General features: G+C 53.2%; 4 protein-coding genes across 6 annotated transcripts; 2 read left to right on the top strand and 2 right to left on the bottom strand.

Annotated features, from left to right (window-relative positions):
* Positions 1–13,524: 13,524 nt before the first annotated feature.
* On the bottom strand, positions 13,525–23,679 carry PRPF19 (pre-mRNA processing factor 19). Its single transcript, XM_036110632.2, has 16 exons — positions 23,440–23,679; positions 21,622–21,771; positions 21,362–21,438; positions 20,457–20,598; positions 20,300–20,373; positions 20,116–20,178; positions 19,216–19,257; positions 19,007–19,081; positions 18,574–18,649; positions 18,306–18,415; positions 16,691–16,846; positions 16,398–16,467; positions 16,085–16,170; positions 15,608–15,778; positions 15,364–15,469; positions 13,525–13,680 (listed from the first exon to the last, which is right to left on the bottom strand). Exons 1-16 carry the CDS (start codon positions 23,456–23,458, stop codon positions 13,583–13,585), a joined length of 1,515 nt encoding a protein of 504 aa, XP_035966525.1. The 5' UTR covers positions 23,459–23,679; the 3' UTR covers positions 13,525–13,582.
* Positions 23,680–27,814: 4,135 nt separating this feature from the next.
* On the top strand, positions 27,815–35,650 carry TMEM109 (transmembrane protein 109). Its single transcript, XM_036110637.2, has 4 exons — positions 27,815–27,962; positions 32,327–32,571; positions 33,440–33,542; positions 33,999–35,650. The coding sequence occupies exons 2-4, from the start codon at positions 32,335–32,337 to the stop codon at positions 34,388–34,390; spliced, it is 732 nt and encodes a 243-aa protein (XP_035966530.2). The 5' UTR covers positions 27,815–27,962; positions 32,327–32,334; the 3' UTR covers positions 34,391–35,650.
* Positions 35,651–36,805: 1,155 nt separating this feature from the next.
* TMEM132A (transmembrane protein 132A) lies at positions 36,806–49,766 on the top strand. Of its 3 annotated transcripts, none has more exons than XM_036110635.2 (11): positions 36,806–36,989; positions 39,416–39,630; positions 39,872–40,090; positions 40,852–41,183; positions 42,497–42,646; positions 43,909–44,104; positions 44,194–44,337; positions 46,324–46,526; positions 47,273–47,552; positions 47,870–48,061; positions 48,482–49,766. In XM_036110635.2, exons 1-11 carry the CDS (start codon positions 36,890–36,892, stop codon positions 49,523–49,525), a joined length of 3,075 nt encoding a protein of 1,024 aa, XP_035966528.2. In that variant the 5' UTR covers positions 36,806–36,889; the 3' UTR covers positions 49,526–49,766. The 3 variants fall into 3 exon arrangements, with proteins under 3 accessions (XP_035966528.2, XP_035966526.2, XP_077914073.1); XM_036110633.2 differs by having other exon boundaries at positions 43,906–44,104; XM_078057947.1 differs by lacking the exon at positions 36,806–36,989 and adding an exon at positions 37,273–37,450 and having other exon boundaries at positions 43,906–44,104.
* SLC15A3 (solute carrier family 15 member 3) lies at positions 49,684–61,738 on the bottom strand. Its single transcript, XM_036110636.2, has 8 exons — positions 61,184–61,738; positions 58,131–58,420; positions 55,849–55,996; positions 54,377–54,487; positions 53,526–53,694; positions 51,964–52,122; positions 50,450–50,605; positions 49,684–49,994 (listed from the first exon to the last, which is right to left on the bottom strand). The coding sequence occupies exons 1-8, from the start codon at positions 61,721–61,723 to the stop codon at positions 49,840–49,842; spliced, it is 1,728 nt and encodes a 575-aa protein (XP_035966529.1). The 5' UTR covers positions 61,724–61,738; the 3' UTR covers positions 49,684–49,839.
* Between the last annotated feature and the right edge of the window lie 6,595 nt (positions 61,739–68,333).

The raw sequence follows: 68,333 nt of genomic DNA, 5'->3' as shown, positions 1-68,333 counted from the left end.
TTATTCCTAGGTATCTTATGGTTTTGGGTGCAATTGTAGATGGGATCGACTCCTTAATTTCTCTTTCTTCTGTCTTGTTGTTGGTGTATAGGAATGCCACTGACTTCTGTGCATTGATTTTATATCCTGCCACATTACTGAATTCCTCTATGAGTTCTAGCAGTTTTGGGGTGGAGTCTTTGGGGTTTTCCACATAAAGTATCATATCATCTGCAAAGAGTGAGAGTTTGACTTCTTCTTTGCCCATTCGGATGCCTTTTATTTCTTTTTGTTGTCTGATTGTTGTGGCTAGGACTTCTAATACTATGTTGAATAGCAGTGGTGAAAGTGGACATCCCTGCCACGTTCCTGACCTTAGGGGGAAAGCTCTGTTTTTCCCCATTGAGAATGATAGTTGCTGTAGGTTTTTCATAGATGGCTTTTATGATATTGAGGTATGTACCCTCTATGCCTATACTCTGAAGAGTTTTGATCAAGAAAGGATGCTGTACTTTGGCAAATGCTTTTTCTGCATCTATTGAGAGGATCATATGATTCTTGTTCTTTCTTTTGTTAATGTATTGTATCACGTTGATTGATTTGCAAATGTTGAACCAACCTTGCAGCCCAGGGATAAATCCCACATGGTCGTGGTGAATAATCCTTTTAATGTAGTGTTGGATCCTATCGGCTAGTATTTTGGTGAGAATTTTTGCATCCATGTTCATCAGGGATATTGGTCTGTAATTCTCCTTTTTGATGGGGTCTTTGTCTGGTTTTGGGATCAAGGTAATGGTGGCCTCATAAAATGAGTTTGGAAGTTTTCCTTCCATTTCTATTTTTTGGAACAGTTTCAGAAGAATAGGTATTAATTCTCCTTTAAATGTTTGGTAGAATTCCCCTGGGAAGCCATCTGGCCCTGGGCTTTTGTTTGTTGGGAGATTTTTGATGACTGCTTCAATTTCCTTAGTGGTTATAGGTCGGTTCAGGTTTTCTATTTCTTCCTGGTTCAGTTTTGGTGGTTGATACATCTCTAGGAATGCATCCATTTCTTCCAGGTTATCTAATTTGCTGGCATAGAGTTGCTCATAATATGTTCTTATAATTGTTTGTATTTCTTTAGTGTTGGTTGTGATCTCTCCTCTTTCATTCATGATTTTGTTGATTTGGGTCATTTCTCTTTTCTTTTTGATAAGTCTGGCCAGGGGTTTATCAATCTTGTTAATTCTTTCAAAGAACCAGCTCCTAGTTTTGTTGATCTGTTCTACTGTTCTTTTAGTTTCTATTTCATTGATTTCTGCTCTGATCTTTATTATTTCTTTTCTCCTGCTGGGTTTAGGCTTTATTTGCTGTTCTTTCTCCAGCTCCTTTAGGTGTAGGATTAGGTTGTGTACTTGAGACCTTTCTTGTTTCTTGAGAAAGGCTTGTATTGCTATATACTTTCCTCTTAGGACTGCCTTTGCTGTATCCCAAAGATTTTGAACAGTTGTGTTTTCATTTTCATTTGTTTCCATGAATTTTTTTAATTCTTCTTTAATTTCCTGGTTGACCCATTCATTCTTCAGTAGGATGCTCTTTAGCCTCCATGTATTTGAGTTCTTTCCGACTTTCCTCTTGTGATTGAGTTCTAGTTTCAAAGCATTGTGGTCTGAAAATAGGCAGGGAATGGTCCCAATCTTTTGGCACCGGTTGAGACCTGATTTATGACCTAGGATGTGATCGATTCTGGAGAATGTTCCATGGGCACTAGAGAAGAATGTGTATTCCGTTGCTTTGGGATGGAATGTTCTGAATATGTCTGTGAAGTCCATTTGGTCCAGTGTGTCATTTAAAGTCTTTATTTCCTTGTTGATCTTTTGCTTAGACGATCTGTCCATTTCAGTGAGGGCGGTGTTAAAGTCCCCCACTGTTATTGTATTGTTGTCGATGTGTTTCTTTGCTTTTGTTATTAATTGCCTTATATAATTGGCTGCTCCCATGTTAGGGGCATAGATATTTACAATTGTTAGATCTTCTTGTTGGATAGACCCTTTAAGTAGGATATAGTGTCCTTCCTCATCTCTTATTACAGTCTTTGGTTTAAAATCTAATTTGTCTGATATAAGGATTGCCACCCCAGCTTTCTTTTGGTGTCCATTAGCATGGTAAATGGTTTTCCACCCCCTCACTTTCAATCTGGGGGTGTCTTTGGGTCTAAAATGAGTCTCTTGCAGACAGCATATCGATGGGTCTTGTTTTTTAATCCAATCTGATAGCCTGTGTCTTTTGATTGGGGCATTTAGCCCATTTACATTCAGGGTAACTATTGAAAGATAGGAATTTAGTGCCATTGTATTGCCTGTAAGGTGACTGTTACTGTATATTGTCTGTGTTCCTTTCTGGTCTATGTTGCTTTTAGGCTCTCTCTTTGCTTAGAGGACCCCTTTCAAGATTTCTTGTAGGGCTGGTTTCATGTTTGCAAATTCCTTTAGTTTTTGTCCCGGAAGCTTTTTATCTCTCCTATTTTCAATGACAGCCTAGCTGGATATAGTATTCTTGGCTGCATATTTTTCTCATTTAGTGCTCTGAATATATCCTGCCAGTCCCTTCTGGCCTGCCAGGTGTCTGTGGATAGGTCTGTTGCCAATCTAATGTTTCTACCATTGTAGGTTACATATCTCTTCTCCCGAGCTGCTTTCAGGATTTTCTCTTTGTCTCTGAGACTCGTAAGTTTTACTATTAGATGTCGGGGTGTTGACCTATTTTTATTGATTTTGAGAGGGGTTCTCTGTGCTTCCTGGATTTTGATGCCTGTTTCCTTTCCCAAATTAGGGAAGTTCTCTGCTATAATTTGCTCCATTATACCTTCTGCCCCTCTCTCTCTTTCTTCTTCTTCTGGGATCCCAATTATTCTAATGTTGTTTCGTCTTATGGTATCGCTAATCTCTCGAATTCTGCCCTCGTGATCCAGTAGTTGTTTATCTTTCTTTTTCTCAGCTTCTTTATTTTCCATCATTTGGTCTTCTATATCACTGATTCTCTCTTCTGCCTCATTTATCCTAGCAGTTAGCGCCCCCATATTTGATTGCACCTCATTAATAGCCTTTTTGATTTCAACTTGGTTAGATTTTAGTTCTTTTACTTCTCCAGAAAGGGTTTCTCTAATAACTTCCATGCTTTTTTCAAGCCCAGCTAGTATCTTTAAAGTGATGATTCTGAACTCTAGATCTGACATTGTACTAATGTCCGTATTGAGTAGGACCCTGGCAGTCGGTACTACCTCTTGTTCTTTTTGTTGAGGTGATTTTTTCTGTCTTGTCATTTTATCCAGAGGAGAATAGATTAATGAGAGAACAAAATGCTAACAGGGTAACAACGTTCCCAGAAAATATACTCTAAACAAATCAGAAAAGACCTGAAGCAGTGGGAAAAGAAAGGGAAAGAGAGAAAAAAGATAAAGATAAAAATAAAAACAGAACAAAACAAAAAAAAACAGAATGTGATCAAATATGATCAGGTTGGTATATAGATCAGTGCCACACACTAGATTTTGGGTGTATTTTGGTCTGTTAGAAGAAAGTGCCTCTCAAAATTTTAAAGAAAGAAAAACTTATATATGTACAAAAATAAGGGTTGATATGATGAAGGGATGGAATATGACTGTAAAGATGGAAATTATAAAAAATTTTATAAAAGGAATTGATAAGAAGTTGTTTGAAAAAAGAAAGAAGAGGATTTTAAAAAAAAAGAAAAACAAAAAGGGAGAGAATGTGATCAGGCAGAGGAGTAGAAAAAAAACCATACACTAGAGATTTAGGGTATATTTTGATCTGTTAGAAGAAACTATCTCAAAATTTTAAAGAGAGAACAACTTATATATATATGCCAAAAATAAGGGTAACTACTATGAAGGATAGAATATGACTCTAAAAATGAAAAATAAAAATGTTTTTTAAAAAAGGGATTGATAAGATGTTCGTTGAAAAAGGGAAAAAGAAAAATTAAAAAAAAAAAGACAGTTAAAAAAAAATTAACTTTGAAAGACTAAAGAATCATGGTAAAAAAGCCATGAATTCTATGTGCAGTATTCCCCTAGCGCTGGAGTTCTGCCGTTCTCACTGATCGGTAAACCTGGTCTTGGCTGGCTGTTCTCGCTGATCTCCTGGGGGAGGGGCCTGTTGCCGTGGTTCCCAAATGTCTTTGCCGGAGGCGGAATTGCCCCGCCCTTGCCCAGTCCGGGCTAATTAATCTGCTTGGGTTTGCTCTCGGGAGCTTTTGTTCCCTGCAAGCTTTCTGTACAGCTCTGGAGGCGGAGAGTGAAAATGGCGGCCTCCCAGTCTCCACCCCGGAGGAGCCGAGAACTCGGGGTCCCGCTCCTCAGCGAGCCCCCAGAGAAAAGCCGTCAGTCACTCCCGTCTCCCCGGTCTCCGGCCGCACTCCACGCTCACCCAGCCTGTGACCGCGCGTTTCTATCTCTGGCACCGGACCCCGTGTGGAGTCTCCAAACCCAGCAGATCCCTGTGGTGCTCTCCCGCGCCGCTCCTCCCGGGGGAGGAAGGGGAGTCTCCCCGGATCTGCCGCTTGTTGGGTCCCTGCTGGAGGAGCAGTGGCCCGACTGTGCCGTGGATCACGGTTTAGGACAACCCCGAGCTGAGAGCCCGGGCCCCAGCTCCGTCTCTGCTGCCGGCTTCCCTGCTCCGATCCCTGGGAGTTCTGCCGCACTCAGGCACCCCCAGTCTTTCTGTGACCCCGAGGTCCTGAGACCACACTGTCCCACGAGGTTTCCACCCCCCACTTAGCCACCAGAGTGACGTCCCTCAGCAGAGCCGACTTCTAAAAGTTCCGATTTTGTGCTCCGCGGCTCTATCACTTGCCAGGAGCGGCCGACGGAGGCCCCTCCCCCGCCGTCTGTCCTCCCGAATATCCACTCGGATTCACTTCTCCACACGTCCTACCTTCCAGAAAGTGGTCGCTTTTCTGTTCAGAGTTGTTGCTCTTCTTTTCTTCGATCTCCTGTTGAGTTTGTAGGTGTTCAGAATGGTTTGATCCCTATCCAGCTGAGTTCCTGAGACCAGGCGAAATCCAGGTCTCCTACTCCTCCGCCATCTTGCTCCGCCCCCCTCAAAAAAAAAGTTTTAAATGTACCTCTTTGATTAGAAGACAAACATCGTTAGAACCCCTTGTGTCTTATAACCTGCCGCGTCACGTCTCTCATCTGCTCTCCTGAACTTCTCTCCTGAACTTCTCTCCCTGTCTGCAGAGAGCTCTCCCAAGTCAGGGGGGCAGCATCTTCATCTTGCAGATTTCCCACGGAGTCTGCCTCTGACCTCTTCCTCTGTGGAGCAATTCCATCTTCTTGTCCCAGGGGATGATGTGACTGTAATTTTCCCCTCTGTGAATATGGCAAACACCGCATTACCCTGTGTAATCATAAAAGTACCCATTGGCTTTTCTGTGATACTGACGAGGCAATTCAGGTGTTTCTCTCCTGTCAAGGGTACACAGGGACAAGATTTGGATACCTCTGGCAATCAGTCCTTGTACACAGATTGTGTCAATACTTCTGGGTCCGAGGGTTCTGTTGAGATCTCAAAATTTAGTCCAAATTTTGCCCAACGTAAAACTTCTCCCCCCGCCCCGCCCCAAGCCACTTCCTAGTGCGAGCAGGAACCTGAGCCTTGAGAACAGTTGGGTCAGGCCCGATGGGGGTGATAACAAGCCACTCGTGTTGACCTGCAGCAGGAAGCAGAGCTGCTCAGGGGCCTCTCAGATTTGCTCTCTTCCTGCCCTTCTGAGGCGGAGGCATGGTAAGAGCTGTGGCTGCAGCAAGGTAAAGCCCGAAGGACTCCCCTACCTCTCCACCAACCCCGGGGCTCCCCCCGACTTCTGCTACAACTGAGATCAAGTGCATGTGCTCTGCCTGCAAGGAAGGGGGAGAATAGTAAAATTTGACTCCCTAAAGCGTGGCCACGTGCCCGGGCATCTCTGTAACAGTGTCACTTCCATCCCAGCAGTAGGAAGACCACATGCCCGGATTAACCTTCAGAAGTAAACAACTAAAATGCCAGATGATATACACACTTCAAAAACATGTTTAAATCCTTGCCAAGCAAACGAGAGGGGTTAAAAAAAAAAAAAATGCACATAAGCCAAAAATAAAAGCAAAAATTCTGAGAAGTAAAACCAGCTTCTATTCTGGGGCTTTTGTGGGACCCTGGTGATCTTGATATTCTGCTTTAATGAGGACAGGGGACTACAGGTCAAGCTCAGAGCCTGCCAAAGGTGGGGAGTCCAGATCCGGGCCCCCAACGGAAACGGGGGCTTCAGAGGGCCTCGTCCTCAGGACGAGAGCAAAGGAGAAACAAGCCCACTGTACAGAGAGGGGCAGCAAGGGGTCTTGCCGTGCTGGATAGATTGAAAAAAAAAGTACTCCCCTGAGAATTACAATTCCTCTCCTCTGGTGAGTGCAGTCCAAATTCTTAGACTGGGGCAGGGGTGGGAATGCTCAAAGTTTCAATTGGAAAAAGCTCCATGGCTGAGTTTAAAGTGATCCCTGGGCTTTGGAAAGGAGCAAATGCAAATCCTGTCTGAAAAAAATATGATTTCAGCCAGTTTCAAAGAATTCTCACGGTCACAATAAAATGAGCACTTTCCAAACCAAAATCACAAGACACTATAGAGTGAAAAGGTAGGGCACACACTGGGAAGACAGTTGCAACACCTAGACAAAGGATTAGTATTTAAAAAAAGTGTGTGTCTGTATATATCTGAATGAATAAAACTACCAATCAGTAAGAATAAGACAAGCCAAATAGCTAAACGGGCAATTTGTAAAAGATAAATGGCCTAGATGTGGATGAAGATGCTCCACCTCATTAGTAATCATGGATGTGAAAATTAAACTTCAAGGTAGCATTATATACCCACCAGACTAGCAAAAATTTTTTAAATGAGCAAATATTAAGGGTTGGTGAAGGGTATGAAGACAGAATGCTCATCCACGTGGTAAATCACAGTGCAAACTGATACAACCATGTCGATAAAGAGCTTGTCATTACCTATAGTATTATCTATATAATAAATCCCCTCCTAAGTTAATATCCTAGGAAAAACCCTTGCTCCAGAATTTTCACAGAAATATTTTTTATAATAGAAAAATTAGAAACAATCCGTGTGTCTGTTATCAACAGGACGTTATCGATGCATTGTGGCGTACGCCTATGACGGAATCCCACAATGAACGAGAGGGCAGGGTTAACCTGTTTGGGTTTATCATGGCAGGCTGGCCTCCTGAAACAGGGACTGGGCCTCATACAAGGCTCCATGGAGTCTGGCCATTGCCAAGTGCCTAAGGCACTGATCAATGACAAAGCTTGGGCCCCAGCCCCCTAATTAGGTCAGAAGGGGCTGGTGCTTCTCCAAGCAAGAATGCAGTGCAGTAAATCCTGCCGCTGGCTAGTACGTCAAACACCTGCGAGAGCACAATTTGGACCGTAGATCCAGGAGTGTATCAAGGGGCCGAGTTGGTGCAGCCCCCCCAAAAGAACGATCTGGCGGATTAGGGCTGGAACCAAGGTTCAGCCACATGATGCTGTATCCCTTCCCCTGGCGACCATGGTGGGGCTGTGCCTCATGACCACGCAGCTCAGTGCACCACAGCGCCATGGCGGGCACCCCATGGGGCATCCCATGGCGGGCACCCAGAGGCACCGCCCTGCAATGAGGCCACACGGGACCTGCACGAGTGGGACGGCTCCCATCTCCGAGGAGCAGTGTTTCAGCAGCCTGGTGGGAGTTCCGTGCCCATTGCCTCTGTTTGCACAACAGCGAATGAACCATAACCACATGGGTCAACACAGGTACATCTCAAGAACAATATTGAGCAAATGAAGTCAAAGAAAGCAAGCTGAATGATTTCATGTATATAAAGTTCAAAAATAAGCAACCACCCCCCCCCCCCACACACACACACACACATAACACAGTGGTAAAATTCAAAAGAGAAGCAAAGAACTGATCCACCCCGATCTCAGGGTAGTGGCTTCCTCTGCACTCATGGAAGAACACAGAGGGCCCCCCATACTATCCTTCTTAAGCTGGGTGCTGGATATAAGGAGGTTTATTATTCTTTAAACTGCAAAGATATGTTTGAGACACGTTTGAACCAATCTTTCACAATAAGAAATTTAAAAAATGTTGGGGCGCCTGGGTGGCTCAGTCGTTAAGCGTCTGCCTTCAGCTCGGGTCATGATCTCAGGGTCCTGGGATCGAGCCCTGTGTCAGGCTCCCTGCTTGGCGGGGAGACTGTTTCTCCCTCTCCCATTCCCCCTGCTTGTGTTCCCTCTCTTGCTGTCTCTCTGTCAAATAAATAAGTAAAATCTTTAAAAAAAATTTTTTTTTAAATATTAAAGACCTGTTCCTGCTGCTGAAAAGCTTCAGGTGAGATCTTCGACTTCACACTGCTGGTTGAGACCGGCAACCTCCTCCCCTAAATACAATCTGCTGGGCAGTTCTCCAATCTTCTTGCCCCCCGCCGTCCACACGGTCCGTTCTCCCTGCCCTGCCCTCCTCCTGCAGCCAGGCAGGGGCGCTGCAGCGTCCCGTTTCCCCAGCCGCCCCTCCTCTGCTCCTCTGCTCTTGCTCCACCTGGTGAGTCGTCATCTCTCCCCAGACCTACCTGATGCTGAACAGCAGCACAGCCCTCCCGCACACCCGCACCACGCAGAACTCATGCCGTGGTCCCAGCCATCTGTACCCTGCCACCTCCCTTACTGGCCCAGGTTCCAGAGCCTTCATCTTTGTAACACAGGCAGGTGTCCAGCGTCAGGGGCCACCGTGACCCCTAGAGTGTCACTGGATGCCAGTGCTGACAGAAGCAGGGAGGACTGCAGCCAACGCTGTGTGCTCTCCGCATGTGTCCGCTCACTTAACCCCCAGCAACCCTATGAAGCAGGCACCAGCTGGGCAGGGCTTCGGATGCAGAAACCAGACACTGACACGGTCATAGAGAGCTGCTGACTTGGGCTCCAAACTCGGCTTCTGACTCGAGAGCCCACACTTAGCCACAACTCTAAACTCCAGAAAACTGTGGAGCGGGTGGTCAGCTGCCCATTGTCTTCACAGAGCACGGGGTCGTCAGCTTGGTCTCTGAAGCCGGATGGCTTTAAGTCCCAGCTCCAGCACTCAGCTTGCTTCCCGTCTGTAGAATGGGGATAACAGCACCTGCCTCCTGTCCACGGTACCCAGCTGTCCTGGCGCCAGTGCTCCTGGAGAGACTAACGGAACCACAGTGCCCCCAGGTGGCCGCCCTGGTCAGTGCTCCAAGGCCAAGCAACCTTCAACAGTGGAAGGGACAAGGAGTTGGCACCCTTGGCCCCAGACACAAGCCCACGCGTGGACTGTCAAAGGGCTCAAGTTCATGTAGGATGTAGGATGCAAGAAGCACTGATGACACCACCAAATGATTTCCCTTCAGATACCCTAGAACCAACCGCTCCTGGACCCTAAATACAAACTCAGGAGCCAGACAATACGGGTCCAGAAAAGGTGAGCCCTCTGAGAATCCACCAAACTCCAATCTACCAGCTGAGACCTACGGCCAAAAGGTTCGCCTACAAGGCAGCTGAGCCCAGTGTGAGAGATGTGGCAGGGGTGGTGGCTCTCCATTCCATTTTGGCCAAAATAACCAAGTCTGTCATCCCCCTGCTTTTGTGTTCCGAGGAGAGTCAGAGACTAGGCTCCTGACTGAGCCCCACGGTTGAATCTCTTGGTCTGCCCCTTAGCAGCCACGCGACATAAGGTAAAAAGGGGAAAGACAGCACTGAGTACACAGCCTCGCCCTCGAAATGAAAATCTAGCTGAGAGACACAAATGCATGAACACCTCCAAGATCACAGAGCTGTGCCAGAGCAGGGAAGCATGGCCGAGCGAGGTCACCCACCCGCGGGGCCAGGGCTGGGTAGCAGAGGCTTCCTGGAGGAAGCCCGAGCGTGGGGAGGGAGACTCCGGGGAGAGCAGACGACGGAGGACAGCAGTCGCCGTCAGGGTAAAGCAATGCAGGAGCAGAAGTGCCGGCAGAAACCGTCACGGCGCTGACGGAGTAGTGAACGCAGTACCGAGGGCCTCGAACAACGCAGAGGGTAGGTACCAACCCCCCCGCAGTCGCAAATCCGTGCAGAACTTCTGACTTGCCCCAAATTTAACTACTCATAGCCCAGAAGCCTGTTGACCAGAAGCCTCACCGATAACATCAACAGGCGATCCAGATCTACCTGTGTATGTCCTGTCTACTATATTCCGACAATCAAGTCACCTCCAGGCAAGAACGTGTCAGAGCAGAAAATACACGGTACGTACCGGGTTTATTGAAAAAAGCCCATGTGTAAGCGGACCCGCACTGTTCCAACCTGAGTCGTTCAAGGGTCAGCTGCAGTGGTAGGAAAGTCATAGTAGTAGCAGTGGGAGGAGGAGGGGCAGTGGGAGGAGCTGCTAGCAGACACGCAGCAGCATCAGTGGTAGGAGTAGGAATGGGGGCAGGAGGTGGTCAGAGTGGGACTGGTAGGACTGGTAAAAGTGGTAGCAGCAGGCAGAGTAGCAGTGGTGGGGGGGCGGCAGTGGTGGGGGCGGCAGGAGCAGCAGTAGGAGGAGGAGTAGCAGTAGTGGGGGGTGGCAGTGATGGGGCGGCAGGAGCAGCAGTAAGCGGAGTAGCAGCAGTGGTGGGGGGGCGGCAGTGGTGGGGGGTGGCAGGAGCAGCAGCAGGAGGAGTAGCAGTAGGAGGAGGAGTAGCAGTAGTGGGGGGTGGCAGTGATGGGGCGGCAGGAGCAGCAGTAAGCGGAGTAGCAGCAGTGGTGGGGGGGCGGCAGTGGTGGGGGGTGGCAGGAGCAGCAGCAGGAGGAGTAGCAGTAGGAGGAGGAGTAGCAGTAGTGGGGGGGCGGCAGTGGTGGGGGGTGGCAGGAGCAGCAGCAGGAGGAGTAGCAATAGGAGGAGGAGTAGCAGTAGTGGGGGGGCGGCAGTGGTGGCGGGTGGCAGGAGCAGCAGCAGGAGGAGTAGCAATAGGAGGAGGAGTAGCAGTAGTGGGGGGGCGGCAGTGGTGGGGGTGGCAGGAGCAGCAGGAGGAGGAGGAGTAGCAGCAGGAGAAGGAGTAGCACTGATGGGGGCGGCAGTAATGGGGGATGGCAGCTGGAGTGACAGCAGCAGGCACAATGTACACAGCATGTATCCCGTGCACCCACCATTCGACAAACTTCTCTATGTTCTAATTCACTTAAGTTTTACAATATCCCTACTAAATACAATATCCCCAACTTCTGAAGAAACCGGAACCGAAAGAAGTCATATAATCTGGAGGAGGGCCCCCCCTCCTAAGTGCCAGAGCTGGGATTCTGCGCTCCTACCTCATACCCTGGACTGCAGAGGAGGAGGCCTGAGGCTCCACGGGGTGCAGGGAAGCTGCTCGGTTGGACAGCTAAACACCAGGTAGTTTCAAGAACAAAATGAGGGAATGTGTGTAGTGTCCAGAACACAGCTGATATAAGGGGACAGACGGCAGGATGGAGTCGAAAGCATTTTAGGACTTCTAACCCAAACATGCGGCTCCCAAGGCCAGGAGAGCAGGGCCAGGCCCCAGTTCTAGAGCGGTGGTTTGGAAAAGGGTGGGGGTGGGACTAGAGTCCCTTTGAGATCCTCTGAGACGTATTCCAAGCCCCTCCCCTGCCAAAAAATGCACGTAAGCATGGACACAACACATGCTTCACACCACAGCGCCCCTCCTAACCCCGGAGTCCCCTGAGAACCTCCCTTTCTCTCTTAAATGGTTTTCCTGGAAACAAAGCTGACCTAACGACGCATAGTCACATCCAGCCAGGAACCAACCCAGGGCTCAGTGCTGGGCTGGCGGAGGTCCGGCCCCGCCCTTCCCCACCTTGACTGCTGCTACCCGACCACCTGCAAAGAGCGGCTCCATCCCGTCCTCCTTTCAAAGTGTGTCCAGCCTCAGAAGAACCGCGTGACAGCTCTTTTCTGAAAAAGGGACAACCCCACACTTTTCAAACCAGAATACCCAAAACTGGCCTTTGATTGGCAAATGCTGGAAAACCTCCAGGTGTTCAAACGCGGCCTCATCACTCCCCTCTCGGGAGTCTCCTGTGAGAACTGAACTAACAAGAGGCTGGCGCTCGGAGACGCCCACCGCAGCGCCGTCTGCCAACAGCTACAACTCTGGTGTGTGTTCCGAAGGCGGGGTCCACGGACCATTACAGATACACACACACAAAGGCCGTCCTGGTCAAACATCTGTGAAAACTGGGTCAAACAGTTAAAAAGTTTTTTTGCAGTTTTCAAAGGCCTTACTAGCTAGTAAGCATTGTGAGCCTCCAAGGGGGAGAGCAGTGGGCCCAAACTTTCCGGACCATGGAACGCTGACCCAGCAGCACACGCGCGGAGCTGTTGCGTGGCACCAGCGGGGACCGCCATGCTTGGCCGCACTGCCCCCGCCCCAGCACAGTACCTCAGTCACGGCCCCCCAAGTCTCACCTCACATTCCCTTACAGGCTCCAGCAAGCTTCCAGCCCAACACGCTGCGGGACTGCTCTTGTCCAGGGTCCTGAAGACCTCCCTGGGCCACCACCCCCGCCCCTCGGCCCACCTCTGTCATTCCCCCTTAGAAACTCCCCCTGCCAGCAACACCCCTCCTCCCTTTTAGCAAATAAGCACTAAGACTTCAGCTTCGTTATCACGTGCAAGAGGCCACCCCACTTCAGTAGCCAAGGAGCCCTACTTCCACCCCCAGAAGAGGCGCTGGCGATCTCACCTTCTGTTGCTTTACTGTGCTGGCAGTCTCCCCCGGAACCAGCTCTACTTCCAATGTTCAAAAGCCAGAGTCTGGAAAATCTTCTGGATTTAAGCTGACCTGGGACAGGTTCTGCAGCACCCACAGCAGAAGACTCCTTCCTGACAGGTTCACACTTCCTCACCAGCAAAAAAAGGCTATTTTTCCCTCACGTCCCCCTCCCTTGGCTGCTGTGGAAGGCAACCCCACAAGGAAGTGGCAGCACGCGAGCGACATCTGGCGGCACAGATGAATGACTCTGAAACACAAGGTCGAGGCCTGCAGAGCCCTGAAGGGCCGTGGGAGTCTTTCTGGCCAATGTGCTCCCTCCCCGACCTTCCCAGCTTGGGCTTCCTTTTATAGACACACACAGGGAGGTGCTGTTTATTGTTTTCTTTTTTTAATGAAACTAAATCACTGCTTACAAAAACCTGCAAGAGCCCTCACGCTCATCCCCTTCACACTTCCCTTGGCTCAGCCTCTCCCCATCTCCCAGGAACTGAAACTCAGTGAGTGCCATGAGGGGAGAGGCCCTGGGCTCCGACCCGAGCCTTCACAGGGTGACAGTTCTACCTCCCATGATCCTTCCTGTCAGGCTGGAGGTGGCATGGATGAGGGTGGTCCCCGCCGCCGTGGCTCTCAGGTCACCACCCAGACCAGAGTGAAATGATGTGAATGCCCCGCCCCAGAGACCCCCCTCCCCCAGTAGTCTCTCCCCTTCCTCCCCCCCACCCCCCCACCCTAATTCTACCCCGCTACTGAGATGAGGCCCAGCTCCCAGATCCGAAGGGCCAGGGCCTACAGACTGTAGAACTTGAGGCTCCTGTCCATGCCCGTTGAAGCGATGAACTTGGCGTGGTGCCCAAAGGCCACCCCTGTGGTCAGGCCGCTATGCTCTGAGGAGAGAGACAAGAGGCAGTGGTGAGGCTTCTCCCCCTGAGGGCTGAGCGCTGACCCAGAGGACACACTCCCAAATCCATCCAGTGCTCCCCGGGTCAGTGCTCACGTACTCTTTCCCCAGTCGCCTCTACACTCCCGAGGGCAGGGTGCTAGTCCGGCCTGCACACCACCTGTCCCTAGGGCCTTACTTGACGCCTGGCATACAGCAAGCACTCGAGTTTTTCTTGTGGGCTGAATTAACAGATGAACGTCAGCGCCCCCACCTGAGCTTTCGGGGCAACTGCAATTCTGCTCAGTTCAAGTGCTAGAAGTGACTGGGAGCCGGTGGAGGGCACAACAGACCAAGCTGACAGGGTCTCGTTCTTCCCCTTCTCACAACCTTAGTTTTACAGATTTAGCTGAGTTTTCACTTCGGTTTAAAACCTCACTGCTCAGCTGGCTGGTATATGTTTATCCTTTGTAGTTAGCTCTAACTCCTTGCTTACCACTGCTTCCTTAGTGTGTTCTAGTTCAGGGGGTTCCCATTTAGGGAACCTGGGCCCCCAACACAGGGCAGGGCTGGGCCAAGGGCAGAAGAGGCTGGGTGACACGCCGCCCTGGATTCAGGTAGTTCATGAGCAGCAAAGCAAACTCCTTCTAGGTTTAGGGTAACACCTGGCGCCCCGACTAGAGAGCCCAGGCTGGGCTGCCCCGCCCGCTACTCTACCTCACTCAACTCCAAAACCCCGGAGCCCAGTGAAGGGTCACAGCTAGGCCTGCACACCCCTGTAGCACACACACTGAGCAGGGCTCAGCGGGACGTGGGGGGCGGGAGGAGCATCCTGGGGCCCACCCACACCCTGCTGATCAGGGGGAGAATCTCATCAACAAGGACGGCAAGCAGCTGCCGTTCGCTCAGCTCCCTGGCATGCAGCGGGCACCCTGCCACCGTGCAGGCCACTTCTGTGGCTCCAGCTGGGACATCTGTGAAGCAGTGCCAGTGTGACCTTTAAAAAAGGAAGAAGCTGCAGCTCTCAGAGAGCAAGTCGTGTACCCAGAGCCACACAACTATTAGAGGAGGTTTGCAGCCCCCACTATCCACTGTGCCCACACTACTTTTCTTCTCCAGCATCCACAACTGCAATCAAGTGATTGTGAACTCGCTCCACTTCCGCTTTCCTAAGCGGACTGGGAATTCCATTAGTGCAAGGCCTGGATCTCAGTCCCAGCTCCATCCCACAGCAGACAAAGACGCGATGCTGAGCAACGGCAAATCCTTACTATGTGCCAGACACTGTTCTATGTATGCACGTGTGTGTCATACACACAGCTACTTCCTCTGTTTGTACGCACGTGTACACACATACACAGATAACTTCATAGACATACAGGCTCACCTAAACCTCACGACCACCCGGTGGAGTACGCACTGTTAGCATTCCCCAGAGAGACCGGGCAACTTGTCCAATGTCGCACAGCTTGAAGTGGACTTGAAGTGCTAGAGCTGGCATTTAAAGCCCAGCAGTCTGACTCCTGAGTTCATTTTCTTAGCCACTCAACTCTGTTGTCTCAGGTAGTGATGAAAAGCTGCCTAGGCAAACTCACGCCCACCCCTAGAAATTCCTAGCCCGGTGGTATCTGCCCTCTTCATTCTGGGCCAGGGCACCCTGGGGCCTTGGGGTCCCACAGTCAGACCCTACCTGTGAAATGAAGAATCTCTGTCCACTGCTTGCAGATGTAGATCTGGACATCAGTGCCCCCGAGGGCCAGGTAGGTACCGCTCTGGTCAAAGATCAGTGACTTCACCTGCCAGAACCAGGAGAGAGGTCGCACGAGAACAGAAACTACAGGGCAGTCAGGGATAAACAGAAGTTAGATCCATTCGGTGAGTAACCGACAACTGAGGAACCCCTACCGACAGCGCAGGGGAGGGAGGGGGCACACCTCAAAGTTGTTATCCAGCTGCAGCGTCTTGAAGTTTTTAAGCTTGCGCAGATCCCAGAGCTTGACAGAGGAGTCATCGGCCGCCGTAGCCAGGTAGTAGCCATTCTCCGAGAAGGCAATGCTAGTGATGGGGCCCGAGTGGCCGGGGAAGTTGGCCACGTTGGTGCGCTCCTACGGTTGGAGGATGGGTAGCACAACATCACCCACTGGTCATGAGAGGGAGAAGATGGAGTTCACCAAATGCCTACCTCTGAGCCGTCCTCCTCCATCCTTCAGGGAAGGACCACTAGCAGGAACGGCAGAAGCAGATGGCCCACCCCAGGAACCCCGGGCCACACCTATCACATCACACACACACACGGCCACAGTCTCTCCACCCTTGGGACACCCCCAGGGCCAGGTGCCATCAGCACTTAATCACACCTCGTAGTCAAGAGCTCAGAACCTGGGCCTTAGATGGAGGCTGCCATGTCCTACCTTCAAGTCCCAGATCTTGATCTGCGAGTCCATGGTGCCTGTCCCAAAAATGAGCCCATCGGGGTGGAACTGCGCACAGGTGAGAGCTGTGGGAAAGGGAGATGGAGCTGTGGTCAGAGCCCACGGGAGAGACAAACACAGTGAAAGGTTCCTCGCTCTTCACACTGCTCACTATGCCCAGCACAATGCCTAGCACCTGGCAGGTGCTGGCAGCAAATGTATTTTAAGAAGAAACAAGCAAATGACTAAATAAAACATAAAAATAAAGGATAAGCAGCAAAAGACAGAGCCCAGCAACTGTGAAGTGACTTACAGCAGCCAGAGGTCTCATCTGTCACCTTGGTGAGCACACGCCCTGTCTGGATGTCAGAGAAGGCCCAGTACTGAAAAAACAGAGACAACAGAGCCAGTAAGAAAGTGGGTGCCCTTCAGGAAGGCAGGGACCCTATTTCGGCAAACCCTGGCAAAGCTAGCCCCTCTGAACAGAGGAACATTCTCCTCTGGGGTTCTGGGGAACCAGCTGGTGTTGGCAAGATGTTCCCTCCTCCCAGGATGTTCAAGCTCGGAAACCAGCAGGCCTCTGCAGCGTCCAGGCTGGGACCACACCTGGTCATCAGAGGAGCTCAGGAGGTAGTCCCCAGTGGCATGCAGGCTGAGGCCTGTCACAGCGCTCTCATGGGCCCGAACAACCTGCACACAGGAGGCATTCGGGACCGACCAAATCCTGATAGTAGCATCTGGAGAGGCAGAAAACACCAGCTCCTGAAAGGAAAGCGGAAGAGATGGACCATAACAATCTTACAAAAGGGGGCTGGGGACGGCCATAACCCCAACCACTGCTACTCTTTCAGCCCTGTCCTGCCTAGAGCCATCCATCCACCCAATGATGCCTAAGAGAGCCAATGGTAAATGCTATTTAAAATAGTAAATCAAACAGCAATGGCCTAGATGAGGAAGCCTAACTATCTAGAGGTAAGAAGGACAGCTGTACCAGAGAACAATTTCCCACACCCTGTTTCTAGGACCAGAGAGAGCAATGTGGCTGGTGTGACTGAGGAACTGAGTTTGTTTTGTTTTTTTGTTTTAGTTTATTTTACTTTGTTTAAATAGACACACGTAGCTAATGGCTACTGGCAGGGATAGCGCAGGTCTGAGCAGCACTGGGTCTAGGAGGGGCTGCAAGGGCATGTTCCACATTCCAGTACCTCCCACGCTTCACCTCTGCAGGGGCAAGTTAATCCTCAGAAAAATTGGGGGCAAAGAGAACTTACATAGTGTCAGCCACCAATTATTTAGATTAGGACATTAAAAACTGTAAGGCAGAACCAACTACGCTAGTTCGTCAACACGATTTTATAAGAGACATAACATATTAACACCCAGTCAGCAAGAAAGGAGTGCTTTCCATCTGAAATACATTTAGTTTTAGGGCTCCTGGCTGGCTCAGTCGGGGGAGCATGTGACCCTTGATCTCAGGGTCAGGAGTTCAAGCCCCATGTCGGGCACAGAGATTACATAAATAAATAAAACTTAAAAAGAATAAATGAAAAACCAACAAATAAATACATTTAGGTCCATGAAAAATTCATGTTACTCATCTACTTCTAATTTCCTTAAGGGACAGGGAAAAGGCTGACTGTCTGGGAAGCACAGACTCAGCCACTCTCCTACAGTCTCAGGCCCAAACTGTCCCAGACCTCAAGACTCAAAACCTGTAAGGTCAGTAACCTGGTATAATGAGCTGCCTTTGCCCCCTACGCCACCACCCATCTATTTAAGCCCACACCACTTTCAATAGTCAACATCAAGTTCCCCACCCCCAACCCCATAGAACCATGGGAATGTGGACAAACCTGTCCTTCCCAGATATGCTGAGTCAAGATTTTGCTGAGCTTTGTTTTCCATAGTTTGTATTATAGATACTGTAGGGTTTTTCCTTTTCCTAACGTAACGTATGTCTCTGAATATGCTTATTCAAGCTCTCTGTTTCCTCTCTTCCCCTGCTCTGAAGGCCACTGCTCTAGGAGGTTCTACAGAGAACAGGGCAACCCCATTACTGCAAACAAAGGCCTAGTGCCCACTCTGGAGGCTCAGCGCTTCCTCGGGCCCGATTCACTTCGACAAGGACACAGTAGGGCACTGGATGACTGGGCCGCGACCCTAAGCCACTGCAGCAAGGCTCAGGAATGAGGAACCCAGGGTGACTGGCAGAACCCTTTACCTGGGAGGGATGAAACACCACACTGGTGACTTTCTTGGTATGGCCTTTGAGGGTGGCCAGGATTTGCTCAGAACTCTTGTCGAAGACGACAACATTTTTATCTGCCCCACCTAGAAAGGACCCAGATGAGATACAAAAGTGAGTCACGCCCACCTGGGTCCCTCTGCTGAAGAAGGTACTTTTGTCCCCAGGCCATGCAGAGGACAGGAGCATGCACCTTCCCCACCAACCTCCCCGCCTTGGCCTGCTGGGCTTGGCTGGCTCTCACCAGTAAGAATCTTGTTGGTGTCGGCAGGACAGAGGTCCAGGGCAAGGATCCCAGGAATGCTGGCACTGTGCAAACCCTGAGCAGAGGGCACAACATCAAACCCAGTCATGGCCAAATGCAGGCCGGCCATAAAGCCACACAACTGCCCCATTCCATCCCCAGTCCCAGGGAACAAGAGCGACTTCTGTTCCTCATCCACTGCACTTGGCCTTCTGCCCGGACACAGCGCCACCCTTGCGGCATTACTGGGAAAGCCAGCACTAGGCAAGAAGAGAAGCCCTGAGAGCTCTGCAGCCAGGGCAAGAAGCCGGGGCCGGGGCCGGTGCACAGCTCTACGGCCACCGCTCCCGATGCTGGCCGCCCGGCCCAGATACCGGCCCAGACGCCACGGGGGGCACCCTGACTCCCAGTTAGCGGGGACCTGGCCACTCACCACGTGGGATGCCACCTGCCGGTATTTGCTCAGCTCCTCCGGCTTCACCAGCTCCTCCGGCACCGTCTTCCCTCTCTGAGAAAAAGCAAAAGCCCCCCAACAAGAGCGGCAGTGAGTGCAGGATGCAGCGACCTCCCCTTCTCCCGAAGGCGGCAGCCGCCTCCACTGGCCAGCTCTCCCCTGGCTCCTCTGGCTCCGGGAGGACTCACCTTCTTACGCTCCGTGGTGAGCACAGTGGCCTTGTCTTGAAGCTGGGTGAGAGAGAGGAACAGGCACAACGTGAGACAAGTTACTTTGCCAGGGCAGCGGCATGCTAGACACTGGTCACATCTGCAGGTGTCACCTGCACTCGTGATCTGCCAGGTTCTGTGCTAAGGGCTTACGGGCATTCCCTCTTCTTACTCTCACCCCAACCTGATGAGGTGGTGCTGACCTTACTTCACAGAGGAGGACACTGAGCCTCAGAGGAGTAAGGTCCCTTCCCCAAGGCCTCAGTGGTGACAAACGGCAGAGTGAGCACCTGAACCAACTCCCACACCAAGTCTACACCATCAAGACAGCGGAGATGCAAAGTCAGCACAGACAAGACACAAACGATTAACTCCTACAAAAGGTGAGTTCTGTGCGTACAAGAGGGCACTGGCCCTGGAATCTGGCCCGCTCTGCCTTTGAATCTTAGGCTCCGGTTCTTTATCTGTAAACTAAAAATGGCAATTCCCCTTCTGTCTCCCTCAGAGAAAACACATGACAACGTGTAACAAAGTGTTTTACAATCTGCAAAGAACCCCGTGAACAGTAAAAGCTACAAGTTGCACTTATCAGTAATTACAATCTTTTAAATTCTCACAAGTCTACAAAGTAGACACTGTTATTCTCAGTTTAGAAACAAGGAAAATGAGATACAATGTTGGTTAAGTCAGCCCAAGGTCATAAAGCTTCTAAGAGGTGATAACAAAGCATGAACATGGGCAGTGCGGCCTGAGTCTGTGTTCTGCACCCCTCTGCTTCAGTCCCACATGGATGGGACTTCTATTCAATCTGGACTCAAGGCAGAGGGTGAGAAGTGAGGGCCCACGAGCATTCCCACTGAGTGACTTGCTACAACTTACCTTCTGGATAATCTCGGGAGTCATTCCCACCAGCTCACCCAAATCCATCGGCTCGCCTGCACCCTGAAGACAAGAAAGTTAAAGGTTAGGGAGGCACAGAAAGCCAAAGACACGTGCAGAAGAACCATGTGCAACATCGCACACAGGGGCTATGGACTGGCGGGGGGGGGCTGGCCATACTCACCGCAACACTCGGCTGTGAGCTCGGCACGGCCTGCGGCACGATGAGACCAGCCTGTGGTTTCAGGGTGGCCAGAGCTGAGAAAGAAGAATACATTAGAAATGGGGTATTACAAAGCAGGACCAGCCCAGAGCGGGGGATGGCGGGGCCGAGGCTGCACCTTCTCGGGCAGCTGTAACTTCCTTGGTGAGACGGGCAATGACACGGCAGGCGGCATCGTGCTGGTACAGAGCGTGGGACAGCTCTTGGCGGGTCGTCTGCAGCTGCTGGCGCAGAGTGAAGCTGTGCAGCATGACTGCATCCTGGGGAAGGGAAACGCCACTGTGAGGGGTTGGGGAGGAGCAGGGAGCACCCAGCAGAAGAGTCAGCCCTTGATCAAGAGGACACTGCCCCGTATTCCCACAGCCTGGACCAGTATAAGTAACTCAAGCGATACGTGAGGGACCAGGAATGTGCTGGCAGCCACTCTGGAGCTGCTACCCCACACCAAATACTGGGCACAGAGAGGAGTGGGAGCCCGCTCTTTCGCACCCCCATCTCCTCTAATTTACTGGCAAATCTCAACGTCATGCCATCACCTCCCCACGAGGGAAGAATAATGCTGCTGCTGCCATTTGTGGACTGCCCTCATTGTGTCAGGTACTGTGCAAGACAGTCGCTCAAGATGTATTCACTCATCCATCTTTTAGAGAGCCTATTACATACGGTGCAGCTCTTGGCGCAGGGGATATACTGATGAATAAAACAAATCCCTGATGTCACAAGGTTTATACTCTAACCTTATTCTAATTCTCCCCCAAACCCTGAGAGATTGGCACAAATCCTTGTCCTATAGTCAGGAAAACCAGGACTCACATATGAGCAATTTGTCCAAGGTCATATGGCAAATGAGCAAGGGAGCTATGTGTGGAACCCAGATCTGTGTGAGCTCAACAACCAGGCTCCTCCTCCACTATCAACCTGCCCCTCAAAAAAAAAAAAAAGCTCCATCTTTCCCAACCCAAGTCTTAGAGCATTGGTCCCCTCTCTTCAAGTAGAGACATCAGTTCTCTTCCACGGACTCACCCACTCATCCTGCAAGGCTTTCAGAATGGCTGGGATGCTGGTAGCAGAGGGAGGCTTGGGTCGGATTGGGTGAGCAACTGCCAAGAGAGGGAAAGCGGGTATGAAGAACCATAAGCCGGGACTCTTCCTCTCCCCCACCTCTTTCCTCTTTAGCCTGCATTAACAGAACACCATCTCCTCCTCCAGCGCGCTGGCACCACCTCCCAACTTCTCAAGCTCTGAGCTAAAACAGCCCTGGACGGGGGCCAGCCACCAGGCACCTTTGATGTCAATGAGCTGCTCCTCGGACAGAGGCTGGTTGTTGATGGGGTCTGTGCCATTCTCTGCAATATACTTCTCAATGAGCCGCCGCTCGTAAACATGATTAGAGACAGGGGACACGCACGGGTGCTCTGGCACTTCATTGGAGACTGTGGAGAAAAGGCAGGCAGTGAGCTTGGAGTGGTGAAAGGGACCCTGGGACAAAGGGATGCCTCACAGGCAACTGGCCCCAACAAAACCACACGTCCCCACATTCAACTAACAGAAAGCAGGACATGACGCTAGTTTTGTAGTGTCCCCAGCATCTTTTCAGCTACCTAACTAGCTTCTCCATCACTCTCCTGACAGGTAGTCAATCAACAATTACTGCATGACTACTATGTGCCACGTACCTACAGAGCAGTCAGTGATCCCCGCCCATCTCCATCTGGAACAAAGATGCCCAGGCACCCATTATACTCCAGGACACAGAAATACACATGGCCACTCAAACCTCAGTCTAAAGCCAAAATGGATTATCAAAGAAATTACAAATGTTACATTAAGAAGAAACACTTACAAGGCATTCACCAGGTGCCAAGCATGATTGTAAACATTTTCCATAGATTGACTCAACCTCACAACAACCCCCAACAGAGGTATCATTGACACGCCTGCCTCAGTAGACTATGCACCCTTGAGGATCGGGATTACAGCTGGTCTGACTTCCAGTACCATGTAGATGCCCAGCAGGCATCCAGTAAACATCTAACAAAAACATCTAAACACAATCAAATGAAAGGAAGGATGGTGCTGGGAAAATGGAAAAAACCCTCCTCAACACTGAAAGAAAACAATGAATGTGAAAATATTCTCCAAACTTTAATTTCTTCACTATGAAAGATTCCTTTATCTGGCCCTCATTTCCCTTCCTTCCTTCCTCCCTCCTTTTGGATTCATGGAGAGGTTCTGAGAAGAGCACAGGGCTTCCGAGTTGGAAGCAGATAGAGAAAGGGATGTTCCAGTAACCTGATGACACAGTGAGAATGGAAAACATCTGCGTGCCGCATTAAAATACCAAAAGGAAAGACCGTGCAAGGCAGGAAAAAAAAGCATGGATCTGGGGTCGGAGAAACGACCTCCACCACCCAGCTCCGCCACAGTCTCCTCCAGCCTTACATCCTCGTCTGTAAAACCCCGATCTTCCTTTCTGCTTTGGAGAATTCTTGTGAGGATAAAATGAGATCACGGACTTGGAAGCGCCGAGTCAACCAAAGGCTTTATAAATGTGCGCTGTGTTCGGTAGTCGTACAGGGTGAGGCTGGGAGCCAGGGACCTGGATTCCAGCCCTGTCACTGCCTCTAACTCGCTATGTGACCTTCGCAAATTGCAGAATCTCTGACTACCCGAGCGGGACCTCAGACGTCATGCAGTGCAATGCCCTCTTTTTGCAGATGTGGAAACTGAGGCCCAGAGCCTGCGCCAGATCACAAAGCCAATCGGAAGGGAGATCCTGCACAAGCCCGATTCCTACACCACAGCTGTTTCCCTGCACCAGCTCCCTCCATCCAGGCCTCAGTTCACTGCGTAAACAAGGTGCTTGGCCTCAGTGACGTCTGCGACAATAAACTTGAGGCGTTATGTAAACTGTGAAGCGCTGCGCAAATGCACCCCACGCCGAGTAGGAGGAGGACCCCCGCGCTGACAGGTCGCCGCCCTGCCCCCAGGGAGCCCTGTTTTCGCCTCCGCCCCGACCCCGGCGCCGCAGCGGCCCGCAGCTCCTCCCGCTCCGCGCTCCGGCCCCCTGCGACCCGCGATCGGCCGCAGCCGACACTCACTCGAGCAGATCAGGGACATGGCGCCGTCGCTGCGCTCCGAGGCGCCTCACACCGGGCTCCGGGATTCGCTTCTGCGCCCCCCCCGGGCCGCTTCCGGTTCCCCGCTGCTTCCGGGACGCTCCGCGGCTAGCGGGGAGCGACCCCGCCGAGCGATGCACGCGTAGCGCTTCACGTGGGGCTGCGGCCGGTCGCGCGCCTCAGCCTCCAGCACCTAACGGAAACTGCCCTTTCCCAGAATGCAACCGGGCAGGAAAGGGCCCGCCAGGGAACCTTCGGCCATTTCCGGACCGACTCGGCGCCTTCCGTAAAGCGCTCCCGGGGACTGGGGCAGAGGAGGTTCCAAACTACATTTCCCACAATGCAGTGGGATTTTTAAAGCCAATGTATTGAGCAACACTTTCTTGAGACCGTCGTCTTACAAACTTTGGAGTGTATGAGAATTTCCTAATGAACTTTTTAAAATACATCTTCCTGGGGTCCGCCTTAGAGAGTCTGCATTTTTCGTGTGTGCCCCTCGTGATTCTGAGGCAGGTGTATCTCCGACCACGCTTTGAGAGACAGGGCTCGGTGACCGCGAAGAAAGCGCAGGTGCAGATGGGTAGAGAAACTAGCACTGAGGAAAAAACTGTTCTGGTTCTGCCTCTACTACCAATTTGCGCTGTGATCGTGGGCAAGTCATCTCCTTCTACGCCCCTCTCCTACATGACTTCCAGGCCCCTTCCAGCTCAGATCTGTCAGGTTCTAAGTGGCTATCTGTAAGAGGCTCTAAGGAATCATGTACAGAACATGTGGTGTGGGCTATAAGGGATCCAAACAAAGCAGGACAGACAAGTGTAATCAGGGAAGTCTTCGTGGCTGAAGAGGGGTGAATGAGCTGGATTTTGACAGGTAGGCAATATTCAGATAGAAGGGGAGAACAGAGGGCATCCCAAGAAGAAGAGCATGAGCAAAGGCTTGGAGAGAATAAAATTTACAGGTATGAGGGGCAGAATGGCATAGGAGCCTGAAGTCTGAAGTCAGATTGCGGGTGCTCTAATCCCAGCCCAGCCAGCTAGTAAACTGTGTGAACTTCTCTGCCTTAATTTCTTCATCTGTAAAATAGGGGGAATGATAACAAAGGTTGAACTAGCTCATAGGGTTGTTGTGAGGAGTTAATATTTAAAAAGTGCCTTGGGGGCCGCTGGAGTGGCTCAGTCAGTTAAGCATCCTTCTCTTGATCTCAGCTCAGGTCTTGATCTCAGGGTTGTGAGTTCAAGCCCCGCTTCTAGCCTACTTAAAAATAAATAAAATAAATAAAAAGTGCTTTGGACTTTGCCTGGCACATAGTAAGTATGATATACATATTCGGGTTTGTTATCATTAACCCTGAATCCAAGCAAGATTGTCCAAACTACTATCATGTCTCCCCTGCAGCAGTAAAATAGCATCCTAATTGGTCTTGCTTCCAGCCTAGCCTTCTAATTCACTCTTTACAGAACAGCCAGTGATCCACTTTCCATGAAAAATCTATTCCTGCTACTCCCCAGGCTTTCCATTCATCCAACAAGTATTGATTGGGTGCCTCGTAAGTGCCAGACTCCGCTCTGATAACTGGAGATACAAATGGTGAACAAGGTTTCTGCTCTGTTGGAGCTTACATTCTTTTTTTTGGAGGGGGGAGGGTCGCGGGGTGGCAGAGACAATCAACACATCAGAAGAAAATTCCAGAGTGGTAAGCGCTAAGAATAAAACAAATCAGAGAAAGATGGATAGGAGGTGGTGTGGCTGGGAGAGATGGGCTGCTTTAAGCAGGGTATTCAGGGAGGGCATCTCTGAGGAGGTGACATTTTTGCTGAGACCTGAATGAGGGAGAGTGTTTCTGGCAGAGAAAACTTGCCCCCAGGTCCTGCACCATCTAGCCCCTACTGACCTCCACCACCACACCTCATCTTCCCTCCAGCCACACTGGCCTTTCAAGTCCTCAAACTTAGCCCCTCTGGCTGGTTCCACTACTTGTGCCTGGCTCACCTTCCTCCTCTCTCCTCCCCTCCTATTCCCGCCAAAGTAAACTTTCAATCTCATCTTAAATGGCACTTCCTCTGGGGCCTTTTTCTTGACCCCTGTCTGAAGTTTAGACCCCAAAGCACCCTGTAATTCTCCTTCAAGCCATTCTGGTAGCTATAATCATTTGATTATTTAATTGCTTACAAGTGTCTGTTTGATATCTGTGTTCTCCACTAGACTTAAACTCTGTGACATCAGGAACCATCATTGTTCTGGTCACTGTTGTTCCTCAGAGTCTAACACAGCACCTGACACACAGTGGGAACTTCATAACTGTTGTTGCTTGAATGACAGGCTGCCCGACACCAAGTATCTTGAATATTTGGATTGATAGGGAATAAAATGGATGCATTTAGTCAGGGCCTTGAACCAGAGGCTAATTAGACTTGATAGGGCTGGCAGTAGAACAGCAGCTGAGCTGTGGAGTGATAGCTACACTTCCAAAAGATTCCTCTGGAACATACTTACTGAATGGGTTGGAGGAGAACAGACTGGAAGAAGAGAGCCAGAAATTCATTTGTTGAACAAATCCTTATTGAGTACCCACTGTGTGCCAGTCAAGCACTATCCTGGGCATTAGGGATACCACTGTGAGCAAAAGCAGAGGTGTCCCTATCCTGGGGAGCTTAGGGCTGTGACTGAAAAATGGAGAAAACAGGCAGTCCTTTCAAGGCTTGTGAATTTCAAAAGCCAGCCCCTCATGGATAGAAAGGATATAGGGTTAATAATAGGAGTAAATATTACAGGTAAGAACTTGATCTCAGAGTCCTCCCCACTCCCCCCCAATCTCAAACTCCCACAGGGGAGCTAAAGATCCCCTAGGCAGGGAAGGAAGACATAGTAAAAAAGGGATATATGTGTAGCTATAAGTCGCACCTTGAGGAAGGAGCTCTCTGCCTTGCTCCCTTGGCCAAGGCTGCTGCTACTCGGGAACTAAGGGGACATGTTGGCCAGTAACCCAGAAGAAGCTCCACTTCTCAGGTGGATTTAGTGGCAACCTGTGTGGGCAAGTGATGGAAGAGTAGGCAAGACAATGCAGCTCAACTGACAGGATTAGTGACACTTCGGCCCCATGTTAATTTTCCAAACACTGTGTACACTCTGAAAACCAAGGTGGGAAGAACCCCCAACTGAGATTGTTTCTACTACTCAGATGGAAAAGAGCTAAAAAGAAAGTGACTTGTCAGAGCGGGGGTGGGAGTGGGGAGTTACGTTTCTTGCACAGGAATCTGTGACCTGAGATTGGTAGTCCTACAAATCAGAAACCTCTCACAAACAAATGTACATTTCTAACTGTTAGAAAAGCTGCAAGGTGAGCCCCAGGATGCTACCAGAGCCTGTTCTGGAAGAAAGAGAACCTTAGCTTAGGCAGGAAGATGGATGCGGCTGAGAAACATCTCAAGGAAAGAAACAACTGGAGGAGGTGACAGGCTGGTTACTGCTGAGTTGTGTAGTCTGGGAAGAAGGCACAATTAGAAGGCTGATCCAGGGAGGATGGGAAAAAAGGAGTTCTGTTTTAGAATGTTGAGCTTCAGGAACTGTTTTAACATCTAAGGGGGAGATTTCCTAAGGCAGCCAATGTGAGAGAGGTATTCAGACAGCAACTTGGATTTTTTTTTTTTAATGTTCACTCTCGTTACTTGATTGAATCTCCACACACTACTGTGAAGTGAAGTGATATTTTTAGGACCGTATAGGAAAGTCGAAAAGCTGAGGTCAAGAGGGATGAAGCAACATGCCTAGAATCACAAAGCAGACAAGGGATTGCCTCATCCCAAACCCCTGGTTGTTCGCTTTCACGATCTTGCCTTTTTTTTTTTTTTTTGTAGAAATGGGGTCTGGAAGTTGGTTCCTTTCCTTCTCTAAAATTGAGTGAACAATTGGGAGCCATCTGCAGGGTTCCGGGTGTGTAACTGCTCTCGGAGGGGGCGGATGCAACTTCCCAGCGCTAGCGCCTCTTACTGCTCCTCTAACACCTTTTTCCTTTGTGCCTTTTTAGCGCGAAAGTGCCTCAAAAGACCAGGTGCCTCTTGATTAGAACTACATTTCCCACAAGGCCCCAGGAGGCACTGACTAGCCCAAAACTACATTGCCCGGAATGCTGAGGTATTGAAGAGAGGGATGGGCTTCGACTCCGAATTTCAAAGATCAGTTTACTTACTTCACAGGCCAGATATAGTCACTCCTTCCCCCTTTCCTGCCAGAAACTTCCGTTCCCAGCTCAAACTTCCGATCCCACTCTTTTTCGGTGGGAATGCTTGGTTGGGAAAGGAGGGGGTGGGGTGGCAACCATGAGCAAGAGGGTAGGGCGCATGCGCCCACGGCGCAGGCTTTGGGCTGGGAGGGGGACTGGTCGGTCCCCGGGCTCATCCCGCCTTGCGCGTGCGCAGACGATAAACCAACGCCCCGGGGTTGAGGCGCGGGTTTGGTGGCGCGTTTTAGCGAAGTCGCACGTGAAGGACAGTAGTGGCCGGAGCCGGGTGAGTGCCAGTGGAGACCGGGGCTCAGGGGCAGAACGCGGGACGGGCAGGCGGCAGCCGCTGCAGGTGGGAGCGGGGCGGGGCCTCGAGGCCTGGCGAACACGCGTGGGGAGGGGTCCGACGGCGCCCGGCGAGGGAAACAAACTGGGGACCGGGATCCTGGTTGCTATGCAACAGGGGGCGTCGTTACTAGGTAACAGGGAGGCACGCGTTTCCGGGGTGAAGAGGGTTCGGAGCTCTGCTCAGAGGTCCGGCTGAGGCGGGGCGGCTGCCAGGCTGGGGTATGAGGCTAGCGCTGAGCCCCTCGACCCCGCCTCACGGCCCAGCTTCCCGCGGCCTCGCTTTGAGCATCTCGGGGTACCCCGAGCCCCTTGGGGTATCCCGAGCCCATGGGCCGCGCCGCGTCCCTTGCCAGCGACGCCACCCAGCAAGGCTTGGCAGGGGACTTGCTGTTCGAAATAGCACATGCCACTGACACCCTGTCTGGGGGAGGCTGGGCCCTGGGGAGGAAGCTGCCCCTTTGCCCGTCGCCCTGCCCCCAAACAGTTGCTGGGCAGCAGCTGTCAGGGGTTTAGCGGGGGCTGCCCCCACCTGCCGGGACGCTGACTTCATTTTCCTCAGTGGCAGCTTCGCCCCATCAAGGAGCTTCCTTTCAACGCAGCTGTGCTTCTCCGGTGGCCACTGCCTATTTGGATCAACTTTAAAATAAGCCTTTTCTCCCCACCTCTCCCTTGCTACTCTCACAGCTTCTTGGCGGTCTTCTAATATTCCTTTCACAAGCATCTATTAGTCATTGTTCTGTGCTAGGCAATGAGGATTCCAAAAAAAGTTGTCAAGTCTAACCGGAGGCGGTCAGAGTCTAATGGGGGAGGCTGGCCTATAAACTGCTAAATTATGCTACAATGTAATGAGTGGTGTATTGGCTGTCTGTGTACTTGACCCTTAAGGTCTACAAAGCTCTTGCAGAAACGTAGTAGTAGTTCTTAACCCTGCTTAACCCCATTTTGCATTGAGGAGATTGAAACTCAGATTAAGGAATAGGCATAAGGTAGTGGCTTCTAATTTGTGGCAGAACTGAGTCTGGGATGCAAGTCTCGGTTCCTTTGTCTCCTGCCACACTTTGGAGGCTTTGCCTAAAATAGACTTCCTGCGCTGCTGATCGCTTGTGGCAGCTGTCTGGTTATGCATATCAGAAATCCTCGAGGGGCTCTAAAAACAAAATGCTGAGCCCTTCTTTGGGAGAGTCTAAGGTGGCCGCTCTTGGGGCAGACATCCTTGCTTGAACAGGCTCTGCAGACAGACCTTTCTGATGGGCGGCCAGAGCTGAGAACCACTCTTCTACGGGGGCAGCTCTGAGCAATGATAGGGAAAATCAGGGCCGGCAGAGGGGTGTGGAACAAGCAAAGAGGCAGGATTTAGATCCTGGGTTCTGGAGGCAAGGCCCGGTTCTGTTGTGTGAGCTTGAACAAGTCACTTGACCTCTCTGAGCCATAGTTTTCTGAGTAAAATGTGGAATCACAGAACCTTATCAGGTTGTTGTAAGAGTTAAATGAGATGGTGAGGAGACAAGCACTTTGTAAATTATAAAGCACCACACTCATACACAAATAAACATATGCTTAACAAGATACAGACACACTCAACTGGGGCAGGTGGCCGCTTGTGTACATAAATATAAATACACACACATACAATTTGTTGTTGTTGAATGCCTACCATTTGAGGCCAGGTATTGCAGGAGATGATGTTTAAGACCTACTTCCTCTCAGAGCTCGAGACTGCGTGGCTCTTGACTGCCATGGCTTCTCTTTATTAAAAGTATTTGATTGGGCTGCAGTGAGGAGATGAACAACAGTGAGGCTGATCCTTGCTGCCTAGAAAGAACCTAGAAGAAACGAGAAGGAATCCTGTTAAATAAAACAATTGGAAGAAACGGGGGGCGCCTGGGTGGCTCAGTCGTTAAGCGTCTGCCTTCGGCTCAGGTCATGATCCCAGGGTCCTGGGATCGAGCCCCACATCGGGCTCCCTGCTCCGCGGGAAGCCTGCTTCTCCCTCTCCCACTCCCCCTGCTTGTGTTCCCTCTCTCGCTGTGTCTCTCTCTGTCAAATAAATAAATAAAATCTTTAAAAAAAAAAAAAAAAAAAAACAATTGGAAGAAACGGACCAGCCAGTGAGCTGCACCCTTATCTGCAAAGGGTACACTGTAGAATCCTGCTAGATTTGGTTTCTGGTGCACTTCAAAAGGTCAGCTGGCAAGGCAATGATGGCTTCACGGGGGAGGGTTTATTCCAGGTCCCCTAGCTCCTGTTGACTGGGGCAAATGGCTGCCTGAAAGTTGAGGCTCGCACAGAATGCCAGAGGCTCCATGGGGGGAGCAGCTCACGTCACCCTGACCTTCTAAAACAGAGGAGATGACATCTGATCCCTCCTGGTAGAGGTCCTTGGATATAGGACCCAACCCAAGATAGCAACCCTGCTCTTTCAGTTCCCAGGGTGGTTATGACCCAGATAGCTCAGGAACTGACCTGTGCTTTCCTCACGTCTGACCACTGACTGGCAGGCAGGAACCATCTGGTTCTTGATTTATGCCAAAGAGAGTAGAATAAAAGGCTTCCCAGCCTGAGGTCTCTCCCCATGAACGCGTGTTTTGCAGCCCTGCTTGATTCCACAGACCTCAAGAGGAACTTAGGGCAGCTGTTTCTGGGCCAGAAAGTGCACGGATATGAAATTTTTATAACTCTTGGACTCTTCTCCATTGCACTAAGTAAGAATGGGAACCTCTTCCCTCTCCTCTATCCTGGTGGCTCCCATTTCTGGCCAACTCCCTGAGTGATCTGGTAACTGCAAACACTTCAGATACCTGGCTGCTCCTGTACCCGGGGCCTGGCTTAGCCTCTGATCGTCGGGTCTCAATCATGGAAACTCCCTGCAGCTACAGGTTCATTTCTGAGCCTGGAAGAGAACAGGGGATTTGCTGGTGCTGTTTGACATTTCTCAAGCACTGTGGCAAATGGAAGGCAGACTTGGCACACATTTTTTTTGGCTGATCCACACCTGCTTCAGTGAATCGGTACTTATTGGGCCTTAACTTGCCTGTAGCATCACGTTAGGCGAGCTCAGAGCACAGAGCACAAAGTGGTTAAGTGAATTGTCACCAGTCATTCACGGAGATGACTGGTAGATGCCGGGTTTACTTTAGCTCATGAATAATCTATTGCGTGACTTTCTAAATCACTTTTGAGACTGACTTTGGAGACGACCCAGCTGGGCGGCGTGTGCGAGGGGTCCGACATCAGGTGCACTTGGGTTCAAATCCTGGTTTCCCCACTTACTGCTTCTCCCACCTCCGTTTCCTCACATCGGTAAAATGGACTAAAGTAACAATGCCTACCTGATGGCAGCGATTGTATGAGATAGGTGGTGCGTGGTTCACTTTTTATTAATAATAGTATCTTTCCCTAAAGGTTGTGCTTTAATCCTTTGTCTGCCTTGGAGGCTGGGGAGTTGAGATCATTCTATGTCAGCGCATCTCATCTTGGCGCAGTGGAATCACCAGGGGAGATTTGCAGGTCTAAACCTAAGTCACAGCCAGTGACACCAGGGGCTCTGGGCTCTGGACAGAGGCATCAGTAGTTTGGAAGCTCCCAGGTGATTCCAGTGAGCAGCCAGTTGAGATCCACTGTGTTACCTTCACTCCCAGGGAGTGTGCAGTTCGAAGCAGAAGCTCAGGTTCAAGTCCTGACCTTTCTGCTTAGCCCAGTGACCTTGGGCAAATGCCTAACTCCTAAGTCTCAATTTCTTCTCATTTGTTACCGGGAGGGCGAGGAGGTTCATACCCACCTCGTACAATGGTCCTGCAGAGCAGATGGCATATGTGCCGTTCTTTCTTGCTCGAGCACGTACCTGAGTGCTTCCCTTTACATCATTACACAGCAGTAATCGTATTTGTGTGCTATTTTTTAAGTTGTTTTTTTATATCAGCTTTATCTTAAGTAGATTATAACCTCCCTGGGGACAAAGCCTTATAGTCTTACACTTTTTTTTTTTTTTTTTTTTTTTTAATACTCATAGCACCTAAGGCCCAGAGATAGGATTTTTAGAACTGGAATAATCCTAGCTCTTCTCATCCACCCGAAGGCATTGAAGAATACTTGCTGGTTAATTAATATGCAAGTGGTAAAGAATGTGAAGGAGGCACCCATGAGTCAGATGGTCGTGCCCAGCTTCAGTTGAAAGACCCAGTTCTGCCTTTCTCAGCTAACAGGGTAGGGGTGGAGGAGGGTGTTGGGGCAAGTCATAGCTGGGCTAGTGGGTGTCCATGCCAGTTCTGGCTCCCTGCTCACCCTGTGCTTCTCTCCTGGCAGACCCCGCCATGGCAGGCCCAGACAGCAGTTCACCGTGGGGCAAGCATGTGCTCAAAGTCATCCTGATGGTCCTAGTGGCCCTCGTCCTCCTCCACTCAGCATCATCCCAGTCCCATGCAGACTTTGTGCCACCAGGCCAGCAGAAGAAGGAGGCCCCAGTTGATCTCTTGAGCCAGATAGGTCGCTCTATGTGGGGAACACTGGATGCCTGGTTTGGGCCAGAGACCATGCACCTGGTTTCCGAGGTAAGGACGGTGGTCCCTGCTGTGACCACACATATCGAAGAGAGATAAAGGGGGAGACGTTCATAGTCACCCTGTCTTGGCTCCACATCTTCTGTGCATCATAATCCCTGGTGCAGAGAGCCCCACATTCCACAAAATGAAGCCAGACAGTACCTGCTTTTTGCAATCCCATTGTTTGATTCCTGCCCTGGGACCTTTAGCTCTTTCCCTTCTTCCTGCCCTTTCTTGTCAGAAAGACTGAGAAATGAACCAGTCTTTATAAACCCATGTCGCTGGATGACGATAGAGTCTGACTTTGGTCTAAATCTGACCTAAAGTCTTAAATTGGCAAAATATCAAGACCTGAACCCTGTAGAGGTAGAGGTAGGTCTGACTCAGGGTGTAAGGCAGGGCTGTCTCTTCTCCCTAAGGGCATCCCAGGTGTGGCATCACAGACTTTGCATAGGTCATTCTAAACAGTCCAGCCGCTCATTTATAACATCCATCACCCAGTAGAGCTGATTGACCCCTTTTTCACTGAAATATCCTAACCCTTCACAGATGTTGCTTCACACAACTTCGTGATTCCCTGGGAAGACCCCAATTTCACAGGGTGACTACCATAGAGATTTGTTGATTTCCCCCACACACATTCATCTACTACCATCACCAAAGTATTCTGGCAAGTCAGTTGAATGAGGGCCCAGATGTCCCGAGTTCCAGTTCAGGAAGGACACACGGCCTGCTGTCCCTGCTTGGTGGGCTAACCTTTGGCTGAGAAGGAGGTGGGACCCGTTCGTCCCGGGCCTTGCCGGGCGGGGGTCAGAGGCCTAAAGGAGAAGGAGCATGATTGATTGTGGACTCATCTCCTGCCCTGCTCTTTCCACAGACCTTGTCCCAGGTGATGTGGGCCATCTCTTCAGCCATCTCGGTGGCCTTCTTCGCGCTGTCTGGGATCGCTGCACAGCTGCTGAATGCCTTGGGAGCGGATGGTGAGTGCCCGAGGACTGGTCAGGTCTCCCGGAGCTTAGCCTGTCACTTCCTGTTGGTGGGACTTTATCTTTTCAGGGCCCAGACTTTTTCCCAGCTGCTTGACGCCTGCCGGGTTTCCCCAGAGGCAAGCATAAAAGTGGGCTAATGACTGCAGCCTCCCAGGCGTTTGCTTCATGTCAGGCAGAGCATGGTGCTAAGCCATAGTATCTCATTTAACCCTTACCCGCAGCCCAGAGAATCACTCGCATTTTGCAGAGGAACCAGTTCAACCAAGGGCAGTAATCTACGCCCGGCCAGCAGGAGCGGGAGCTGAGATTCAAGCTCCTATCTTTGTGACCCTGTGGGAAAGGGTTTTTCCTTTGTAAGGGGGTTTAGCTCCTCCCCCTTTTTTGGTTCTTGCCCCCTGTGCCCTGACCACTCCAGGTTGGCTGATTCTGTAACTCTCCCTCTTCCAGGAGACCACCTCACCCAGGGCCTGAAGCTCAGCCCCAGCCAGGTCCAGACATTCCTGCTGTGGGGAGCAGGGGCCCTAGTCGTCTACTGGCTTCTGTCTCTGCTCCTTGGCTTGGTCTTGGCCTTGCTGGGGCGGATCCTGTGGGGCCTGAAGCTTGTCCTCTTCCTGGCCGGCTTTGTGGCCCTGGTGAGGTCAGTGCCCGACCCCTCCACCCGGGCCTTGCTCCTCCTGGCCCTGTTGACCCTCTACGCCTTGCTGAGCCGGCTCACTGGCAGCCGTGCCTCGGGGGCCCAACTGGAGGCCAAGGTCCGGGGGCTGGAGCGCCAGGTGGAGGAGCTACGCTGGCGGCAGAGGCGGGCAGCCAAGGGGCCCCGGAGCGTGGAGGAGGAGTGAGAAGGCCGCCGGACGAGGCCACCTTCGCCATACCAAAGAGCTGCACTGCTTCTGGATCGCACAGCCCTCCTTCCGGCCCCCGGCCCCTTTCTTGCCCTGTCTCTGAACTGTCAGAGCCTTCATCCCTCCACCAGACCCCCTAGCTGAGAAAGAGGAAGACCATGACCCATGATGGACCCCAGGAGCCCATCTTCTGAGGTTCTCTGTCTGGAATTGGTTGTCCTAACCCTTTCTCTGCTCCCAGCCTGCCTCAGTCAGGCCGGGTTGGCAGGGTCTCCCCTGTGGCTTGTGCATCTGCTCTCAGTGGACATCCCTGCCATTGGTCTCCCGTGACTCAGCCAGCTCCCCTCTCCTCCTGCCTTGCCTTCCTCCTGATGCTCTCACTCTCCTGTCCTTCTGGAGCTCCTCCTCTGCCAAGTCCCCAGCTTCCTTCCTGTTTGTCTCCTTCTAGCCCTGCACTCCACCCAAACCACAGTCCCTCGAGGCATGTTCCTGTCCTCTTCATTGCCTAGCCAGGGGGAAGAGGCAGGGCATATGGGACCTGAGGGGAAGGGCTGGGGGAGTTCCCAAAGGGTTTGGGAATTAGAATGTACATTGAGTCTGTTACAAGTGCCTTAATCCGAGCCAGCAGGGCCCTCTGCTTGCCCGCCGCTGTACTGTATGTAGGAAAGTGCACTGTGGCTGCTTTGTGTCAAGAAGAGAGTTTTCCCTCTCAGAATCTTGATTCCCCTTCAGCCAGAGCAAAAGGTGACTGCTTCATAGGCTTGTGCCTGCAAGTAGGACCCTGCAGTGGCCATCAGATCCCCTGTGGGGATTTCAGAGACACTGAAGGAGAAAGGAGGACTCCTCTCGTCTGCACAGCTCTGGACGGTTCTCCACCCCTCTCCCTCCACTCACTGCCACTAAGGAGTTGCTCATCAGGGTCCACCCCAGTGGCCCAGGGGGAGTGCAGAGCAGACAAACCAGAGCTGCACACCATGGCCCCTTCCTCTCCCAAGCTCCAAGAGGGGCAGGGTGCCTGCCACCTGAGCCCTCTCCACCAGGGGTCTCATTCTTCCTCTGAGGCTCTGGTGGCGGTGGGCGTCCTCTGCCAGGGCCAGCACAGGATGTGAAGAATGAATTCAGTGCTCAGTTCTTACTGTTAAGGTCTGATGTGGAATCACAGCAGCAGTGATATATATTTTTATCAGCGCTTGGTTGGTTTTAAATAAAATGCACGCTATTTTATTATCTCGTTCATATAAAATGTATTTACTCAAAGTCTTGGATGGCTTTCATTTGTCCCTCCAGCTAACTCCATTTCTGCGGAGCAGCTCGGTTTTCTTGACTTCTCCCTGCAGGGGCAGCGTGAAGCTGGTAGAAAGGGAGGGAGAAGGGGGAGCAAAAAAGAAGGCTGGTACCAGGCACCCTTCCCTCCTGGAGTGTGAGGGATGAGGAAGTCATGCCCCCTTTACAAAACTTCCAGGAACTGGCCCACGCTCTTGGAATAGTGTGTATGGGGCGGGGTGTGTATGGGGGGAGAGCAAGGAAGGGCACCCCTTCGCCCATGGTGTGCAAGAGTATGAAAGGCTGGCCCGCAGGCAGCCAGGAAATTTGCCTGCCCTCCCTCCTTCCCTCACCAGATGGGAGTTTCTGGCACTATGGTTCTCAACTTGGCCCATAGGTTAAATCAGTTGTTTTGTAGAGGGGCCCAGGTGTGGGGTTTTTTTTGTTTCTTTCTTTTTAAGCTGCCACAGAGATGCTAATGTGCAGCCAGGTGCCCTGGTCCGGACCTCTCCTAACTGCCTGGTAGGCAAGGCTGGGCCAGGAGGCCAGGACCTGGGTGGCAGGACTTCCCTCAGGAGCAGAGGGGCCCCCACCTTTCCTAGGCCCATGGGCCTCTCCCAGGGATGGGGCTGGGCGAGCCGTGTGCACCTGAGACCTTCCTCCACAGGAGTGGCCCAGGACTCTGTCAGGGCAGGCCCAGGTGATCGTCACCTGGCCCATTTTGGCCCGTTTCTCCCCCTTTTCCGCCCCTGCAGTTCGGTTCCCCATATCCCCGAATTCCAGTTCTGATTCGGGTGTCAGATACCTTTACAGGTGAGTTGCTTGTGGGGCGGGCATGAGGCAGAGGAAGTGGCTGTTTGCTCCAGGGGCAGGAGCTTCCGAGAGGGAGCCAGCAGAACGCCTCGAGGCCCTCTTAGTAAGGCAGATCAGTCCCCAGGGAAGCGGCCTTCTCCCCGACCTCAAGCACGGGGGCGCTCGGGGCTTGGGGATCCGTAGGGCACTAGGACCCGGCGGGGCGGAGGGGCAGCCCGTGTGCCGCGCTCGCTCCCTCCCACCCTCCTGCTCCGGCTCCCGCTCCATTGTCTGGGAGCTGCGGCTGCGGACAGGCGGCCGGGCGGGCGGCGGCGGGGACCCAGCCGGCGGGGTCGGGGCGGCGCGGAGCGGGCGCGGGAGATGCCGGGCGGGCGGGGGCCACCTGGGCCGCCCGCCTAGTCCCCGCCCTCCGCGGAAAGGATGTGCGGCGGGATGGCGGGGCTCGCAGCAGCGGTTCCCCGGGGGCCCTGCGGCCCCTGGCTCTGCCTCCTGGTGGCCCTGGCCCTGGACGTCGTGAGAGGTCAGCGGGAGGGGAGGGGATGGGCGGGGCGAGGGGCGGCTGGGGCCCGGCCGGGCTGGAGGGATGCGGCGAGCCGGGAGCTGCGGGTTCCCGGACTGAGCGCGGAGCGGGGTCGCCCCGCAGCGCGCCCTGAGGGCTGGAGGTCTCACCCCTCGGATCTTCCCTCCAGCCGCGCTCCTCTGTTGCTTCCCTCACTTCCAGAACGCGGCAACTCTTCTGATCCAGGACCAGCTGGGTCCCGGGCTCTCCCCGCCAGCCCCCGCACCTTCCGAGAGCTCCCCCTCCTGCCCGGGCATTTAACCCGGCTGCCCCTGGCCCAGGCGCACCAGCTCCCTAATCTGCGGTCCACAGAGCTGCACCCAAGTGGCTCCTAGCCTCCCCCCTCCGCACCAACGACTCACCCACCATCGACCCAGCCCCCACGGGCATGGGAAGCAGCCCCTTTGCCTGGGACCTGCGAGGTGTGCAGCCGCCCCCCCCCCCCCCCCCCCCCCGGCCCCAAGGAGCAATCTGACCTTGGAGTCTGCGGGGATTGCCCCATCCGTGCCTTCCTGAATTCTATGGGGATCCCCATCACTGGAGGAAGGGGGAGCGATTCCCCTGTGCCCAGGGTGGGGGTCAGACTTGGCAGGGCTTGGCTGCTAGGTGGATGACACCACAGTACGGGGCGGGGAGGGGGGATGCGGGGGGGGGGGGTGGCGGATAGTGAGGCATTCTCTAGCCCCCTCACCCTCACCGTGAGAGCTGAGCTCTGGGTGCTGGGAGTCCGTGGCCACAGAGCATCTTGTAATTATCCAGGCAGTAGAACAGGAGGAGGGCTGGAGGTCAGGGGCTGCCCCCAGGAAGCCATAGTCACTCACCTGTTACACTTGGGGGCAGGATGTGTGGAGCGTCTCAGACACAAGTTCCTTGGTGGGAGGGTCTTGAAGGAGGTTGAGAAACCATCAAGTCCCCCAGCCCAGGATGGGGCAGAGAGGGAGCTGGTTCTAGGGCTGCTTTCAGCCACCTGCTCCCCTCCCCAGGGGACCAGCAGGAGCCCTAATAACCTCTTATACAGAGAGATGAAGGAAGCCTTGTCACATCCATTATTCAACAGCAATAACCCCCCCTCCAGACGGCTCACCGCACTTTACAAAGCCCTCCCCTATTCACAGTTGTCACTAAATGCTCATTCTACAGGTGAGGACTCAGGCTCCGAGATGTTAAATGACTGACCCAAGTTTTATTGAGGCAGAATTAAGACGTAAACGCAGTCCTCCAGGCTCCCAGAACATCCTCTCCAGGGAGAGCTGCCCAGCTTGGGGGATTCAGGAATGAGTAGAACAAGTCCCCCTGTCGATAGACAGGAAGACAACCAATTCAGATGAGGCAACTAGGGGGCTGGTGGGAGGGCAAGCAATCAAGAAGGGCTTCGTTAAGGAAAGTCCCTTAAGGACTTTAAGGGCCGGGGGAGAGACCCACAGTCTAGGGAGTGAGGCTGGAAGTGCTCACCCTTACAAACAGTGTAGGGAGGAGAGGGGGGTATCCCTCTGGGTGTGATGCCTGAGCTCTGACTCCCAGCTTCACCGCTCTCCAGCTATGGGATCCCAGGCAAGTCCCTTAACCTCAGCCTCATCTTTCACATCCATAAAATGGAATTAATAGCAATAGAACCTAGTTCTCAGAGTTACACAAATTGAAGAATTAATCTCAAATAGTCGTCTGTGTATAGTGTTCGAAAGTGTTTATCATTACTAGGTCTAACTAATAGTTGGTACAAACCAAGTATGGTCTTAGGGGTCCTTTGCCCTTCTACTCATTGAATATTTTGGCTCTCTCCCCAGGCTCATAGTCCCCCCCCCAACCCCAATCCCAATCCCACTTTTGCACTCCAGTACCCAGTTGGGACAGGGAAGAAGGGAGCAAGCTTAGGAAACCAGTGCAGGGTTGCCATGGTGATGATGGAAGGGGAGGGAGGGTGGGTGCCCCAGCAAGTCTGGCCAAGGACCTGGGGACAGAGAAAGGGTCTCTCTTCTACAAAGCTCACCTCATTGCCATCTTACTGCACAGACCCTGTCTGGGGAGAACTGTGCCCCACAGATGCCTTGATATCAGAGGCAAGTAGGTAGAGGGCAGGAATGGGGAGGAGATGTTGAGAAGGTTCTCCTCAAGGGAGGAAGGCCTGAGTCTATGGTAGGTAGGAGAAGGAAAGGTTTGGAAGCTGGCATCCAGTCCAAGATGTACGTTCAAATCTTGGTCCCGCCACATGCTACCTCCTGTTTCCCCATCTGTGAAATGGGACAACTTCCCCTATATCCTGGGGGGATGGGACATTTCTAACCTTTTCTTCCTCCACTGCCCACCACCACTGTGCCCCAGGCTGGAGCTCAGTTCAGCCCCAGCCAGCTCTGGAGCTGTCATCATCTCTACCCCTTCTCCTTCTTCAGTGGGCTGTGACCAGGACCCCCTGGACCCTGTCTACCTGCCTGCAGCCCTGGAGCTCCTTGACGCCCCTGAGCACTTCCGTGTGCAGCAAGTGGGCCGTTATCCCCCGGCCAACTCCTCTCTGGGCTCCCGATCTGAGACCTTTCTGCTCCTGCAGCCGTGGCCCAGGGCCCAGCCACTTCTCCGGGCCTCCTACCCACCCTTTGCCACTCAGCAGGTAAGGAGAGGGCACCAGGGACTGACCCCCAGGCTCACAGGATGCAGAGCTGAGGTCTGCTTGTGCGTAGTTCAAGGGTCCTCCCCAGCCCCAGCTGTGCTCCACATTTTCCAGAGGGGGAAATTGCAGCCTGTAAATGCTCTGTCCTGCCACACCAGGCCTGGAAGCCTGGTGTCCCATCTTTCCGGATCTTGCTTCCCTGCACCCCCTGCTTTGTTGAGCACCCCCATTCTCCCTCCAGGTGGTCCCGCCACGGGTCACTGAACCCCACCAGCGGCCAGTGCCCTGGGATGTACGGGCTGTGTCGGTGGAAGGGGCCGTAACTCCAGCGGAGCCCCATGCCCGAGTCCTCTTCCACCTCAAAGGGCAGGATTGGCCGCCAGGGCCTGGCAGCCTGCCCTGCGCCCGGCTCCATGCCACACACCCTGCAGGCACTGCTCACCGAGCCTGCCACTTCCAGGTGAGTGGGCGGGCCCTACCTAGGCCGGCCCTACCTGCTGTGCCAGCCAGAGGGTAGTCCTGGGTAGGGAAGAAAGGGCTTACCACTTCTGGGTGGTTTGGGAGTCCCAGACAAGCTGACTCCATTCCTGTTCTGCTAGCTTTCATGGGGACCCTTTGAAAGGGTTATTTAGGGTGCCTTAAGGAAGTTAGTCCATTGTATATGACTTTGGGCAAGTAACTTAATTTTTGTGGGACTCAGCTTCCCCATCTATGAAATGGAGTAGTAATAATTCCTACCACATATGGAGCTGGGATAAAGAACAAATGAAATGAATGCAATAGCTTTTAGCATGATGCCAACGCCTGGCCCAGAGTAATCACTCAGCAAGTATTTGCATTATTGTTAGTATTACTTTTATAATTGCAACTTACACTGTTTTGGAGTCGAGCACGGGAATCCACCGGGGAGAGGTATTTTGCGGGCTTTGGGATTCTTCGAAGCCGCAGGTACAGTCAGGGTGGTCCTGGGGCATCATTAGGGGGAGGCATTGGGATTGGCTCACTTTGGAATGAGACTGTTCCCCAAAGTCGAAGTGTGGCTTTTGGACGTGTTCAGAGACCCATCCCCAGTCACGTCACTCATTGACTGTGTCACCTGGAACGTGTCTCTGGCCCGTGCTGGTCCTGCCTTTCATGGACCCCTCCAGCTCTGCGTTTCCTGCCGTGGGTGCTGGAATCCCCTCCCCTGCCGGGCCAACCGTGGCCATTGTGTGTTTGCAGCCCTCCCTAGGTGCCTGTGTGGTGGAGCTGGAGTTTCCCTCCCACTGGTTCTCCCAGGGCTCCACCACGCGGGCCGAGCTGGCCTACACGCTGGAGCCCGCAGCTGAGGGCCCTGGGGGCTGCGGCCCTGGCAGGGAGGAGGACCCCAGGGAACAGGCCCTTCCGGTGGGTGGTGTGGAGCTGCGCCCAGCGGACCCCCCGCAGTACCAGGAGGTGCCCCTGGACGAGGCTGTGACCCTGCGGGTGCCTGATGTGCCCGTGAGGCCCGGCCAGCTCTTCAGTGCCACCCTCCTGCTTCGGCACAACTTCACAGCCAGTGTCCTGACCCTGCGGTGAGTGCTGGGCTCCTGGGGAGGTGGAAGGGGCGGGTTGGAGGCAGGAACCTCTGCAGGAAGACTGGGCAGGTGCCTTCTCCTTTTGGGGTCCTTACTGGCATCCTTGATCGCTGCAAACACGGGCCCACCACACTCCCTCCAGGCCAGGCAAGACCCGGCCATGGGCACAGTCCTGAACTTGAAGTCAGAAGCAGGAAGCTCCCCTTCCCCTGGCACCTCCCTGAGACTCCTTGTCCAGTGGGACTAACATTGCCTGCTTCTCAGGGCAGCTGTGAGGCTCCAGGGAGGGAAAATGGGAGAGGACTTGGAAACTGGAGAGTGCAGTGCCTGGGGGATGGTTAATGCTCTAATACCCCAGGATAGGTGTTCGCTCCAATCGTGTTATCTGCATGTTCTCCCGCCTGCCTCCTTGCTGCATGTCCCTCACCTTTGGACAGGAAGGCCCTCTTTTTGTGTCCCTCTCTGCAGGAAGTTCTCCCAAAGTAGCCTCCCATCCCAATTCCACTGACAAGGATTTGCGGAGTATGACTCCCCTCTCCCATGTTTGGGTTTGCGTGTGTCCTGTCCCTCTGTGTTTCTCAGGTGCCTGTCGCGTCCCCCTGTCTATCACACCCTCCTATGCCCGCTCGCACACTCATTAGATCTTTCGCAGACACTTAAAACATGTCCAGGCCTGTGTCTCCACTCTGAAGCTACAGAGGAGCAAGGCCAGGTCCCCACCTGGTGCTCAGGGGCCCCGGCGGTAGGGAAAGGAGCTGTGTGGCCTGCACTGGATTATGTGCTCTGGGAGGTATGAGGTGTGATGGGGGCCTGGGTGAGGGCTGGAGGAAGGAGAAAATTCATCCTGCCACAGGAAAAGCTTTCTAAAGGAAACAGTATTTGAGTTGCTGGAAGCTTGAAGAACGAGCAGACGAAAAAAGGAGGGGCAGGCCGGGCTGAAGGCACAGCCTGAGCAGACTCAGAGGCATAAAAATGAGCTGGGGTGGGGGGTGGGGAGGAACTTTCGGTGTAACTGAAGCAGAATGACAGAGGGATGTCACAGCCAAAGATGAAACTAGACCAGATCCTGGAGGGCTTTGATGCCGGTATTAGACTTGACCCTGTGGGCAGTGGGTCTTTGAGTCGGGGAGAGCTGTGTGACCTGACCTGCGCTGAGACGGGGTCCTTCTGGACCAGAGGATGGTGAGCAGAAGATTCAGACCGGAGCTGGGGAGGCCAGACAGGAGGCTGATTGCCTTTCGCCCCTTGTGTCTCTCCTCATTCTAGTTCAGCACCCACCTTGACACACTGGGCCTATGTCCTCTCCCCAGGATCAAGGTGAAGAAGGGGCTGCACGTGACGGCTGCCCGCCCAGCCCAGCCCAGCCTCTGGACTGCCAAGCTGGACCGCTTCAAGGGCTCCAAGCACCACACAACCCTCATCACCTGTCACCGTGCCGGGCCCTCAGGGCCAGACTCCAGGTGGGCAACTCCCTCCCCAGGGGGCGGAGGAAGGCGTGAGCAGATTATTTCTGGGGCCCGAGGGAAGGGGGCTGCCAGGCTGCTTCCATATTCCCACGTGAGCAGGCACAGAACACTCCTTCAAGGAAGCTGCACAAAGCAGATAGTGATTCATTCAGCTACTATTTATCCATCTCCAGGTACAGCGAGTGTCTGTGATCTCATTCCAGGTGATACCAACCTATCCTGGCTACTCAGTGACAGCCCTCACAGCCACCACCCTGCCTCCCTCAACCACCAAATGGGTCCCTTTTTCTGGACCGTTAATATTTCAGAAACAGCTCAGCTGTGGTTAACCTTTACGAACTCTCATTCATGCTCTGAACCTGGGCCAAGGCCAGGAGCGTGGTAGCTCCAGTTTGAATCCTGGTTCTGACACTTTTGGATAACCGTGGGCAAGCCGGTTAACCTCCCGCGATACCCCCTGCCCCCGACCAGAGCCTCAGTTTCCTTACCTGTAAAGTGGGGATAATAATACACCCCTTAGGGTCCATGAAAATAAAATACTGTAGAGCAAGCAGCCAGCCAGTGCTTGATCAGAGGAACCCGCGAGAGTTATGATTCAGGGGGTCGAGTGCCAGTCCTGGGGCTTGGAAGTGACTCTTCCTCCCGGGTAGAAATTGACCCCAGCTGCTTTATGCCCTCCCCTCCCCCATGGCTATGGAAGGCAGAAGTCTGAGTGGAGGGGGACTAGGGAGGCAGGAGGGCAAGCAGGCTTTCCAGGGGGGTGGCGAAGTGGCTACATGGATCTTCTAGAGGCCAAGGGTGTATAAGAGCTGGGGCTCTGAGCCGGGATGCTTGAGTTTAATCCCAGCCCTGCCACTTTTCACTCTGACTTTGGACCAGTTATATGACTTCTTTTGTTTTGTTTTGTTTTGTTTTTGAAGATTTTATTTATTTATTTTGACAAAGAAAGAGAGACAGCGAGAGAGGGAACACAAGCAGGGGGAGTGGGAGAGGGAGAAGCAGGCCTCCCGCAGAGCAGGGAGCCCGATGTGGGGCTCTATCCCAGGACCCTGGGATCATGACCTGAGCCAAAGGCAGACGCTTAACGACTGAGCCACCCAGGTGCCCCTGGGCCGGTTATATGACTTTTGTCCCTCCGTTTTTTCCCCTGCAAATTGGGGTTTATCATAGGACCCAGCTCACGAATCTAGGAAGTGCTGACAACGGCGCCTGGCCACTAGCAAGCACTCAGTCTCTCTCTCTCTTCTGGCCAGCAGCCCCCTCGAACAATCCGAGTTCCTATGGGTGGACTTTTTGGTGGAGAATGGCACAAGTGGGGGCGTGGCAGTCACTCGCCCTGTCACATGGCAGCTGGAGTATGCAGGCCAGGCCCCCGAAGCAGAGAAGGACAAAATGGTGTGGGAGATCCTGGTGTCGGAGAGGGACGTAAGAGCCCTTGTCCCACTGGCCAAGGTAAGGAGTCCCCACCTGTGCCCGGCCAGGCCCAGGGCCAAGGGAGGCGAAGAGCTGGGGGCTGAGCCCCTCCTGAACAACCCCCTCAGGCCGAGGAGCTGGTGAACACGGCTCCGTTGACTGGAGAGGCACGGCATGTGCCCGTGCGCCTGGTCACTGTGGACAGCGGCGGGGCTCTGGTGGAGGTGACAGAGCAGATCGGCTGTGAGTCGGCCAACACACAGGTCCTGCAGGTGAGTGGCATGTGCCAACCCCGTGTGAGTATGTGCTCATGTGCACAGTGATGCACAGTTGCCCTCCCCACTCGGGTCCCCAAGAGAACAGCTTCTTCTTCACACCAGAAACCTCGTGGGGGGCACCACAGATTCAACTTTGTTTCCACCACCCCTCTCCACAGTCACGTGGGAGCTGTGTCACCCCAGCAGCCACAGCTTAGGCATTTCCATGTTCATTACTGTATTGACAAATCCGATGTGGGAGAGTTAACAGCACATACTTTGGGGGCACGTGACTGGCTTAGTCAGTAGGGCATGTGACTCTTGATCTCAGGGTCCTGAGTTCAAGCCGCACATTGGACATAGAGCTAGAGCCTATTTTTTTTTTTTAAGATTTTATTTATTTATTTGAGAGAGAGAGAATGAGAGAGAGCACATGAGGGGGGGAGGGTCAGAGGGAGAAGCAGACTCCCTGCCGAGCAGGGAGCCCGATGCGGGACTCGATCCAGGGACTCCAGGATCATGACCTGAGCCGAAGGCAGTCGCTTAACCAACTGAGCCACCCAGGCGCCCGAGCTAGAGCCTATTAAAAAAAAAAAAAAAAAAAGAGTATGTATGTTGGGATCCACAAATTTTGGTTTGAAACCCATCTTTGGGGGCACCTGAGTGGCTCAGTTGGTTAACTGTCTGCCTTCAGCTCAGGTCATGATCCCAGGATCTGGGATTGAGCCCCGCCTCGGGGGGTCCCTGCTCAGCGGGGAGCCTGCTTCTCCCTCTCCCTCTGCTGTTCCCCCTGCGCTTATGCACGCTCTCTCTCTCTCTGTCAAATAAATAAATCTTAAAAAAAAAAAAATCTTTTTTATCAATTAGCTGTGTGATCATGGACAAGTCTCTTCACCTCTCTGAGCCTTGGTTTTCTAAACTTTAAAATGGGAAAATATAAAATGGGAATATATTGTAAGAATTAAAAGCATCCAGGGGCGCCTGGGTGGCTCAGTAGGTTAAGCATCCGCCTCTTGATTTCGGCTCATGTCATGATTTCAGGGTCACAAGATTGAGCCCCACGTCCAGCTCGTCGCTGGACATGGAGCCTGCTTAAGATTCTCCCTCTCCATCTGCCCCTCCCCCACTTCCTCCCTCTCTTTAAAAAAAAAAAATTAAAAACACCTACGACACTATACCAGCAGAGAGCAGGAGCTGAAGCGATGGCAGCTTTTAATACAATGTAATACTTATAGGATGCTAAAAATGATAATTATTAGAGCCTTGTAATGATCCATGAGATTAGGAAAAAAAGGGGGGGCAGGGTAACTTTCTCCATTTTGAAGTTCTAAGAGGGGAAGCCCAGAGCTTGCATTTCCTAAATCCTGGCTGCCTGGCTGGAAGAGGTGTCTTTTCACTTACGATGGCACTTTGCCCGTGTGAGTGGTTCCCTCCTGAGGGCTCTCGGGTGGGTAGGTCTGTCTTGCCTCTGCCCACCTTCCTGTAGTTGGTTGCCAGGTGGCTCCAGCACAAAAGTCGGAGGCCAGCACTAATGAGCCAAATGTGTGGGTTCGAACTCTCCACTACCAGGAGAAAGACTTTGCTTTTACGCAAATAGTTTCCCCAGCTGAGCCCCAGGTGAACTTGGGGAATGGCTGGTTCCTCTAGAATGGATCTCGGATGCATAGTGAAGCCCTTTTTTTTTTTTTTAAGATTTTATTTATTTGAGAGAGAGCAGGAGCAGGGGAGAGGGGCAAAGGGAGAGGGAGAAGCAGGCTCCCCACTGAGCAGGGAGCCATGCGGGGCTCAATCCCAGGACCCTGAGACCATGACCTGAGCCAAAGGCAGACAACTGAGCCACCCAGGCGCCCCTTGGTGAAATCTTCATACTCTTAAGACATGCCAGTAAAATGCAGAATGAATTTCAGCCCTGCCCCATATGGCGGGGGCTCAGGGCAGCCCTCTCTGCCCTGAGCTCCACACCTGTCTTCCGAGGCTTAGCCCAGCTCCTACCTCCCATAGGTGTCGGAGACCTGTGATGCTGTATTTGTGTCTGGCAAGGAGAGCCGGGGCGCCCGCGGGGTGCGGGTGGACTTCTGGTGGCGCCGGCTGAGGACCTCGCTGCGGCTGACAGTGTGGGCCCCGCTGCTGCCCCTGCGCATCGAGCTGACCGACACCACCCTGGAGCAGGTCCGAGGCTGGAGGGTCCCCGGCCCAGCTGAAGGGTGAGTGGGGGCCTTGGCGAAGTCGCTCTGGGACCCGAGAGATGGTGCAGGGAACACAGCCATGGGCTCAAGCTGGGATCTAAAAACTGCCCCGTTGCTTCCGTCCCTCCTGCCCACCTGCCTGTCACCACCCAGCCCCTGGCCACTTTGTGATCGCCGACCTCCACACTCTCTCTCCCCCTCCCATGCCACACTTCTCCGAAGTACAGATCACTTCCTAATTACTGGACCGCCTGATTCATCTTGTTTGTGGTCTGCCCACCGCCTTCACTCTCCTCCCTGAGACTTTAAGACCTTGAAGGCGAGGGGTTTTGTCTATTCTGTTCACTGCTCCGTCCTCAAAGCCTAAGATGGCACCTAGCTCAATAAATATCGAGAGGGTCCCACCAGAGCCCAAGGGCGAGGTGGCCTCAGGAATCTGAGCCAGGCCCCCCGGACACTGAGCACCGCAAGATCTCCCCCTCGGAGAGGGTCTCCCCGCCTCCCCAAGAGCCAAGAATTCAGATTAAGAGCAAGAGGAGGGCGAGAGCGGCTTGATGGACAGGCATAGGGACCAATTAGGAACGGCGGCGCCGCGCCGGCACGCAGACGGGCAGCTATGCGCAGTTTGAAGAATGCGCGTCCCTTAGGAGCTGGGGGGGGGGGGGGGGTCTCCAGAGGGCGGGGCCCTCAACGGCTGGGGGCGGAGCCCGAGCTGACGCCCCGCCCCCGGGCCTGTCCGTCCTGCCCCACCCCCACCTCCTCAGAGTGCCGGAACCCGAGGCTGCTGCGGTGGCGGAGGAGGCCGAACGGCGCGCCCGGGGCTGCCGCCTGCAGTACCAGCGGGCCGGCGTGCGCTTCCTTGTCCCCTTCGCGGCCCACCCGCTGGACGGTGGCCGCCGCCTCACCCACCTGCTCGGCCCCGACTGGCTGCTGGACGTGTCCCACCTTGTGGCGCCGCACGCACGCGTGCAGGACCCGCGCGTAGCCTCGCTGGAGGGCGGCCGCATCCTGGTGGGCCGGGAGCCCGGCGTCACCTCCATTGAGGTGAGCAGACCCTCATGAGAAGGGCATAAGTGGCCCCCAGAATGTTCATGGGCAGGTATGAGCCCAGCGGGATTGGGGATTGAGTGAGAATAGGATGGGGGACACCCTCAAAGCATGAAGGGCTGGGGTTCGGTATGGGGGGACCAGGCCTTGAGAGAGGAGGGAACTGTTCCCTAGGCATGGGGGTCCCGGTATGTATAGGTCGTATGGAGTGCAAAGGGTGGGGAAGAGCAGCGTGTGCAGATGATGAGGCTCAGACGGGAGAGGCTCTCTGTGTACTTGCCCCCCCACAACTTGCAGCTCCCTCTCACCCTCAGGTGCGTTCCCCACTGTCTGACTCCATTCTCGGGGAGCAGGCATTGGCCGTGACGGATGACAAGGTCTCGGTGCTGGAGCTGCGGGTGCAGCCGGTGATGGGCATCTCACTGGCCCTGAGCCGGGGCACTGCTCACCCTGGGGAGGTCACAGCCACATGCTGGGCACAGTCAGCCTTTCCCGCCCCAAAGCAGGTGACAGCCGGGGGTTCAGGGGGATGAGCTCAACATCGCCAGGTGGGGGCTAATGACAGGGGGATGGGAGGCACCTGGACCCCTCACCTTAGGGTTTTCAGAATGAGGACTGACTGCCCTGTGAGGTAGTGAGCTCTCTGCGGCTGGAGGTGATCAAGCAGTGGCTGGCTGGAGTGTGGCAGTGGGAGGTTGGTTAGATGGCTCTGAGGACCCTCCCGATGACTCAGACCCCAGGGCTGAGTGGCAGACAGGTGATTGACGCATGTCCCCTCTCTCCCTGTGTTTTGTCCATCTGCCCATGTCTGTTTTCTCTCTGATCTCTCCTCCTTCGTTCCGTGTGGCCTGTCTCTGTGGGAGTGGTCTCTGTGTGCATGCGTGCGTGCCCTCGCATGTCTCTGCCTGTGTCCGTGTGCCCCACAGGAGGTGGCCCTCTCCCTCTGGCTGTCCTTCTCTGACCACACCGTGGCCCCCGCTGAGCTCTACGACCACCATGACCTGGGACTATCTGTCTCAGCCGAGGAGCCCGGTGCCGTCCTGCCAGCCGAGGAGCGGGGTGCCCAGCTCGGGGTGGTGGTGAGTGGGGCAGGTGCCGAGGGGCTGCCCCTGCATGTGGCTCTGCACCCGCCTGAGCCCTGCCGCCGGGGCCGCCACCGTGTGCCCCTGGCCTCTGGCACCGCCTGGCTAGGGCTGCCCCCTGCTCCCACCCCAGCCCCTGCCCTCCCATCCAGCCCTGCCCGGAGCTCACTGGTCACCGAGGCCAGCATGGGTGGTAAACGATGGGAGGCAGGTGGTGTTGGGGGCAGCGGGGGTGTGAGGGGCAAGTTTGAGCGGGCAGAGGAGGAGGCTGGGAAGGGGGCAGAAGCTGGAGAGGAGGAGGAGGAGGAAGAAGAGGAGGAGATGGTCCCCGCCCCACAGCGGGTCACCGACCTAGAGCTGGGCATGTATGCTCTGCTGGGCATCTTCTGTCTGGCCATCCTCATCTTCCTGGTCAATGGTGTGGTCTTCGTGCTGCGCTACCAGCGCAAGGAGCCTCCCGACAGTGCCACCGACCCTGCCTCCCCCCAGCCCCACAACTGGGTCTGGCTGGGCACTGACCAGGAGGAACTGAGCCGCCAGCTGGACCGGCAGTCCCCCGGCCTGCCCAAGGGGGAGGGGGGCTGCCCCTGTGAGACTGGGGGCGGAGGGGAGGCCTTGCCCGTGGCCCAGGCACCTGCTGGGGGCACCACCAGCTCCTCGAGCACCCTGGCCCGGAAGGAAGCCGGGGGGCGGCGGAAGCGGGTAGAGTTTGTGACGTTTGCGCCAGCCCCCCCTGCCCAGCTGTCTGAGGAGCCCGTAGGGGCCCCTGCCGTGCAGTCCATCCTGGTGGCGGGTGAGGAGGACATCCGCTGGGTATGTGAGGACATGGGACTGAAGGACCCCGAGGAGCTGCGCAGTTACATGGAGAGGATCCGGGGCAGCTCCTGACCCCTCCCCAGCCCGCCTGGCCCGGCACTGTCGGCCGCCAGCCCGGGCAGCCTCCTGCTCACCCTCTGGTGCTTGCGGATCCAAGTCCCCTGCCTGGCCTCTCAAAAGGATGCCCACCCAGGCCCCTCTGCCCTGCCCGCCCCCGTCATGGACCATGCTCGTGAGGAAGGGCTTACGCCCCTTATTTATGAGAACCATTTCATCCTAATGTTGGGTACAGAATAAACTCAAGGAACCCCCACTGGGACTGTGGCTGTCTGTGTCCTGGGGAGAGAAGCGAAGGCAGGGGGGAGGAGGCAGGTGGGGGAGGGTGTTCAGCCCCTATCCCTGCTGGGACAGCTCTGGGAGGTTGGGCCCTGAGCTACCCTCTTGTAGCGGCCAGCGATCCAGATAAACAGGAGGGCTGTGGCGGCCTGAATGCAGGCCAGCAGGAAGAAGTAAAGGTCCATCCGGCAATTGTTGATGTTCCCTGGGGAAAGGAGGGGTTGGCATGAGGGTTGGGCAGGGCTCCCCCGAGACTGGCAGCGTGGGCAGTGGGTGGGCAGACAGCCCTCTCGCACCTGACAGTCGCCAGGGTTTCCTGTGCTGCCGGCAAGTCCCTGTGGGCTATTCTTTCAGGGGTTTAAAACACAAAGACCCCAGAGAAAGGTGACCCTGCAGCCAGAATGACAGACTTCCAGAAGCAGGAAGGAGACTTGGAGGTCTGCCAAGTTCACAGATTCCTTTTTGACAGTTAGGGAAACTGAGGCCCGAAGCGGGGAGGCCACGTTGTGGGCGACCGGCCAAGTTCGGGCTAGAACCCAGTTCTCCTGAGTCCAGCCTGCCATTTCACTCTGCCTGGGGTCAAAGCACTTAGTAGTTGCCACCGCCTTTCCAAGCCTCCCACCACCCACGTCCCGCTCCCAGGGAGGGCCCCACACTCACCAAAGTCCTTGGGGCAGTAGAGCCAGCCCCCGGGCAGGGACAGCAGTGCCACGAGGCTGGAGCCCAACAGCGAGCCCACTCCCGACAGGCAGAAGAAGATGCCCATGATGGCACCCTGCATGGAGCGCGGAGCCTCGGAATACGCAAACTCCAGGCCTGCAGAGGGAGGGGGGAGAGCCAAGCGGACGGTGGAGGAGCAGAGATGAGGCCCACCCAGCCTCCATCCTGGCCTCCCCTGCATGACTGCCCACCACATGGCTAGGACGACACCCGTGCCCCCGAGACCCCTTGCTCTGCCCTGCTCATCTATTCCCCTGGTTGAACACCTCCACCTGGATGCCCCCACATTGCTCTGTCTCCCCTCCTCCTCCTGGGTCTCCCATTTCAGGGATAGCACCTCTCTCTCCCCTACCCTCTCTGCCCGCCTTCAACATCATCACCAAATCCTTTTGATTTAGCCTCAGAAATATCATGTCTGCCCTCCCTGTTCCCTCTGCCCTGGGCCAAAGGGTGGCCCTGGTCTTTTAGTGCCCAGCCCCTGCAAATGCCTCTTAAATCACCCCCCTGCTTCCTGTCTTCCTCCTCACACAGCTAGATGGGTCTGTCTAAAAAAATCTCTAATGGGATCCTTTCCTGCCAAAATCCCCATGGTCATTGGGGGTGAGGGGCGGGGGGCACTGTTGCCCTCAGGAGAGACTTCAACATCCATCCAGGTTTGGCCCCGTACCTCCCCAGCCTTCCGCACACTCCCTACAAGGCTTAGCTCTCCGCGTCTGCTGCTCCCCCTGCCTAGGACATCCTGCTACCTGCTGAGTTCTGCCTTCTCTGCCCACCTGCCCCTTCCCGACCTCGTCCCAGGGGCTTTCCCTACACCCTAGAGCCACCACTATAGCCCTCCCCTGGGTTTGCTGTCTGCGTGACTGTCCCCCCAGCTCTGAGTGAGTCCCACCAGAACCTAGCCCCGGGCCTGCGGCTGACTAGCTGCTGCTTGGCTGAATGAAGAGCCCACCCCCACCCCACAGCTCTGGCTCACAGCCCGACGGGGCACACAAACGTGCTGCATTCCTACAGCACAGTGACCCGGGTGCCGCGATGGAGATGAGCAAAAGGAGGCTAGAAGGACTCCCTCTGCCCAGGGGCCTCGGAGAGGGCTTTATGGAGGAGTTGACATTTAGGCTCAGCAGTGAAGGGGAAAGAGGAGTTCACTTTGAATCTGAGGCACGGGGAACAGCAACCACGCAGACACAGGGGATGAAGAACAGCGCACCAGGGACGATGTGGGAAGTCGGTAGGGACTGCCTTAACCACCTGCAAATCTCCAGGGCCTATCACAGTGCCTGGCACAAAGCAGGTGCTAACAAGTCTCCACTGGGTGAACGCGGCCCCACTCAGAAAACCTGGCCTTCCTCCACACCCACGAACTCCAGAAGCTGTGCCCGTGAGACCTCTGACTTCGAGGCAGCACCAGGCAGAGCCCATCACTGGTGCGAGAGCAGAGGAGGGGTCCAGGGTACCTGGGATACTGGCAAAAATCTCACTGATCCCGATGAGCAGGTACTGAGGGATCTGCCACCAGATGGACAGCGGAGCTGCGTAGTACACATCCTTCCCGATCTGCTGGGACACCGTCTGGTTGCGATGGATGTACTGTAAGCGCTCCCTCTCCAGGCCTCCTGGTGGGGGACAGAGGGGCACTATAAATAACCAGGCCCACCATCCGCAGCTTAGCCCAGGGCAGAGCTTGGCACGTGGAAGCTATTCCCTAGGTAGCCTGTGACAGCAGCAGGAAAGGAGAAGGACACTGGCCTGGGGGCACGGTGGAGGTCCAAGATACGAGTTTCAACTCTGTGACTTTTGCCTTGGCTGCTAGGAAGCTCAGAATGAGGTTTTGCACTCATGAACAGGACCAGCTTGCATTAATTGAGAGCCTGTTATGTGCTGGGCATTTAATATGCATTCTTATAAATGAAGAAAGACAAATTTAGGTTAAGCAACCAGCCCAGGGTCACCCAAGTTGATGAGCATAGTTGGGGTCTGATTTCACAACTGACCCTATTTCCCTAATATCATGAGACTTCTCTACTGCAGCATCCAGAAGGGTTTCTAACCTGGCTTTCAAGCTTACTTTTATCTCCTTCCCCTTCGTTGCTTAGAAGACACTGGATGTGGTGGGAGGTGACACAGGTTCCAATCCTGAGCCCTGGCACTGGTTAGCTGTGTGACCTTGAGCAAATCACTTAACCTCTCTGAGACCCAGTGCTCTTATGCAAGAAGTAGGAATAAAAATCCCAGGATTGTTGTGGGGATGAACTAGGACGAAATGCATTAAAGCGTGGAGCTGAAAAAGAGGCTAGTTTGGTTTTCGTCCTTGCAACACAATACTGGTTTTTGAGCTTTGAGTCCCCTGGGTCCTCCTCGTGATCCAGACACAATGCTGGGTGTCTCACAGACTTCACCTTTTTTAATCCTCACAACACTCCTGCTAGACCACATTCCATGAGGGCAGAACTCGGGTCCTGCACCGGGGCTGAATGAATTACTATCCCCATTGCAAAGTCGGGGCTCAAAAACGCTAAGTCACTTCAGGATCATTAAGTTACCGAGTGTAAGGGACGGAGGTTTGTGCAGTAGCATGAAAGGCTTCTTTACCAGAGCCCCTTTGTCATAAATGGCTTCAAATCTTTTTGAACTAGAAGAAGGAAGAGAATAAATGATAAACTCTTTAAAAAAAAAAAGTGGCTGAGTGTCTGAAAAATTCTTCAGCACATTGATTGGGTGCCCACGTGCATTATTCATAGCAGTGAATGAAAAAGAAAAAAAAAAAAAAACCTGCCTTCAGGGAGCTTACATCCCACAGGGGAAAATCTTTTTCCCTCTCGTGGCCTGAGTTCCCTCATCTGTCAAGACGAGGGAAGGCGGGACTAGAGGAGGAGGGTCCCCTTCAGCTCACAGTCCCTGGGAAGCCAAGACGGATGCCCATGGCGGGAGGGTGTATGTGGCGCAGGCCCACAGTTCCAGCATCAGCCCGAAGTGGAGCCAGCCTCCCTCCCATGTCCCTCCACTCGGGCCCACACACCTGCCACAAGGACGGAGGCAAAGCCGAAGAACATCCCCAGGGCCATCTTCTGCAAGGCCGAGGGAAGCAGCTTGCACCGCTGCAGTAAAGGGTCGAGCAAGTGGTCCTTCACAGGCACCAGGATCAGCACCACCACGACGTTGGCCAGGAGGAGCCAGGCTTCTGGGATCTGGGCAAGAGGGGGCCAAGCAAGGCAGGCTAGCAGAGCAGAAGGCGCTCTGGGCGGGAGCTGGGGGTGCTGGCCTCCGGACTGTCCCTGGTGACCCAGCATAAGCTCTTTCCCCTCTCTGGAATGCACCTTCCTCAGCAGGGTGAGTCGGGGATGGGATTAAATCAGAAATGGCAAATCGGTTCCTCTGGCTTCTGTCGGTGGGTGGTGGCTGCCTGGAACATTCTCGGGCTCAGCATGAAAACGTGTCAAGATGGATTAGTGATGTCTGCCCTGGGCAAGGAATGGAGGTATAGTGGCAAAGGTCATTTCTCTGCCACCTCTGAGGATCTTTGATGTTATGAGTCTTGGAAATGCCAAGGACCTGATTTGGAAAGTTCTGGTGAAAGACAGACATCTGGGCATCCAGGGTTCCCAGAGAGTGAGGGAAGTCAGGGTAGAATTGAGGGACCCGAGTGCGCCTTGCAGGCCCTGAGGCTTGCCTCAGAACAGCAGTGGGTGGGAGCGAAGCTGGCCTGAATTCTTGGGCTGGGGCACAAGTGTACCCATCTTCCTGGGGCTTTTCATGTTCCCCAAGGAACCCCTGCACCTGGGCATGGAAACCCCTTCATTTCCTTCTGTTTGCAGAGGAGGCTCCCAGCACCGCCTGCAGTGGGGGCTGAACACACGCCTGGTCTCTTACCTTGTAGCTGCTGCGCTGGGCTCTCAGAGCCACAGAGCTGTTGGCAGGGTGGTCTGGGAAAATGTTCGGGATGCGGAGATGAAGACCCTGCAGGACATACGTGGACTGCATCTGCCAAGAGACATGGAGCCGTGGCTGGAACAGAGCTGGCCGCCTCACCTCCAGCCCAGGAGACCGCCAGCTCCTAGATGGGCGTTCTTCGGAAGGAGCACAGGATAGCTGGGCAGCTGTCCTCTCTGGGACGTGACCCCCCTACTCTCCTTCCTCCTCAGGAGCCAGGCTCGGTCGGGGAGCTTCCTTCGCCCTGCTCCCAGGCCCGTGAGCTCTGTGTGCAACCTGATCCCAGAGCCTGGGCACAGCTGGTCTGGCTCACATTTGGTGTCTCCAGGGTCTGGCACAGAGGAGGCGTGGAGAAATGTTTGTTGACATGGGGAAGATAATGACACGGCTGTCCCCACAGAGAGCTCTCACTTGACACTGAGGCCAAGCTGCGTCCCACGGGCTGACACAGCATAGGCCCTGCATAGGCACCAGCCCGCCAGAATGGCTCCGGGCAGAGCTGAAGGGGCAGGCTCAATGCAGGGGGATCCGGGAGAATCCCCCAGGAGGGTTTGGGGTGGGGGAGGACACTCGGGTTGCTCAGGACAGCAGCTATGGACCAGCTGGTGTGTAAGAATGTCAGTATTGTGAGAATCGGCCGTGGACACACACACACACCCTCCCCATGTCCCTGTCCCCTTGCCTCTGTGTCACCCCCAAGTAGCAGGCTGGCCCTGCATAACCCCCATCTTCTGTAAACGCAAAACAAGCTTCCTAGAAGGGGGTATGGAAGCAAAGACCTTGTCGTCTGGGGGTTAGAAGTTGGGGTTAGGCAGCTGCCAACCCTACACACACACACACACACACACACCCCACCAACCTTCCCCTCAGGAGATGGTGGGAAGCAGCGGGTCTCAGACCTGGCTGAGTACCAGTCTCCCCTGAGAAGTTTATCACTCTAGAGACTTCTCCAGCAATTCTTTCAGTAGTCTGGGGTGGGACATGGAATCGGTTTTAAAGGCTCTGCAGGTGGTTCTGAGACACAGCCCGGGTGGGGAATCACCACTGTGAAGTATCCGACGCTCTGAGCTTACCCTTAACTGGCTGTGGGGCATTGGGCAACTCTGGGCCTCAGTTGCCACGTCAACGAATCTGACTGTTCTAGAGCTCTGAGAGCCTCCAAGCCACCCGTCTTACACATGAGGCCCAGACAGACGGGGTGACATTCGAGGCACTGGGCCTCAGACCCATCTCCAGAGTTCCTCATGCTATTCATTATCGGGATGGCTTTGAGCCAGGCCCCACGTAGCCCCAAGTCACACTGTGAACCCCTGCCTCCCTTTCCACATGCTCTGGGCTTCTACGGTGAGAGCTGAGGCCCGTCAGGGGACCGGGGAGCCCGTGCCCCCAGAGTGAAAGGGCCGGGTGCTCACCTGGAAGTACACCATCCAGTAGGGCACCAGAGTCACCATGACGGGCAAGATCTTCACCAGCACCTGGAAGTTGGCCATGTCCTCTTGGGGGGAAGGGCCAGGCTGGGGAGACCTCTGGTCAGGCAGCGGTTGGGTGCCTTGAGGGTCTCTGTGGGGCCAAGGGGGGACGGCAGATAAATAGCAGCCCCACCGCCATCATTATCCCCTAATTTAATCTTGCTCCCCTATCACCAGTGACTTTAGCCATCACCTCCGAAATCACTCATCTCCTCCCTCCACCATGAGCATCACCTTCTCCATCATCATCATCATCATCATCACCATCCTCGCCATCATTGTTGTTAGTGAGGCGATCGCCCCCCAAAGCCAGCCTCCCGCCGACTGTTCATTACACTCCTTGTCACTGTCCTCACTCTCCCCTCCTTTCTCACACAGGTGGCTGATCAAGACCCCTCCCACCCCGGAGCTGAGGCCCAGTGGTCTGGGGGAAAGTAGCCTAGGGCCTGTGGCGAGCGGAGAGTTGGGGGATTTTTGGCCTCACAGCATCAGCATGCCGTGGGAAGCAGGGAAGTCCCAGTCGAAGCCTGACTCAGAGAGAGAGGTCAGCCCGGGTCTGATATACGCCAGAGCTCCCCCACTTGCTGTCTCCAAGTCCACCCTCTTCAACAGGGCAACATTATAGTCCTCTCCCTACCTGACGGATGAGGAGGGAGGCAGCCGAGAGGTAGGGGTGCAGGGGAAATGATCAGGAAACAGGACAGATCAACCACTGCTGTGACCTTCCCCCTTTGCCCTTTGTCCTGATAGGTTTCTAATCTCTTCTTGCTCTAGAGCCTTGCTTCATCCTTTGAGATGCCGAAAGGGGTAACATCAGTGCGGTCCTTTCCAAAGATGGGCCGCTATCAGCTTCTCCCCTCCCAGGATGCCACTCCTCCACCCATTGGCTATTCGTCCCCCTGCCCTGGAATCTGGGCCGGCCTTGTGGCTGACCCACAGAATGAGCGGAAGTGATGGCTCTGGGACTTCAAGCCCCGTAAAGGACTGATAGCTTCTGCCTCCTTCCCTTTGGAACCTTCACTCTTGGAAAGCTCCCTCCTCTTGCAACCCAGACACCTTGCCGCGAGGAGCTCCAGCCACAGGCGTGAGGCCACATGACGGGAGGGGAACCTGACGTGGACTGCCAGCCACATAAGTGAGCCATCTTGGATGTTCTAACCCCTTCAGGTCCCCAGATGACTGCAGCCCCCTCCTCCCTCCCAGTGACATCACAAGAAGGAGAAGAACTGCCCAGCTGAGCCCAGTCACCCACAGAATTGTGACAGGTAAGAAAACATGGTTGCTTAAGCCACTGAGTTCCAGGACAGTTTGTCGGGCTGCACTGGATCGTTAAAACAAAACCCCACAGCAATGCACCAGCTTGGACAAACATGTCCTGCCCCTTTTCCATCTAGAGCCTACTGACAGGCTCTGTAACCGGCTCCAAGGTCCAGACACAGGTTTGCTTAGCATGAGTCGTCAATTAACTTCAGGAAGGACAGGGGCCATAGGAAGCCGGTGTGTATGTGTGTGTGAAGCTGTTCAGAACCTTCCGCCCTGGGATGCAGGCTAATGGAGGGGGGGCAAGTTTGGCTGATTTCTTAGACTTTCTTTTTTTTCTTTTTTAAAGATTTTGTTTATTTATTCGAGACAGAGAGTGGGAGAGGGAGAGAGCACAGGCAGGGGCGCGGGGCAGAGGGAGAGGGAGAAGCAGTCTTCCCGCTGAGCAGGGAGCCCCACTCGGGGCTCGATCCCAGGACCCTGAGATCATGACCTGGGCCGAAGGCAGATGCTCAACCGACTGAGCCACCCAGGCGCCCTCTTAGACTTTCTTATACTTAACACCAGCGTGGCATTGGATTATTTATATCATATCCCAACGGCCTTGGCTGGTACCATCGTCTCCATCATTATCCCACCGCCGTTGTCAGTCACCACCGACTTACCTTCGCTGCAGCTGCTAACGAACACCTCCACCTCAACCTCGACCGTCACCGTCAAGACCACGAACAGCCTCCCACTTTCTACAGTTAGTCCGTCAGCAGTACCGCCGCCACCACCACCTTGACCTCCGTCCCCATCCTCAGTCACAGCGGTCCGCTGTGGCCCGGGCACAGCAGGTCGTCATAAAGGGCCGCCACGGGAGCTGACCCAGAATGTTCTTCCACCTGCGCCGTGCCTCCCCAGGAGGAGCACGGCACGCCTCCAGGCCCCGTGGCCCCCTTCCCCGAGAGCCCCCTTCTTACCTGGCAGAGTGTCGGTGCGACAGCCGGGGACAGCAGTTTTGGAGAGCGAGTTTAAGCATAGAGGACACTTGGCTGCCCGTGGGGGGCTTGGTGACGAAGATGGGGGTGGCAAAGAGGAAGATGAAGAAGGCCAGGCCCAGGCAGCCCACGATGATGCTATACCCCAGCAAGAAGTCGATGTTCTGTTGGATAAAGGCCACGACCAGCAGTGACAGCACGGCGCCCACGTTGATACTCCAGTAAAGCCAGTTGAAGAAGCGACGGCTGGCATGGCGGCCCAGATCCATCACCTGCGGGGCGGGGGTGAAAGTAAGGGAGGTCCAGGGGCTCCCTGCCACAATGTCCCTGCACCCCTTTTCCCACAGAGGCACTTCCTGGGTCAGCACTTTCCTGGTCCCCGATCACTAAACAGACACTCAGTACATATTGGTTGATTGAATGAATAAACCTTTCCCTTGGGAATCACTTGTTAATGATCAGGACAGTTTGGCAGAGCTGGTTTTTCATGCCCATGGCACACGGTGCTTTTTTATTTGCACCAAGGAGTGCATACAACAGATGTCTCTGATGCCACTTTGTTCATTTCCGGTTGATTTATTCTTTTGTCTTTGACTGGACAACCTACAGTATGTATCACCTTTATAATCAGAAGAAAGCCAATAAAGATCAGGTCTGTTTCACATTACTAAATATGATGTATGTGTATTACTGAAAGAACAGTTTAAAGTTTAATTGAGAATTTCCTCTGCAACTTGGAGATGCAGAGTTCTCTACTGTGGCCCATTGGCCCATCCCTTCCTCTCCTCTTGATCCCTCTGTTATATGCCCAGTCAAATAAGGTTGGCATATCAGGGAAAGCAGGGGCGGTCTCGGACACAGCCCCAAGAGCGGGTTCTGGCCCGATGAAAAAAAAAAAAAAAGGCCCCCCAGCAAGGGCAGAAAGACTGAAAATCTTTACCCAGGATTTGGATCAATCTGCAACAGTCAGGCCCCAGGCCCCCTTCCGGTCTGCTGGCTCGGGTCAGCTGCACTGGCTGATCCCACCTCTCCCAGACCCTGGTCCCAGATTCTGACCCAGCAGGTCTGGCGCAGGGCCCAGGCGTCTGCATTTCTAAAAAGCAGTGAAGACTAGAGGTCAATTTTCAAGGTGATTCTGTATGCTGTTACACCCGTCACCCTTTCAACAAACCAACGCAACTCAAAATCCACTTTTCTCCTTTTTGTCAAGCTTTACGTTCTGTAATTGCATTGGGGAAAAGATAAGTATTTATTTTTCCTTTTCCAAAGGTAAAATTATAGTCCATACAGATGCATGCCCTTAGAGACTCTGAGGGGTCCTCTAGGCATTGCCCAGGGAGGACCATGTCCACACGATGAGAATGTTTGCTGTAGACTTTCGAGCAGAAGATTGAATAAGTCCCATTATGTGCAGGCACTTCCATTTATTAATTGGATGTAAATGAATATGACAATCGCAACTCTAAGGGGAAGACCAGGCAGCCCATTCAGGATATAAATGAGCTCTCCCAAAATGAGCACTTTGTCAAGAATGATGGATGGCCCTTTTTGAAATCAGCAAGTGTGTTAAAAACGCGGCTCCCGGGTATGGCTGTCTGCCAGATGGTGCCAACCCTTCCCACCCACACACCCTCCATCTGACTGCGCCCCTGAATTCTGCAACAGCCCCTCACTGCTGTGGTGTACCTGCTCCTGTTACCCCACCCACTCTGCACTGTAGCCAGAGACATTTTTTAAAGAACTCAAATCCAGTGATGTCCACCCCTGCCTGAAATCATTTCAGGGTTTCCAACCTGTCCTATGGGTCAGGTTCAGACCCCCTAGGGCAGCCTAGGGCACCTGGAGGTGTAGTGGATGTCAATGAAAGAGTAGAATGAAGGGAAGAAGAGAGATTCCTGTTGGCAGATGTTGGGGGTCTCCTAATCCAAAGGAAGGTCAACAGTAGCTGAGGAATGGACAGGCCTCCCTGGGGGCACCGAGTCCCCCATCATCAAAGGAACCCAAATAGGCTGGATGAGTCAGTCCTTGGTAAGGACACTGGAAACCATGTAAGATGTTGAACTGTGGGTGGCAGCTGGATGCAATGATTCTTTGAAAATGTTCCCTTTATGATGGTGAATACATACAGTTAAAGAACATTTGAAGAACAGAGGCGAAAGGGAGAAGTACAGTAAGTCCTGTGATCTGATCACACTGTTGTTAGTCTTTTCCGGTTTCTCCTTTTAGCTGACTCCTACTCTTTCATAGGGCTGTAATCATATTCTGTACTCAGTTCTGCCTCGCTTTTGCTCACTAACACCACATGTGGTTGTTTTAATCCTATTACATATTACTTAAACTTATTGTCTAATATCCCACTGAGTAAAGCTATCAAAATATAGCCATATCGTTAGGCCTCCACTCATTCATTCGGTAAACACTCATTGAATTTCTCCTGTGTGCCACGCCCACGGTCCAAAAGCATACAGAGAAAGGCTCAGAAGTTGAGATATTTGCCCAAGAGCTCCTGGCTAGTGAGTGGCAGAGCTAGGATCTGAACAAGTCTGCGGGACCCCCACCTCTGGCGCTGCTGGTTAGGAAGGGGCTTACTCCTTCCTTAGCCCCCAGATCCCTAGGGCACATAAAGCGGGGGCTCGTGGTGGGGCCTGAAGTCCAGCTACCCTTCCTACTCCTTGACCTGCTCTCTCTGTGACCTTGGACAGGTTGATTCATATCCTGAAACCTCAGTGTCCTCGTCTGTAAAGTGGACATACTAATACCACCTACCTCCTGGGTAGTTAAGAGGATGAAAGGAGTGAAAACATTGAAAGCAGCGCAGAGTCCAAGAAAACCAACTACGGTTATTACCACGGTGGCCATCGGTATTGTTTGAGTTAGCGCCCCCTCTTCTTTCCAGTAAGGAAGCCGGGAGCAGCGAGGGGAAGCGGTTTGTGTGAGGTCGCTCCTGGCTCTCGGCCTCGGCCCCCAAGAGCCTCGCTGGCCCTGCGAACCTCCCTGGGCCTCGCTGCGCGCGGGGCGGCCCGCCTGCCACTCACCTGGTCCGCCCCGAAGGAGGTGAGGTTGCTCCTGACGGAGCTGGCGGCCAGGGCGAGCAGCAGCAGCCCGGAGTAGAGGGTGGGCGCGCAGTACGGGGTGGGCGACACGCGCGTGCAGCCGGGCGACGGGCAGGCGGGCCCCAGCGGCGACACGGGCACCTCCCCGCAGAAGGAGCGGCGGCCGTCCCCGAAGGCGGTGGCGGGCAGCAGGCCGGAGGCGACCAGGTAGAGCCCCAGGCTGAGCGTGACGGCGCGGTAGCGGCCCAGGTACGCGTCGGCCAGCCAGCCGCCCACGGGCGCCAGCAGGTAGGAGGCGCCCAGGAAGACGAGCGCGGCGCGGGACGCCTGCTGGCCGTCCCAGTGGAAGCTGGCGCTGTTGAGGTAGAGCACCAGGTTGGCCGAGATGCCGAAGAAGGCGGCGCGCTCCAGCGTCTCCACGAGCAGCACCGCGGCCGCCGCCGTCCGCCGCCACCGTCGGGGCGCCCGCGGCCTGCGCCCCAGCAGCGGCCGCCGCTCCTCCGGGGCGCCCGGCGCGGGCATCGTCCGCCTGCCGCCCTGCCCTGCGGCCCCGCGCGCTCAAACGGGGCGCCCTCCTTTCTCACCCCTTGCGGCTCCCCCGCCCGTACCCCCCCCCCCCGCCTTCCTGTCCCCTCTGCCTGTCTTTCTCCCCCCCACCCCCACCCTGGCCTCAGGGGCTACCCAGTCTCTACCCCCGCCCCGTCCCTAACCTTCAACTCTGTCCTCTCTCCTCCATCCACCCCTGACTCTGCCGACCCCCTCTCTTTCTCCCCCTCCTCTCAACCCCACTGCCCCCGCTGCCGACCCTTCTTCGCCCCGTTTCCCTGCCCCTCCCCCTCCTTTCCTGTTGATCTCCCCGGTTGGTCGCCCCCGCTTGCTAAAGTGTCGTCCCTCCCACCTGGGACACCTGGCGTACACTCCGGGGAGGGGGCCCTCCCACGGGGCCCGCTCTGCCCCCACCGGCCTGGCTGCCTGCTCCACCGCCTCCTTGCCCACCCCCCACTGCCTCCCCTGCCTCCCCTCCTCCCCTCCTCCCCGGCTCCCTGTGGCTCTCCCGTCCCGCTCAGCCTCTGTCCAGCTTTCGGCTTCTTGAGAAATTCTGGGCTCTCCTCGCTTCCTCTTTCTGTGGTAGGGCTGCGTCACATGGTGCTCTGGGGAGCTTAGGAGAAATGAAAGCCTGGGTCACAGGGTCTCTGCCTGCCCAGTTTTCTAAAAACCTCCCTCCCAGCCTACTCTTCCTACCCCCACCTCTGGAGCCTGGAGGAATAGTTTCCATCTTTCACTTTCACTTCTTCCCTGGATCCCACTTGGGCTGCATCCTCTTCCAGTCACAATCCAAAACGACAGCGACAGAACTGGAAATGCCATTTGCATCTTTTGGTTCCCCCCTCCCGGGCCCCGGGCACTTTACAGATGCAGCGACTGAGGCCCAGAGGACCTGTAGGAAGGGAGGGTGGGGATGACTGCTCATGATAACTCAGCTGGGGGTGAACCACCAGTGGGGCTCTTGAGTGACAGGGGAAGCTCTCGGAATGCAATTCAGATTGTGTAACAGCTGTTGGGAGGAAGGAAGCGGGGTCACCTTCAGGAAGCATGTGGCACCACAGAGGGCCCACAAGTGAGTCAAGATTGGGAGCACAGGGACCTCAGACTTCATCCAAACCAGGCTCAGCACTCCCTCCGCAGAGCCCCGCAGCACGCCTGTGACCCCTGCCCTCCTCCAACCTCACCAGAGCCCCATAGCCACTCAAGTCCAGCCCCAGGGACCTTCTTTCTGCTCCCCTGACTGCTGAGCTCTGCCCTCTGTCAGAACTGCTCTTCCTCCCGAGCTCTGCATGGCTGCTGTCTTCTCTTTATCCGGATTTCAGCTGAAATGTCTCCTCTTCATAGAGACCTTCCTGGTGGACCTAAGTAGTTGCCTACTGGATTCCCTCCACCTGTCACTCTGTCTTGTGTTCGTGTCTTCAGAGCATGTAATACTCATGCAGTTACTGGTTTATTGTCTTCCCCAACAGAATAGAAGTTCCACTGGGTCAAGGACCTTGTCTTTTTTTTTTAAGAATTAATATTTTTTTAGGGGCGCCTGGGTGGCTCAGTCAGTTAAGCGTCTGCCTCTGGCTCAGGTCATGATCCTGGGGTCCTGGGATGGAGTCCCCCATCGGGCTCTCTGCTCAGCGGGGAATCTGCTCCTCTCTCTCCCTCTGTGATCGCTCTTATTCTCGCTCTTCCTCAAATAAACAAAATCTTAAAAAAGAGAGAATTAATGTTTTTTAGAGCAGTTTTAGGTTTACAACCAAATTGAGAGGGAGGTACAGAGATTGTCATATACCCCCTGCCCCACACACGCACAGTCTTCCCCATTATTAACATCACTCACCAGAATGGTACATTGTTACCAAAGATGAACTGACACTGACACATGATAATCACCCGAAGTCTATAGTTTACTTTAGGGCTCACTCTTGATGTTGTACATCCTATGGACAACTGTATGATGACACGTACCCACCATTATATTATCAAGTAGAGCATTTTCACTGCCTTAAACATCCTCCGTGCTCCACTTACTTATGTGCCTGCTCCCTACCCCCCACCACTCCCAACCCCTGGCAACCACTGAATTTACTGTCTCCATTTTTGCCTTTTCCAGAATGTGATGTAGCTGGAATGGTGCAGTGGGTTGCCTTTACAGCTTGGCTTCTTTCATTTAGTAATACACATTTAAGATTCCTCCATGTCTTTCCATGGCTCCAAACCTCATTTCTTTTGAGTAATTGTCTGGATGGACCAAAATGGATCCATTCACCTACTGAAGAGCATTTTGTACGCTTCCAAGTTTTGGCAGTTACAAATAAAGCTGCTAGCAGCTTCCTCGTGCAGGTTTTTGTGTGAATGTAATCTTTCAACTCCTTTGGGGAAATACCAAAGAGCAGGATTGCTGGGTCATATGGTAAGAGTATATTTTGTTCTGTACGAAACCGCCAAACTGTCTTCCAAAGTGGCTGTACCATTTTGCATTCTCCCCGGCAATGAAGGAATGAGTTCGGGTTGCTCCCTGTTCTTGCTGGCCTTTGGCATTGTGGGTGCTCTGGAGTTTGGCCATTTTAAGAGGCGTGGAGTGGTATCTTATTGTTGTTTTGATTTGCTCTTCCCTGATGACGTAGGATGCAGAGCACCTTTCCATATGCTCATTTCTAATCTGTTTATCTTCTTCGGTGAGGTGTCTGTGAAGGTCTTGGCCCATCTTTTAATGAGGTTGTTTGTTTTCTTATTGTTGAGTTATAAGAGTTCTTTGTATATTTTGGGTAACAGCCCTGTATCAGATGTGTCTTTTGCAAATATTTTCTACCTGTCAGTGGCTTATCTTCTCATTCTCTTGATGTTGTCTTTCCCAGAGCGGAAGTTGTTAATTTAACGAAATCCAGCTGGTCAATTATTTATTTCATAGCTCGCGTTGTATCTAAAAAGTCATCACCATACTCAAGGGTGTGTAGGTTTTCTCCTGTTATCTTCTAGGAGTTTCATAGTTTTGTGTTTTTATAGTTAAGCCCATGATCCATTTTGAGTTAAGTTTTGTGAAGTGTATAAAGTCTGTGTCTAGATTCATTTTCTTGCACGTGGATGTCCAGTTGTTCTGGCACCATTTGTTGAAGAGACTTGTCTAGCTTACCACTTGACCTCTCAAGAGCTGTGTGATCTTCATCGAGTTACTTAACCTTTACCGTTTCTTTATCTGAAAAGTGGAGAATGAAAAATACTTACACTACAGGCTTTTTTGTATCAAAATGAGATAACCCAGCCTGGTGGCTGGCATATCATAAGAACTCAGGAAATGTCTGCACCTTAATTAACTAACAAATAAAACAAATGTTTAGAGATTGCTTACTATGTGCTGGGTGCTGTTCAAGGGGCTGAGGATACAACAGTGAACAAAATGGACACAAACCTCTGCCCTCGTGGAGGTGATGTTCCAGTGCTTGGGGTCATAGACAAGGAACAAAAGAAGAAAGGGGAATAAAACAGATCAGAAGGTGTATTTAATATCACATATAATAAAGGCTACAATGAAAAATAAAGTTGGAATGAGACATGGAGATGACAGTGGAGGCTTTTCACTTTTATTTATTTAAAAAAAAGATTTTATTTATTTATTTAAGATTTTATTTATTTATTTGTCAGAGAGAGAGAGTGCAAGCAAGTGCAGGGGGCGGTGCAGAGAGAGAGGGAGAAAAAGCAGGCTCCCTGATGAGCAAGAAGCCCAATGTGGGACTCAATCCCAGGACTCCGGGATCATGGCCTGAGCTGAAGGCAGATGCTTAACCGACTGAGCCACCCAGGCGTCACCAGTGGAGGCTTTTTAGATAGGGTATAATATAATCATAATTTATTATAAATCAAACTTTCTCAACCTTGACACTATTGACACTTTGGACCAGATGCTTCTTTGTTGTGTTTGTAGGCTGCCCTGTGCATCGGAGGGTAGCTAGCGGCATCCCTGGTCTCTGTGAACAAGACACTACCCATACTCCAACCCCTCTGTTGTCACAATCAAAATGTCTCCAGACATTACCAAATGTCCCCTGGGGGCAGAAAACTGCTACTATACATACAGGTCTGCTGGGGAAGGGTATAGTGGGCTTAATGGTGGCCCCTGAAAAGATACGTCCACATGCTAATCCCTGGAACCTATGACTGTTATCTGATATGACCAAAGATGCCATTAAATTAAGGATCTTGAGAGCAGGTGCTTATCCTGGATTATCCCGGTGGGCTCTAAACGCCATGGACAAGTGTCCTGGTAAGAGCAAGGCAGAGGGAGAGGAGACTGAGCCACCCAGAAGAGAAGGCACTGGGAAGACAGAGGCCAAGAACAGATGTTGCAGCTGCAAATCCAGGAATGCCAAGGAGCTTGGGTCGCCATGACACGTGGTGGGGAGGGCAAGGGACAGACTTTGTGAGGGCCTCTGCAGGGAGTGCGTCCCTACCGACATCGTGATGTCAGGCTTCTGGCCTCCTGAACTGTGAGAGGATCCATTTCTGGATCCACTTCTGTCGTCTGTCGCCAGATTTGTGGTACTTTACTAACAGCAACCACAGGAAACTAATCGGGAAGGTGTACATCACCAGCGAGAGGGTTTCAACATCGAATGTTCTGATGCAAGATTCAAATTGCCATAGGAGAATTTATGGAGCTGGTTGATGTTGGATGAGGGTGATCTCGTTTGCAGATCACACGGAGCTGGAAAAGTTAGCAAAACAAACAAACAAACAACAACACAACAACAACTTTGGCTAGTGGACTCCAGACACCAGAAGATGTCCGCAGGGCAGTGGACAGATGTGAACGTCAGGCTCTCTCCGTGGCACACTCAGCCCCACATGGAAAGGGCCAGGATGACGTGGCTTAGTGGAAGCAGGACAAAAAACAAAATGAAACAAAACAAACAAACAAACAAAAACCTTGGGGATTTCATCAACAGATTCAGGATGAGTCAACATTGTTTGGGCCACCTGAGGCCACAACAGAACGGCAGTTGTCAATGTGATGAGATTATAGTGATTTGTTTTCTTTTCCTAAATTTCCAGAGTTGCTGTAATGTACTTCTAAGGCTTTGTTACCCAAAGGTCAAATTTGGTATCAGGGGGTTTTCCTTCCGCTCGACTCCTGGGTTTAGCAGAGCTTTGGGTCCAGCGGGTACCACACTTAAAGGTCCAATGGGGAGCGACCAGGGGAAGGAAAGGCCTTGAAGTCCTGCCCATGGGAGAAAAGAGACAAGTGGCAGCATATCCCTGTTGCCAAATGTGCCTCGAAGGCTGCCCCTCAAAGAGGGCGTCTTTTTTTCAGATTTATTTGAGAGAGAGAAGAGAGAGCAGTGGGGAGGGGCAGAGGGAAAGGGAGAGAATCTTCAAGCAGATTCTGCACTGAGCGCGGAGCCCGACTCGGGGCTCAGTCCCACAACCCTGAGACCCGGACCTGAGCTGACACCAAGAGTCGGACGCTCAACCGACTGTGCCACCCAGGCACTCCTCAAAGAGGGATTCTGTGTCTCAGGTAATGCTTCAGAGAAGAGCGAGGATTTCAGGGAGCGCGAGGTTTCAACTCTGAGCCCCACAGCCTTTCCTTTGAATCCAGGAATTTTCAAAGCCGGGTCCATGGGCAGCGCCTTTTAAGTCCCCGAGACCATTCCTGGGATCTAGGAGGTCAAAAACTATTTTCGTACTCATAGAAAGACATCGTTTGCTTTTCTCCTGACCTCATTTGCCTGGTACAAAAGCCATGATGGAGTGGCATAAAATTGTCCTAGAAGCCACTGAATTCTAGAACCCTCTGCTCAGAGTACAAGCAGGGAAAAAAACGGCTAGTTTTACTTAGGAATGTTCCTCCACAAAGCAGTTAAAATCGTTAACATTATTAGATTGCAACCATTGCGGGCACAATTTCTTGGCATTCAATGTGACAGGACGAGAATATGCGTAGCGTTCTTCCGCTGAGTCCCGCGGTGCGGCCGTCACCACGGGGCTGAGCTCTGATACTGCTCTCCAATTTGCCAGCAAGCGAGTTGGGCTGTTGGTTTTTTTCCATGGAACACTCTTTACTTGAAAATGATGGTTATTCAGCCTGGAGAATGTGGCAGATAATTTTTTGAAACCGAGCAAAGGAAACCTGTCATTTCAAAGGAAACACATGACAGTATTTGCTGCCAGTGATGAAATTGGAGCTTTTGAGTGAAACTTAGAAGTTTAGAAAGACTTATCTGCCACCGTGCTCTTGACAGCTTCCCAGGACTTAAAAGTTTTCTGATGAGCTCACAGATGATATTAATGAATGTGATTTTTTTTTTTTTTTTTTGGATACCATGCGACGAAATATGGTATCTGCATGACTTTTGTGAGCCAGTATGTTCCAGAATGACCGACGCATGTTATTACAGAACCATGCGTGGATAAAAGATCCGTTCAAAGTGCAAGATAGGCCAATGGATTTTAATTTAACAGTGGATTAAAGTTCACTGATACAGTTTCAGACCTCACACTGCAACTAACCTTTAGAAAACATCACTTGTCAAATTTTGTTGCAGTATCAGAGAAGAATATCTAAAATTATCTAAAAAGGGTATAAAAAATACTCCTC

Source organism: Halichoerus grypus, chromosome 11 (assembly GCF_964656455.1).
Source record: "Halichoerus grypus chromosome 11, mHalGry1.hap1.1, whole genome shotgun sequence".
Taxonomy (NCBI): domain Eukaryota; kingdom Metazoa; phylum Chordata; class Mammalia; order Carnivora; family Phocidae; genus Halichoerus; species Halichoerus grypus.
Note: the sequence above shows the minus strand (reverse complement) of the source record. Positions and strands in the feature narration are given on the sequence as shown.

Bases quoted from the DNA above. Each gene is read 5' to 3' on its own strand.
- PRPF19 (XM_036110632.2), bottom strand. The intron at 18,416-18,573 runs GTGAGAGCCAGC...GGTCCTTTCTAG, and splicing joins CACCAACAAGATTCTTACTG to GTGGGGCAGATAAAAATGTT. The intron at 16,468-16,690 runs GTGTGGTCCCAG...CTGTTTTTTCAG, and splicing joins TGAGCTCCTCTGATGACCAG to TACTGGGCCTTCTCTGACAT.
- TMEM109 (XM_036110637.2), top strand. From the start codon at position 32,335: ATGGCAGGCCCAGACAGCAGTTCACCGTGGGGCAAGCATGTGCTCAAA. The intron at 32,572-33,439 runs GTAAGGACGGTG...CTCTTTCCACAG, and splicing joins CCATGCACCTGGTTTCCGAG to ACCTTGTCCCAGGTGATGTG. The intron at 33,543-33,998 runs GTGAGTGCCCGA...TCCCTCTTCCAG, and splicing joins GAATGCCTTGGGAGCGGATG to GAGACCACCTCACCCAGGGC.
- TMEM132A (XM_036110633.2), top strand. From the start codon at position 36,890: ATGTGCGGCGGGATGGCGGGGCTCGCAGCAGCGGTTCCCCGGGGGCCC. The intron at 36,990-39,415 runs GTCAGCGGGAGG...CTCCTTCTTCAG, and splicing joins GGCCCTGGACGTCGTGAGAG to TGGGCTGTGACCAGGACCCC. The intron at 39,631-39,871 runs GTAAGGAGAGGG...TTCTCCCTCCAG, and splicing joins CACCCTTTGCCACTCAGCAG to GTGGTCCCGCCACGGGTCAC.
- SLC15A3 (XM_036110636.2), bottom strand. From the start codon at position 61,723: ATGCCCGCGCCGGGCGCCCCGGAGGAGCGGCGGCCGCTGCTGGGGCGC. The intron at 58,421-61,183 runs GTGAGTGGCAGG...CCCGCCCCGCAG, and splicing joins CCTCCTTCGGGGCGGACCAG to GTGATGGATCTGGGCCGCCA. The intron at 49,995-50,449 runs GTGAGTGTGGGG...TCCTTTCCCCAG, and splicing joins CTACTGCCCCAAGGACTTTG to GGAACATCAACAATTGCCGG.